The sequence below is a fragment of the Lactuca serriola genome, chromosome 4, assembly GCF_051521515.1.
Source record: "Lactuca serriola cultivar US96UC23 chromosome 4, Lser_US96UC23_V15, whole genome shotgun sequence".
NCBI classification, from domain to species: domain Eukaryota; kingdom Viridiplantae; phylum Streptophyta; class Magnoliopsida; order Asterales; family Asteraceae; genus Lactuca; species Lactuca serriola.
The window spans coordinates 135108184-135180272 of record NC_136411.1 but is presented as its reverse complement, the minus strand read 5'-3'; the positions used below and the strand labels follow the sequence as shown (position 1 = coordinate 135180272).

The following is a 72089-nucleotide window of genomic DNA, read 5'->3' as shown; positions in this document are numbered from 1 at the left end:
ATAGATAAGATCATTAAGGGTCATGTCATAGTCTGTTACATAGTAGTCCCAAAGGACACTCACTATGTGACTTAGAAAGTTATTGAACAACCAAATTTCTCAAGACTTTGACACCCAACTGTCCCGACTTTTCAGTATGTGACTTCATCTCCAAGATATGATCACACATAGACCTTGCTTGCCAATAGGGCTTGAGTGACCTTGAACTTGTGGGTTAGGGAGAATAATTGGAGGAGGTGGAGGAATTGAAGTATGATTTCCATGACCCAATCACGGGACATCATCTTCATCAGGAAAGCTTATTCCAGGAATTTTGGGAAGACCATAATTGTCTGAACCAAACATCTTTTTGGAGATATTCAAGATAGTTGATTTAAATTCCTTAATATAACACCCAATATGAAGGTAGGTGAATGATGATTCACCAATTTCCACCATGAAAAACGAAATAAATTATTAGGTTTTAATTGGATTTGAAACTCCTAGATCTTTTGAGATTCATTGAACTTTCAATGGCATGTTTCAATCTCGAGTGTGCCCTTTAGGTTTTGTGACTAGGAGGTTGTGGATCACAAAACAAGGTGTGAAGTAACCATGCAAATTACTTGGTACCCTTAATGTATTACCCCTCAATCGATGTGTCGGTTAACCACACACGCTCCATCGATACTATGGTAAACATTAAGTTACCCTTTGCCTACCTTGTTATGTCCAACTAGTGTGTCGGTTAACCTCACACGCTCCACTAACCGACTTAAGCAAAGTGCAAAGTGTAATTTCATGGGTTAGCACCTTATTCACATTTTCCTAAAGTAACTAAGATTGGGAATTATAAAACATTTAGTTACTTTATATTCATCATTAATACGTTTAATGAAGGGAGAATTCTAGTCCTTGTCCTACCCGTTCGACTAACGACCCTCCACCGATCAAGGAAGTGGTGGGTGAGAGTGGACACCCGTTAAGCTGTCATTTTATAGGCAACAACCTTATACCCCCTTATAGATCGACTTCATGAATGAGGCCTACTAACGGTAAAACGACTTGCTCTTAAACATATATAATTATTATTAATTTATAATATTATAAAGTATAAGGGTTGATTTTAACTTTTAAAACTCTATGGGTTGGAACTAAAGTTTAAAAGAGACTTTACATGTTTCAAAACTTGATGGCAAGTTTTGTAACTTTCAAAACTTTTCATCTTTCATAACTTATGAGTAATTGTTCAATAAAATGAGTGAGTTTTCATTTTACACAAGCTATGCGTTTCTTTAATGGACTTTAAAAGAGAGAATTTTGTTAATCCATAACTTGAGGACAAATTATGGATTCCATTAAAACACATAATGATCAAGAATTAAACTAACAAGCAAGTTACAAATAATTCATATGATCTTCTAAACTCATAAGTTCATGAACATGCATATCAACAAATTCAAGAATCATAAAATCAACAATATAAAACTTTAAAATTTGATAATAGCTACTAAAAATGGATTAGGATAACCATTACACCATCTAAAACAAGTTTTATAAGACTAAAACAGTTTAGGGTAGTGTTTCTAGTCCATTTCTAGCAGCAAAAGTCGAAAAACAACATTCAGGGGCTCCTACTCGTTGAGTGCATGAACCTACTCGACAAGTTGGATGAGTTTACTCATGGAATCGTCGAGTCCCCCCATGGACTCAGCGAGTTCATGCTGCAGAGTGCAGAAAAACTAAGTTTTTTTCACTATTTTGCATCAAGTATCAAACAAACAAGCCTAGGCTCTGATACCACTGTTGGGTTTTGAGCACTCTAACACTCCTATGGTGTACATGCAACCCTAGAAACCTTGGATCTATGTTTTATCTATGATACATCCAAATTTGTTTTTCCAAGGTTCATAACCTATCTAGCATACATGGGGAACTTTTAAACATAAACGATAGTAAGAAATACATACCTTTAGTTGCTTGGATTCCTTGAAAACCTTGTGAGCCTAGCACCTCAAGTGTGACACCTCAAATGTCTCACACATACCAAATACACTTGGAATAACCTTGAGTGAAATAGAACACTTCTAAAATCGACTATGCCCTCTTTTTCTCACTAGTGACAATTTTGGTTACTCACATATTCCTTTTTGTAGTGTGTCATAAGTAGGGTTACACCATGTAAACCCTAACTTGACATGGCTCTTCATTTCCATGATCCATGGGTTTAAAAACACCATGGAGCATCCTATGGGTTTTAGATGTGAGAACCCAAAATTTCTATCCTCTACAGTTATTGAAATCAATCAAGTTCAGACTTGTTTTTGCTATCTTCTAGCATTGTTTGGAGTCAATTAGAATGTTCTAAGCCTTCTACCCTCATACACAAGGTTTAGAATTGAGTTCCACAAGTTCAATATTTCAAAAATTGGCCAAACACTCCAACTTAAGGAGTGTACGGCTGTACACATGGAGTGTATCGCCGTACACCCCCTTTTGGCCGTACACTCTGATGTATAAAAGAGAGTGTTAGCCTCCTTTCACCTCTTTTCACACCCTTAAGCCGAGAATCAACTTCTCTCTCAAGTATCATCCGGTTTTGCTTCTAGATCTTCAAGTTGTAAGTGTTTCTTTGTATGATTTGTTGATTTATTACACTATCTAGTAAGGATCTATCATTTCATCCATGAAATTACTCATTTTGTTTAGATCTTCAAGTGTTCTCCAAGAACACCAAGAACACCATGTACACTTACTAGGTCTTGGACCCCAAGCACCCTTATAGGCTTCTCTTTTGTAAGTACCACTCCATGTGCTCTTTACTTACTGACTTTACTCCTTAGAAAACGTCCAGAAGATGATCAATAAGGAGTGTACGGCCGTACACACCCCATGTGGCCGTAGACCCCTTCATTTGGTGCTTAATGGCCTTAAAACTCATGTTCTATGCTAGTACTTGATCAAGAACACTTAGTGGATGCAAGATAGAGACTTGAAATACACTTTTGACCATTTTTACATGATTATCAAGGGTGTACAGCCGTACACTCCTTGTATGGCCGTACACACCCTTTTTGGGGTCCAAAATGGCATTTAACTTTCAATAAGGTTAAGTATTGGTCAAGACACACTACCTAGATGCTTAAGATGACTTTAAATCACTAAATGAAATGTTTCACCATGAGTGTGGCCATACACCCATTATATGAAACCCTTAGTACTTCTAGCACTTGAATCTAAGTGTTTTCTATGATCTAGGGTGTCTTTCCTTGCATAATTAGTTGTTTAAACACTAATTGTATACATATATTTATCATTATATGATAAATAGGATCCGTGTGTGTGCTCAAGTCTTCACTTGCCACTTAGCATCCTATACCACTTGTTCATCCAAACCACTCACTACAGGTGAGTTCATACCCCTTAATCTACCTTTTAAATGATTTTAAATGCTTTTTTGGGGGGGGGGGGGAATACAAGTTGAAAAATTATAGTTATTATATCAATCACAAGTGATTAATAACTATCAAACAAACGGATTTACTATACTTTTAACTGTTTTATCAAACAAACTACTTCAAAATGGTTATCAAACTCTTTTACATGCTAAACTCTTTATAAACTTGTTCTTATATGCCAAAACTTTTATTTTAACTCTTTTAAACTTATATATTGTCAAAACCATGTCTAATGCGTATATAGTTATATAAGTAAGGTTGGAAGGACTTAGGACTGATAACTTACTTTATTACCTGTTCCTTGTTTGGTTGTGGACTTAGAGTACCCTGTTGTTTGTCCGAGTGTCGTTTGATCATTAGTTATATATCATGTATATACGTATAGACATAAAAGCTTTTATCTCAGTTCAACACACTCAGTCATACAAACAAATCTACCAGTAAACTATAATAGGTATAGTTTAGGAAGTCACTACTCACTATTTCTAGTACAACGGAACATAGAAGATTCAGTTCATTCATGAGTCAATACAAACTTATTATGATGAGAAACTAAGAGAATATACTATTATGAGAAACATAATGAATATACTATTATGAGAAACAAAACGAATATAATATTATGAGAAACAGAACGAATATACTATAGTGAGAAACTAAGAGAACATACAAAACACTACACTATACCAGAGAACATACTATGATGAGAAACAAAGAGAACGTACTACATACTAGACAGAGAGAACATACACTACACTAGTACATATAATACATATACAAGATTAATATAACATAAATGTAAGTCACTACTTAGGGGCATGGCATCACTACTATGGCTCGTTTTGTAACCAGAGTCTCCTGGAGGGAGAGCATGAATTTGTGTATAGATCTTTACGGGACTGACCGTCCTACACCTTGCTGCTAGCTATAGTGGGACCTGCAGGTCTACGGGTGATGAATGTCATACCATTTTGACGTCTTCGAGCGTCGTGTTTTACTAGTCGATCAAGTATGGTTACAATTATATAACATTATACCTTAATTAACAATCGATTTAAAGGAGTTAGTATAGCAGTATTTACTACATTACAACACTACAGTACTTTATTATTTTCCCATTGCATTCACATTATGATATTTTCACATAAATGGTAATGTAAAAAGTATATTTTGTTAATGATAGTCACACTTGGGAAACTACACACTTTTACAAGAAAAAAACATACAGAATCTTTGATGCCTTGGTAGAAGGCTACGTTTAGAAGAAAATATAGGATTTTCTAGGAGATACAAACATTTACTACAAACTTTTACAAACTTATACATCAAACGTTTACAAACAATTTCATACAAAAAATGACACTAAAATGCTTATGAACTCACCAACTTTAAAGCTGATAAACTCTTTCAAAATAACTTGTATTCTCAGGTCATCAGTAGACAGGTACCGATGTAAGGTTTTGAGAAGATGGAGCACGTTCAAGACTCATCTCTTATTTTGGTTCATATTTTTGGTGTCTTATAAACTATACAAAACACACTTGTATTAAATTATATTATTAATGCAATGGATGATGTTTTTGCTTGTTTACTATTATGGTTTTTTATGATACTGTACATGACGTTCTCCGCTCCGGAATGTTTCCGCCGTTCAGGTTTTGGGGTATGACAGTTTGTGCCCAACTTGATAATCCATGGAGCATTAGCCCACTATACAAGTATGGGTGATTTACACAATCAACCATATATTTTATAAGTCTTCTTTTGATCACTTAATTAATTCTGAATTAATTGTTGATCAATACTAATTAAATAATATTATTAATATATTAGAACTTATAATATATTAATAAACCTTAAGTGTTATTTCTCTCATTTTGGTCTATCCAAATCCATGATGCCATGCAACTCAAATGGACCATGCCAACCGGGTCAAGTACATCCTAGAAATAGTTATGAACTTAGACACCAAATCTAACACCTTCTTCGTAGGGACTAGGTTAAGGATATGGGCGACAGTCTCTAAGGCATACCCCCAGAATGAGATAGGTAGGGAAGCACAACAAATCATGGAACGAACCATGTCTTGCAAGGTTCGATTATGCCTATCAATCACACCATTCAACTACGGTGTCCTAGGTGGCGTCAATTGCGAAACGATTCCGCATTCCTTGAGGTAGTCGTGGAAATCAAGACTTAGGTACTCTCCACCTTGATCGGATTGAAGCATCTCGATTTTCCTGCCCAAATGATTCTCCACTTCTTGTTTAAACTCTTTGAAAATTTCAATGGTTTCTGACTTGTGCTTGACGAAGTAGATATACCCATATCTGCTATAATCATCGGTGAAAGTCACATAGAAGCAGTTCACATCCTTTGTGGTAGATCTAAAGGGACCACAAACATCGGTGTGTATGAGATCCAATAAACCTTCACCCCTTTCACAAGTTCCAGTGAAGGGTGACTTGGTCATCTTTCCAAGTAAACAAGACTCACACACGTCATCGTCCGTAAGGTCGAATGACTCCAACACTCCATCCTTTTGGAGTTGGGCTATGCGTTTCTTTTTGACATGTCCAAGACGACAATGCCACAAGCATGCTTTATGCAAACTATTGGAAGAATCAATACACAACACATCATTTCCTAAATTATCTACAGCCATCACAGTTTCATATATTCCATTACAAGGAAATGCTTCAAAATATAAAACACCATTAAGATAAGCATAAATAGAACCCTTTTCTTCTTAATCCCTACAAATCAAAACATATGTGAAAACCACATCCTGTATGAATAACCCAAGAAATAGCATGCGATGAATCATTAGTTTTAATAGTTTAAATACATGCGAAGGACGACTTGATCTTCCCATCCTTGATAGCTTGCAAATATTCTGGGCAACTTCTTTTCTAATGCCCTATCTTGTGGCAGTGATGACACTCTGCCTCCTTGGGGTTTGAGTTGGGTTTAGCAGAACCAACTTTGGTTCAACTAGAAGAGGTACCATCTTGAGACTTTCCCTTGTGATGGATATTTGAGGGAGCTTTCCTCTTCTTAGCCTTCCCTTGCCCTATTACCAAGACAGGGCAACAACAGGAGCAGGAGTTGATGCAATAGACTTATCTTTGAGATTGCTCTGAGCAGTCGTTAGCAAGCCTTAAAGCTTGCTCAAAGTGACCTCTTCCCTATTCATGTGGTAGGTCATGCAGAACTGGTTATAGCAGGGAGGCAAGGAGTGAAGCATGATGTTGATTGCCAGCTCTTCATCGAAGTTAACATTTAACTTCAACATTCGATCAACATATCTCTGCATCTTTTGCAGATGAGCGGTAAGGACTCTCCATTACCCATTTTGGGAGTGATCATCGTACTGATGATATCGTACCTTTCTTGCCTAGCGCTTTGGTGGTGTCCGGTCTAACAAGTGTTGGTGCATCTCATAAGGATACATTTCCTCGTAGGACTTCTGGAGTTCTACGGTTATAGTCGCTAGCATTATGCAATGGACTTTTGTGGCATCACGCTCATGGGCCTCAAAGGCAGCGATCTCTTCAGCAGTGGCAGCGTTGTGGTTGATTTCCTTCAGCTTTTCATCAAGGACATACTCTTTGTCTTCATAACGAGTGACCAATTAGATGTTGCAGATCCAATCATTGAAATTGGACCCATCAAATATCACTCTCCGACACAAGTTCATGAGTGAGAATGAGCTGGAGGAATTCAAGCCGGAAGCGTTGTTGTTGACCGTTGACATATGAAATAGAAAAGAGACAAAGTTTGATTAGAAATGAATCCCCAATTAAACACCCAAATGAGAAATTAGGGTTAGGCTCCAACAACATTATTTACAAATTGGAAGAGGGATGTCGTAATCTAACAAGTAAATAATTTGAAGGCAAGTGAATGACGATTCACTAATTCTCCACCATGAAAAAAGAAAAAGAGATTAAGTTTTAAATTTATTGAAAACTCCTAGATCTTTTTGAGATTCATTTAACTTTTCAATGGCATGTTTGAATCTCGATAAGCCCCTCAAGTTTGTGACTAGGATGCCGGGGATCACAAAGCGGGTGTGAATAACCATACAAATGTACATGGTGCCTTCATTGTTACAGTCACCTATTTGATGAGCCGGTTATCCACACACGCTCCATCGAACTATGACAACCAATGAGTCATCCTTTGCCACCTTTTCTTAGAGCCAAATTAGTGTGTCGGTTAACCATACACGCTCCACTAACGTCTAAGGAAGGGTAAAAAGTGTAATTTCATGGAATTGCATCAATTTCACTTTTGCCTTAAGTAACTGAGATTGGGAATTTTGGAACACATTTAGTTACTTTTATAAATCATTATACTTATTAATGAGCAAAGGCTTGCCCTATCCTACCAGTTTAGTTAACGACCCTCTACCAATCAAGGAAGCGGTGGGTGAGAGTGGACACCCATTAAACGGCCATTTTATAGGCCATAACCTTATACCCCCTTATAGATCGGCTTCGTGAATGACGCCTACTAACGGTAAGACTAGTATTTTAAGTTATATATATATATATATATATATATATATATATATATATATATATATATATATATATATTAATCTTATAATATTATAAAGTATATGGTCGAATTTGAACTTGTAAAATTCTAGAGTTTGAAATTTAAATAGTTTAAATTAAACTTTTAATCAAAAATATAAATTTCAAAACTTGAGGGCAAGTTTTGAACTTTTCAAAACACAAAGGATCAAATAGTAAATAATTTAATTTAAATAATTAATTTAATGATTATCTAAATTTCACCTAATCAATTTTATTCATAAGATAAGTCAACAAATAATTTAAATAATCAATTATTATCAAATAAGGAATTTATTATTCAAATAAATGGAAATTATCTTTTGTTTTGGAAAGGATAAACATATAACAATAATAAAATTCAGATTTTATTAGTCAAAAACGATTTAGGTAATTATCCTTAAGAAAAACAACAAGAAATCTTGAAAATCCCTCTATCTGACGCTCCGACTCGCCGAGTCCCCTTATAGACTCATCTAATTCATCCTACTCATCATGCCCACATTGGGACTTTCCGAGTTCGCCAGGTAGAGAACACAAAACTCGATTAGAGGGGATGAATAAGCAAGGCATCAATACAAAAGAAACCAAACAAAGCTCTGATACCACTGATGGGTTTGAGCCAAAAGAACATCCTATGTGCTCATGCAAACCCTAATACATGGAACTAGGTTTCTCTATTGTACATGGAATTCATCCAAGTCTTGCAAACCCTAGATCTAGTGTACATGGAATTCGAAATTAGCATAACAAAACAGATCTAGATGATTACCTTGATTGTTGATTGTAGATCTTGAAGCCTTGAGAACTTTAACACCTCAAATGTTGTGCCTCTAATGAATGACAAACACCAAAAGCAATTGGATGAAACAAGAGAGAAAGGGGAGAGGAGAAATGAGGCTCTAAGACTTCTAGGGTTAGGTCTACCCGAATTCTCATGCCCAAAGGGTTCTTATATTGGTGTAGGAATTAGGGTTTCTGTCATTATCCTTATCTGGTTACTTAGCCACCAAGAAACCTATAAGATAATTCTAGAATCCCCATTAGGGACAAATTCTTAAGGCCTTATCCTTAGAATTCTTCTACGCTATCATTTAGGGTTTCCTTGCCCAACCTTGTAACTATCACATAATTACAATTCAGTCCCACTAGTTCAGTTAACTTCTTTTGATCACAAAATTAATTCTTAATTAATTCTTGACCAATGTTAATTAAACAAATATGAATTTTCTTTTAATACATTAGTCTTATAATATATTAATAAACCATAATAACCTCTTTCTCTAATATTCCTCCATTCAAGTTGCTTTGGTGAAGGTAACCCAAAAGGACTATGCACAACAGGGTCAAGTACATACCAAATATAGTTATGGACTTAGACACTAATCTAACACTAATAGCTCCTACAGCAGTGTAGATATCGCCTCCTTGTTGGGGGGAGCCAACCGATACGGTGCTTTGGCTATCGGAGCCACACCTAGAACCAGATCAATCTTGAACTCAACCTGCCTCTCCGGAGGCACCTCAGGCAAATCCTCCTGGAATACATCTGGGTAATCCCGCAATATCGACACATCATCCACAGTCGCCTTACCCTTATCTCGGGTATCCATGAAATAGGTAACATAACCCGAGAAACCCCGCTGAAGATAGCGTCTGATCCTCGCCATTGAACACAAAATCAGCCTACGTTGCGGTCCGTCCCCATGAATAACCAACTCTCCCTTACTTGGGGAACGAACCCAAATCAACTACTGCTGACAGTCAATCACTGCTCCATTAGGGCTCAACCAATCCATACCTATAAGAACCTTATTCCCATGAAGAGGAATGGGAACCAAATCAACCAGATATTGCTCGGTGAATAACTGGAGAGTACATCCCCGATGGAACGTTGCAACCCGAACATACTTATTATCAACGATCTCGACATCTAGAGGACAATCCAACTCCTCCGGAGCTCCAACAAATGTCTTGCTAAGTGCAAGCAATAAAAACGATCGGGTAGCCCCTGAATTAAATAATATCGTTCACAAGGAACGATCCTAAAATAAAACATATAAACATAAACAAGCAATTCAGTATAAAAAAGAGATAAGGAGAAGATAGATACCCATCACTACATCGGAAGCTGCACGTGTCTCCTCGGCCATCAAATGGAAATCCCTTCTCTTCGCCACAGACGTGTCTGCCAGGCCTTGACGGCTGTCAGTAATCCGAAGAGTCGTAGGAGGGGGTGCTGACACTGGTCCTGCTTCAACCAAGCATGGACAATGGGCCTTCTCTGTGATTGCACTGAAAGCAAATTAGATAAGATACTGGGGTGATGTTGGTGATAGCAATACAAACCATGCTGATATGACCTATCTGGCCGCACTTGAAACAACCAGAACCACCCACCCTGCACATCCCGTCGTGCGACTTGCCGCACTTGCCGCAATGGCCTCAACCCTGCTGGCCCTTCCCTATCGAATCAACAACCTTTGGCCTCTTTCCCAAACCCTTAGCACTCGACACAAAATCTGGCTTCCTTTTCTTCTCCATCTCTAGATTAATTTGCCTCTCCCTAGCTCGTGCTATCGTATCCTCTAGTGTCTTGAAGCTGGATCGCCTCACAAACTGCCGAATGTCATTCCTTAACATCTCATGATATTGAGCATTCTTCACCTCCTCGTTTGTCATAAACTGCAGAACTAGAAGTGCCATGTCCTGAAACATAGCGGTGATCTCAACCATCGTCTCCATAGTCTGGCGGAGATCCTGAAACTCTCACGTGAACTATTGCACCTCAATGACAGGTGCAAACTCAGCTCGAAACCTAGTCGAGAATTTATCCCAGGTCATCACATCAACAACATCATCACCCACTACACGTCCTACCTCCTTCCACCAATCCCGTGCCATGTCCTTTAGAAGGCATGAAGCTAGACTGACCTTGTCCCCCTTGGGACAACGGCTGGTACGGAAGGCATTAGAAGCATCTGCTAACCACCTCCTACTTGCAATCAGGTCCCTCAGCCAATTATAATTCGGAGCTCCAGATTCCCGTGACTCCTTGAAGGTCAAAGAATGCGTCCCAACCAAAACCAAAACCTCTGCGCGAAAGGCACTCAAACGCTCATCTAGAATCTTTAGGATACCCTCCTTGACTGAGCCAAAGATCACAGGAGTCTACTCAAGGATGTTGCGCGTAATCTCAGACGATCTGAACTCCCTCATCTGGTCACCTAACTGCCCTGCTCCAGATCCCGACCACGACCCCGAGCCCTCCCTAGCACCAGAACTGCCAACAGGTCTCCCTCTCAATGTCACCATACTAAATATAGACCAGAAAAACCATCAGAATGTGCATGAAATATATACATATATCGGGGAATCACAACTCCACAAGCTCCTTGGCTTCATCGCAACCCTTCTTGAATCGAGTACGGATCCTCTGCTTCCATTACTATGGGCACATACTACCTTTGACATCTGTCTGTACTTTCCTCAAGGATTGCCTCGACTCAACCAAGTTACTTTATATCCATAAAATTTCCCCTCACAAATAAGGCTCCCAACACTAGATCTTGTAACATCCCAAGATTTGGAAGGTATTTCCGAATTCTCTTTTCTATTATTAATTTGTCATTTGTAGTCCTTGGGGTTGGAAGAGTCGAACCCTGTGAATCCTAAAGGCTAAAGTTGGAACTTTATGATTAAGAAGAGTACGCTAAGTGTACATAAGGTACGCTGAGAGTAATAGGCGCACCCTAGTGCGTTGGGCATACACTTGTTTATGCTAAGCATACTCATGTCAGATGGAAACCCTAATATTCAGGGTTTAGGTGCTATATAAACGTCCTTATGAGCTCAAAACCCTCCATCATTTCATCCTCCATAACTTTGAGCCGTTTTCCCCAAATCCTAACCACTTTCTTGAGTGTGTGAGCTAAAACTGTGTGTTTTGAATAGTTGAAGAAGAACGTGTTGTGTGACATCCCCATTTTCACGGCCAGAAAAGACTGATTTTGTTTATGCTTTATAAAAATCAGAGTACTTCTTTTCATAAAAATGTTGAGGAATTTGTTCCCATAAAGGCATGATAAATACGTTATCAAAACATTTTCGAAGAAACGTATTCTATTTATTTTAAAACGTTTGGGATTTCATCATCAATACAAAAACATAAGCATAAACATAACTTACCGGTGATCTACATCTCTTTAATCTCTCAGTGTAATGTGACTTCATAACAACACCTGTGACATAAATAAACTGAGTGGGTTAGGTTGGGAAACCTGGTGAGTACATAGGGTTTTCAACCCACATTAATATAATTATTATGTTCAAGCAATCAACCCAATTATCCAACCCAATTATCTTCTTTATTCTTAAGGATCTACCCTAAGAATCAGCTATTTCTCATTCACTCATTTGTAAGGATCGTCCTAAGGAATCGGCACGAAGTCCATCGTTGCCACGGTTTACACAATAGGCACTAAGTCTGCATAGTTGCTAGGGTTTAGGCATCAAGTCTGCATGATCACCAAGGTTTAGGTATCAAGTCTTCATGATCACCAGGGTTTAGGCATCAAGTCTGCATGATCACCAGGGTTTAGGCATCAAGTCTGCATGATCACCAGGGTTTAGGCATCAAGTCTGCATGATCACCTAGGTTTAGAGTACACCAGGTGAACACATCGTTCACAACACCTACAGGTTGCTAGCCTGCTAGTGTTCCACTGGACTGTCTAGAATAGTCCGTGGTTGTCATCCATAGTCTGCTGAATGACGGGGCCATCATTTGGGAAAAGGCTTCTCACATCGTTCACCTCTGACCCTCACCTCGTGGTCTATAACACCTCTCAACTCATCGTCGAACTCATATTCCATCTATTATATCTACCCGTGTTTTATCCCAACATTTTCGTAGATATTAAATACATATATAGTTTAAATCGTTTAAAACGTGTATAAAATCGTTCATCTAGAATAGTCAGCAAGTATTCAGATAATATGCACACATAGCACGTAATTTATATAAAATACTTCATATCTATGTGTAAGATGAAAGTAACTATGCACTCACCTGAAAGGTGGTGACTCAGCACTCGGACAACGCTTCGATACTCCCAAAACAATTTCCTTCAATAAAACCTAGTATCAATACCACTAGGGTTTAATCTAACGATAACCACGACAAATTAATAGTCTGACTATTATTATTGTTATTATATAAGCGTTAAATAACACTCAATATAACTCATAATAATAGCCTAAATAATTATTTTAAGGACCTAATAACATTACTATAATCATTTGGAAGCTATATTAAAAATTGCGTAAGCGTAGCTCACTTACAAAGGATTTTAAAGAAAACTGGGCTTTGCTCGGAGCAGCGTTTCCGAAACCGAAAGACCCTTTTTTCTCGGGACTCCGGGAGCCTCGGGGCTTCCTTAGGGTGCTAGGGGATCACCTAGGCTCGGGGGAGGGTTAAAACCCTTAGAGAGAGAAAGATTTTAGAGAGAGAATGAGAAATGGTGTGAAAAATCTGGAGCCCCTCGCATCTATTTGTAGCCTCAGCAGCCTCAGTTACGCTGGGTGTAGACCTCAGCTACGTGGGGCGTAGTCATCGGATATGGATGCCAACTCGCAGCCAGCTGTCTCGCATCTTCGTTGGTTGGATAAGGCACAAAGGTACGCTGGGCGTACCAACCTCAGACGCGGGGCGTAGCGAAGGGAGGCGTGTCTGAATCCGAAGCGTCCTTTGATCAGCGATGGACAGCCCACAACGCGCCACGTCACCAAGTTCTTATTAGGCTTCACAAATTGCACACTCAAGTTAAAAAATTCGTAACTTTTCCGTACAGTCTCCGTTTTCGACGTTCTTTATATCCACGCGAAGGTGGGAACATACTCTACAACTTTTGTTTAGACTCCATCGGCTAATTTTGACTCGATTTTAAATTTTATATTATTAACAGGCCGTGACAGGATTGGTTCGTTAAATCCTCATAACTTCTTCATCCGACGTCCATTTTCGCCCATCTTTTTCTCGTTACGCTACTCATAACGAGATCTTCAATTCTCGTTTAGGTCGTGTCGGCTAAAAATACTCGATGTAATATTCGAATTTCAGGCTGTACACCGATAATCCAAAACTTCAAAAAATCATAACTTCTTCATACAAAGTCAGATTTGGGAGTTCTTTTTATCGATGTTCTAAGTTTAACATACTATAAAATTTTTGTTTATATCGCTAAGGCTAAAACTCGCTCTATCGTAAATTCACTATTTACGCTTCCCGGTGTCGTGCCGGTTCCGTAGCGAAACTTCGACGGGTCATAACTTCTTCGTTATAACTTGGATTTCGACGTTCTTTATATGTATGGAAGCCTTGTAACATATACTACAACTTGGTTAAGATTATTTGTTCTAAATAATATTTTGCCGAAAAGTCATTTTCGACCCTTATTGCCTTTAATTTGACTAGCCTGGATCTACGGGCGTCATAATTATCTCCCCCTTAGGATGATTACGCCCTGGAATCATCAACGAAACAGGGTTCGTATAATGACTCCATACGTCATCTCTTCATCCTAGGTAATAATTATAACTTCTATATTCCTTCTAGTCTATCTCTTAAACTTATTGACTGTAAGCAGTACTCGATCGTGCACCTGCTTTCTATCTCAAGTTAGACTCCAAATTATGACCTATCATCATGTGATGCACGTTTAGACTCAGGTCTCTTAGAGTTAAATTCCAAAACATACTATACCTTCCTTCATGTTCTAATGTGAGATAATCACATTTTAAAAGGTAGCATTTCTAGCTACTAGCAACTTTTCGTGATACGTCTACTGATTTTTTTATTCCAATCTTCTGTCTTAAGTCAGATGCTACATCGAACTTGGTTCTCTGAACCACGTAACATACTCATCATAGTCGGACTAAATTTGATATGACCACTAGGGTCAGAATAACAACAATCTTCTTAGTTTTTACCGAAATGATGGTAACAACATACACGAACAAAACGGAATCAATTACTAGCTTCTTGGTAACCTTGTGACTTTCCCTGATCCAAGCATGAGTCTTGTGCTTCCGGTAGTATATGCATCAACTACCTTTCACACCTACTCATACTCGTCCCAAGTATTGTCTCGCAGTTCTCAAAGTCACCAAAACAGTTTAACATATTAGATAACAAAACAAAGGCTTTATTATTTCTTGAAACTATTACATAGGTGTTCAAGTTCACCCTCGACTATGCCTCTAATAGGCTACATCATACGATACTATGGCTACTGCATAACTTGATCTTCGGATATGAAATCCTCATCCTTGATTTCTCGCATGGTTTTCTGCTTCGTCGAGGATCATGTGAAATACCCTTGGCCTTGGTGGCGTGTTTAGGCTTGTTGCCTCGTTTTTCTTTGGACAGTCCTTAGAAATATTCCCTTCTTTGTTACATCCATAGCACACCTTTTTTTTGGACGCACACTTGCTGGCGTAGTGCCCTGTCTTTCCACATTTGTAGCAAGTTACCTCCTCGCTACATTTCCCGAAGTGCTTCTTTTTACACTTCTCGCACCACTTGGATTCACCTCCTCCTCCCTCTTCAGTTTTTGAGAACTTCCTTTCTTTATTGGATTTTTAAGATCCTTCATGCTTCCTTTTTTCTCCTGCCTTGTCTTTTTCTAGATCCCTTTCTTTTATATGGGTCTCTACATTCTTAGCTGCTCTAACAACTGTTTTCAAGGTAGTTGCCACTTTGACCATTGGGCCGAAGTTGTGGGGAGTCCGTTATCAAACCAATCGATCTTTGAGAGTCCAGTAGGAACCAAGTAGGGGAATAGCTTCATCCTCTCGGTGAATGCGGTGGCATACTAATCAACACTCATCTTCCCTTTCTTGAGGTTCTGAAACTCGTTGTTTAGGTCTATCAGATCTTTCTCTGAGTAGTACTGCATTTTCAACTGTTCCAAGAACTCTTCCCATAACATCCTTAGGGATTCTCCTCGTGGCATCATATTTGCCAATAGCTTCCACCAGCTCAAGACTCCAGTTTTCAGCTGTCTTACTGCGAAGACAGTCTTCTGTTTCTCGCTACAACTGCAGCTCTCAAACACCATCTCCATCTCAGAGATCCAATCCATAATCTCAACCGGCTTCGAGCTTCCTGAGAGACTTGGTGGTTTTCCACCCAAAATTTTTTTGTACATTCTCCCATCCTTGTCGTTTCTCCCCTCCGGGCCTTCCCTTCGTTTGCCTTGAGTCCCACTTGACTCACTTGGCGGCTGTAGTTCCCTTCCTCGGATTGTTCGGGAATTGGCTTGGTCGGCTCAACATGTATGGTAGGTTTGTCCCTATTTTCATGGAAGATCTGTCTCATTTCTTCCCTTTGTTCAGCTAGCATAGATCGAATCATGGCTTGAACTCCAGCCATGGTGACTAGATCAGGTGCAATTTCTTCTACAACAGGTATTTGCCGAACCACTGGGGGTTGAGGGGGTTGGTTCCTATTTCCATTTGCGTTTACGTTTCCGCTATGGGTCCTTGCCATCTTGATCTATACACCGAATAAGGCGAATCTAGACCTTTATTTGGGATTGACATTTAAATCATACTTATCCCTCCGAAACGTTTATATGCTACTTCTAATATCGTTTTCGTACGTCTAGAATCCTAAACACATAAGGTTTCCAGATCCAGTCGGCAACAGACCATAGATCCGATCAAACTACAGCATAACAAATCATTTAGCACATAAAAGCAATTTAGGTATCATTCCTAAAATAAGCTAGTGCTCACACCTCACAATCATCGCTTAGCATTCTAAGTTTAAGTCTAGAAATAAATCCATATTCCTAGTTCGCTTAAACTAATGATCTGATACCAATTGTGACATCCCCATTTTCACGGCCAGAAAAGACCGATTTTGTTTATGCTTTATAAAAATCAGAGTACTTATTTTCATAAAAATGTTGCGGAATTTGTTCCTAGGAAAACATGATAAATACGTTATCAAAACATTTTCTAAGAAACGTATTTTATTTATTTTAAAACGTTTGGGATGTCATCGTCAATACAGAAACATAAGCATAAACATAACTCACATGTGATCTACATCTATTTAATCTCTCAGTGTAATGTGACTTCATAACAACACCTGTGACATAAATAAACTAAGTGGGTCAGGTTGGGAAACCTGGTGAGTACATAGGGTTTTCAACCCACATTAATATAAGTATTACGTTCAAGCAATCAACCCAATTACCCAACCACGTTATCTTCTTTATTATTAAGGATCTACCCTAAGAATCAGCTATTTCTCATTTACTCATTCCTAAGGATCGTCCTAAGGAATCCGCACGAAGTCCATCGTTGCCACGGTTTACACAACGGGCACTAAGTCTGCATAGTCGCCAGGGTTTAGGCATCAAGTCTGCATGATCACCAAGGTTTAGGTATCAAGTATGCATGATCACCAGGGTTTAGGCATCAAGTCTGCATGATCACCAGGGTTTAGGCATCAAGTCTGCATGATCACCTAGGTTTAGAGTACACCGGGTGAACACATCGTTCACAACACCTACAGGTTACGAGCCAGCTAGTGTTCCACTAGACTATCTAGAATAGTCCGTGGTTGTTATCCATACTCTGCTGAATGACGGGGCCATCGTTTGGGAAATGGCTTCCCACATCGTTCACCTCTCAGCCTCACCTCGTGGTCTATAACACCTCTCAACTCATCGTCCAACTCATATTCCATCTATTATATCTACCCGTGTTTTATCTCAATATTTTCATAGATATAAAATAGATATACAGTTCAAATCATTTAAAATGTGTATAAAACCGTTCAACTAGCATAGACAGCAAGTATTCAGATAATATGCACACATAGCATGTAATTTATATAAAATACTTCATATCTATGTGTAAGATGAAAGTAACTATCCACTCACCTGAAAGGTGGTGACTCAACACTCAGACAACGCTTCGATACTCTCAAAACAATTTCCTTCAATAAAACCTAGTATCTATACCACTAGGGTTTAGTCTAACGATAACCGCGACAAATTAATAGTCTGACTATTACTATTATTATATAAGCGTTAAATAACACTCAATATAACTCATAATAATAGCCCAAATAATTATTTTACGGACCTAAAGACCCTTTTTAAAGAAAACCGGGCTTTGCTCGGAGCAGCAATTCCGAAACCAAAAGACCCTTTTTTCTCGGGACTCCGGGAGCCTCGGGGCTTCCTTAGGGTGCTAGGTGATCACCAAGGCTTAGGGGAGGGTTAAAACCCTTGGAGAGAGAAAGATTTTAGAGAGAGAATGAGAAATGGTGTGAAAAATCCGGAGACCCTCGCATCTATTTATAGCCTCTACAGCCTCAGTTACGCTGGGCGTAGACCTCGGCTACGCGGGGCGTAGTCATCGGATATGGATGCTAGCTCGCAGCCAGCTGTCTCGCATCTTCGTCGGATGGATAAGGCGCGAAGGTATGCTGGGCGTACCAACCTCGGATGCGGGGTGTAGCGAAGGGAGGCGTGTCCGAATCTGAAGCGTCCTGTGATCAGCGATGGACGGCCCACAACGCGCCACGTCACCAAGTTCTTATTAGGCTTCGCAAATTGCACACTCAACTTTAAAAATTCGTAACTTTTCCGTACAGTCTCTGTTTTCGACGTTCTTTATATCCACGCGAAGGTGGGAACGCACTCTACAACTTTCGTTTAGACTCCGTTGGCTAATTTTTACTCGATTTTAAATTTTATATTATTAACAGACCAGGACAGGATTGGTTCATTAAATCCTCATAACTTCTTCATCCGACGTCCATTTTCGCCCATCTTTTTCTCGTTACGATACTCTTAGCGAGATCTTTAATTCTCGTTTAGGTTGTGTCGGCTAAAAAGCACTCGATCTAATATTCGATTTTCGGGCTGTACACCCCTAATCCGAAACTTTGAAAAATTATAACTTCTTCATATGAAGTCAGATTTGGGTGTTCTTTTTCTCGATGTTCTTAGTTTAACATACTCTATGAGTTTCGTTTATATCGCTAAGGCTAAAACTCGCTCTATCGTAAATTCAAAATTTATGCTTCCCGGTGCCATGCCGGTTCCGTCGCGAAAGTTCAACTGGTCATAACTTCTTCATTATAACTCGGATATCGGCGTTCTTTATATGTACGGAAACCTTGTAACATATACTACAACTTGGTTAAGATTATTTGTTCTAGATAATATTTTGCCGAAAAGTCATTTTCAACCCTTACTGCCTCTAATTTGACTAGCATGGTTCTACGGGCGATACCTGTTGCATCATGAATTTGGAGAAGGAAGACAAGCTTGTAGATCTTAGGTTTCTTTGTGCTCTAGAAGCTCTAGGAGGTAAAAAGCTCCAAGCTTTAATATTTTATGATGTCGATCTTGCCATGCTAGCTTTATGAAACCATTTCTTGTCCCAAAAGTCCCAAGTTGGCGGATGTTATGTTTTGAATGAGATAAGTTGTCCTTTTAGACCCTACAAAAGGGTCCTAAGCGATAAAAATGATGTCCCAATGGCTAAAAGTGCCCCATGCATGTAGTAGAAAGGTCTTAATGGATTAATACCATGTATTAAGAACTTTCTGGACGTCCAAAGTGTTAGAGTTCAAGACTTTATGGTTCTAAGGCACATTTGGTTGATGGATCTGGAGTTCTTGCTTAAGCGCTTAAGCTAATAAGCACTTAATAGGGGTTTGGTGAAACCTTCCATACGACCTACATAATTTCTGTATGCCCTGGGTACTGAGTCATACAACCCGATTGTGGTCAATGTAAAATGGAAACCTGAGGAGTACGCCCTCGTACGCCCTCTATTGGGCTTTTGACGATTTGGGCTTCGGTATTGGGTGCCTTTTTGGGCCAGTTTGACATGGGCCTTTCTCGGCTTTCTGAATAAATGTGTTTTGGTCTATTAGTGGTATCAGATCTTAAAATGAGGCCCGATTTGGGAGTTGGGGCCCAATTGGGAAAATTAGGCTAATAATAGGCCTTATGGATATGGACTTTTGGATAATGAATTTGATATTAGGCCTTGGCCCAAATTAGAGAAAAGGAAAAATGGACTATGTGGACCCTTATTCAAGATTCATGTTATTTTTGGTAGTTCAGGATTTTTTGGTGAGACATCGGTCGGAGACTTTCAGTCCAGTTCAGCATTACTTGTCAGGTGAGTTCTTCTCACTATATCAACAGGGTCTAAGGCACCAATGCCGACCCTTTCCAATTTGTATCTGGGTTTATTGCATGATGATATGCTTAGTGACCTGTTAGGTCGGTATCTAGGTATATAGGATGAAGCTATGTTAGTGACTAGTTAGGTGGGTATCCTCGTTATACGATGAAACTGTGTTTATGATATCTAAGATCTGTATGAGTATCTGTACATGCTAGCTAGAATATGATATTTATGTGCACATGATTGTTTGATTGGGGGTTGGGTTGAGGCGGTCATGCTTTGTGCTTACACAAACACACCCAGGGGGGACCGGATAGACCGCAGACCCGATTAGGGCATACGAGTTAGGCCAAAGGTCCGACGAGCGGTCCGGATAAGCTAAAGGCCATGAGAGGCGGTCCAGACGTGTCAATGGCTCGGAGAGCGGTCCAGATGGACTGATGGCCCTGCGAGCTGGTCCAGTCAAGTTGATGGCGCATTATGCATTCTGTTAATTTGCTATGATATGATTATGATTGTATGACATTGGTATTTTAGGGGAACTCAGTAAGCTTCGGGCTTACAGTTGTTGATCTTGTTTCTGGTACTTCTTAAGATCGCGGGAAGCCGAAGGTGTGATTGTGTACCGCCTTATATTTTTATGATTTGATTACGGGATACTCTGGCACAAAAACATTTTGAAAACAAATTTGTAATAATTATTGGTTTTGAATGATTTAAAAAGTTTTAAATTGGTATGATTTTTATGGGTCTTACAAGTTATTATTAGAGCCTTGGTTTTAGTAAGTAATGGAGGAAACACTCATGTGTATCCATTCTCAAACTAAGGACAAGATTTTAAAATGATTTTTCAAATGGTTTTCAAAATACTAAAGGAGGATGCAAGTGTACGATCAGCCAGAGCCAGTAAGTAGACGTCAAAATACCTTAAAGATTATTTGATTTTGAGATGTGTTAGAACAACATGATAGTACTAGGCTAGGGATCTTTAGGAATTGCATGATATAATTTCATGATTATACGATGCCTGATTGCCTAGGGTTTTTCCTTATATGAAATTGACATCATTACTGCAGTTGCTTAGTGTATGCATCACAGATGTACATAATTCAGATCTTATAGCTTGAGAATGTTTGGTTTGGCCTTATTTCCTAATCTTTTTTGATGAAGGGCTTAGGTTAGGATTACGTATTTGAAAGTCTATAGGGTCCAGCGTTATGTATGGCTAGAATACATGAGTGCTGCAGGGTTGGTGGAAGTTTCATGGGTGGGTTGTGCGGGGTCAGTAGGCTAGTTATGAGATATATAGCCTTCTTCTAGGAGTGAAAATTGAGTAGGTTCCATGCTTACATATATTTTTAGGGCGTTGTGATGATACTTGAGACAAGTATGGGTAGGTGTGGAAGGTAGTATGGGCCTGTACTATTGAAAGCACATGACCTATACACATAGCAAGGAAGTCATAACCCCTAGGGCTTTGTTGGCAGTTGGTTCCCGAATTATTATATGGAATGTATGATATCTTCTTGGTATATTTTCAGCACGGTGGTTACTAGACGATTTGTGACTGGATCCGGGTAAGGATTAGGAGATGGCGGTCAGGAGGGTCCGGCAGTGCCCGAGGTTATTTGTCAGATGAGACCGGATGAGCTGAATGTCAGGATTTAAGAGATCCTGCATGATGATGTTGCTACTCTGTTCCGGACATAGTTGCCGGAGATGTTTGGATCTGTTAAGACCGCCATGGTTGAGTACTTTCATGTGCGCTATGGAGCCATTGTTGAGATGGTTGCCGCAACAGCTTAAACAGCTGTAACGGCGGCAAGGGGAGGAGCCAGTCGGGATTTTCAGTACCGAGACTTCGATAACACGAAGCCCCCGACTTTTGAGGGGATTCAGGACCTGATTAAAGACATGAGGTGGCTATCCGATGTGGATGGATGTTTCTTAAAATGATCATGTCCTGTTGACAAGAAGGTCAGATGTGCCCTGAACTTGTTGAGGTCCGGGGCAAAGGACTGGTAGAGGTTGATGATAGGGTCCTACACTGATGATCATAGAGCTGCAGTTACTTGGGAGCATTTCAGGGATATGCTCTGCGCTCACTACATTGCACGGGTTGAGCGCGAGCAACTGGCACATGAGTTTCTAGATTTGAGGAAGGGTGTGGACACGGTGATGAAGATCACCTATATGTTCACTAAGAAGGCAATGTTTTGACTGGAGTTTGCTTCTGAGCAGGCTCAGTTGACACGTTATCTGAGCATGCTCAAGACTGACATGCATTGGTTTGTTGCCACCCAACGTTGTGATACATTGCTGGAGTTACAGGAGGCCGCTAGCTGGCGTGAGCTTGAGATCAAGTTATAGTTACGGGAGCAGAGGCAGGCCCAGTGGAGTCGCAGCCAGCGTCAAAGCGGTCTAAGACCACTCATTCTAGGTTGGGAGGCCAGTAGGGCCACACTTGCGACAAGTACGGGAAGGGTCACTCGGGGGTTTGTAGATCTGGTAGTGCGTGACGCAAATGTGGTGATGAGGGGCACTTTGCGAGCGATTGCCGATAGCCAGCCCCAATACATGATATGAGGATCTGCTACCACTGCCATCAGGTTGGTCACATGAAGACCAATTGTCCGCAACTTGATGCCAGGCCGATACAGGCTCCAACACCGGCTACACTGACGATTACTGACGGGAGTTAGGGTAGAGCTAGGCCCCCTAGGTCTCAAGGACGCGCCTTCCAGCTTACAGTAGAGGAGGTCAGGCTAGCACCAGATGTGATTGTTGGTATGTTTCTATCCGTTATCTTACTGATTATATTTGTTTTATGCTTATATGTGTTGTACCATGCTAGGTACACTATTTGTGAACTCCTTACCTGCTTTGGTATTATTTGACTCGGGGTCGAGTCGGTCGTTTGTCTCTCAATCATTCAATAGGGAGGTCGGTTTGCCAGTAGGAGAGCTAGAGTTTTTGTTGCGAGTCTCTATCGCCAAGATCGGGGTTGCATGTTGGAGATCTTCAGGGTATCTTTCCCGATAGACTTTATTCTGATCCCCATGGGGATGTATGTGTGATTGTGGGTATGGTCTGTCTTAGTTGCTTCGGTTCCATGATCGACTACGAGGGTTAATAGGTGGTAGTTCAAACCCTAAGTGTGGGAGAGCTGGTTATCTTCGGCGAGGGCACCAGGTTGGGTTCAGGGTTCTGCTCAGCCACCAGGGCTCGACAGTATATTCAGCACGGGTGTGCGGGTTATTTAGCGTATGTGGTGGATAAGTGGGCTAAGGATCAGGTTTCAGTTTCTGATGTTCCGGATGTTAGAGAGTTCGCTAATGTGTTTCTGAAGGAGTTACTCGGAGAGCCTTCGAAGAGGCAGGTCAAGTTTAGGATCAACCTACTGCTAGGTGCGGCCCCTATCGCCAAGGCGTTGTACTGATTGGAACCACACTTGCAGGAACTTTTGGGCAAGTAGTTCATTTGTTCGAGTAGTTCTCCGTGGGAAGCGTCGATTCTCTTCATAATGAAGAATGATGGTTCACACCGGATGTGCGTCGAGTATCGGGAGTTGAACAAGTTGATGGCGAAGAACTATTATCCACTACCAAGGATATATGGTCTTTTCGATCAGTTGTAGGGGGCATCTTGGTTTTCCAAGATAGACCTGAGGTTCGGGTACCATCAGGTCAGGGTTAGGGAGGAGGACGTGGAGAAGACAACGTTCCGGACTCGTTATCGACATTAAGAGTTTGTGGTGATGCCATTTAGGCTCACCAATGCGCCAGCAATGTTGATGGACCTGATGAATTGGGTCGGCAGACCGATGATCAATAGCTCGGTCATCGAGTTCATTGATGATATCTTGGTGTACTCCAAGACTAGGGAGCAGCACGAGGAGAATCTTCAGGAGCTATTAGGAGTCTTGAGGCGAGAACGACTTTATGCCAAGTTCTTAAAGTGCGAGTTTGGGTTACGAGAGGTTTAGTTCCTTGGACATCTCGTTAAGCTGGAGGGGATTTTGGTCGACCCGGCCAAGATCGAGGCCATTATGTAGTGGGAGGTTCCGAAATCTCCCTCGGATATTAGGAGCTTTTTGGGATTTACAGGGTACTACTGGAGATTCATACAAGATTTCTCCAAGATTGCGGTACCTATTACTCGTCTAACGAGGAAGGGGGTGGATTTCTGGTGGGGCCCTGAGCTGCAGACTACATTCGAGATGCTGAGACAGTGACTTTGCGAGGCGCCAGTGTTAACACTCCCGGAAGGATTCGAGGATTTTGTAGTATTTTGTGATGCATCGATCACCGGGTTGTGAGCAGTCCATATGTTGAGAGGACGGGTGATAGCATATGCATCACGGTAGCAGAAGCCGCACAAGACGAGATACCCTACTCATGATCTGGAGTTGGGAGCGGTGGTATTCGCTCTCAAAATTTGGAGACATTACCCGTATGGGTTCCATTGTACCATATACATGGACCACAAGAGTATGAGACACATCATGGATCAGCCGAACTTGAACATGAGGCAGCGTAGGTGGCTGGACATAGTCAAGGATTATGACTACGAGAGCTTGATCATGGAAGCTCTGGTTGAGGGTATGCGACAGGAGAATTGGAAGCTTGAGAGAATTACAGGTGAGAACACCAGGTTTGTGCAGGATAGTCAGAGATTGCTGACCCGTTGTGGCCAGGTATGCGTTCCGATATCTGGTGGGGTTAGACAGATTCTTCTGGAGGAGGCTCATAAATCTCGCTTCCCTATTCACCCGGGAGCCACCAAGATGTATCAGGATTTGCGATCGAGTTACTGGTGGCCAGGCATGAAGAGGGAAATCACATCGTACGTTGAGAGGTGCTTGACCTGCCAGACGGTCAAGGTCGAGCATCATAGGCCGCATGGTCAACTGCATCCTCTAGAGATTCCCTTTTGAAAATGGGAGCCGATATCGATGAATTTCATTACCAAGCTACCGAGGACGGCTAGGGGATTCGACGCTATTTGGGTCATCGTGGATCGATTGACCAATAGTGCCCACTTTTTAGCGATACGAGAGAGCACGGGGTACCGGTCTCTATTGTCTCAGATCACGATGTTCGGTTCACCTCCTATTTTTGGCAGAAGTTCCACGAGGAACTGGGCACACGACTGCATTTTAGTACAACCTATCATCTGCAGATAGATGACCATAGTGAGAGGGGCATACTGACTCTCGAGGATATGCTGAGAGCCTGCGTTATTAACTTCGGTGGGAGCTGGGACTCGTACCTGCATCTTGCATAGTTCTCCTACAATATCATCTTTCATTCTAATGTTGGTGATCCATCATATGAGTTTTTGTATGGATGGAGATGTCACACCCGAGTTTGTTTGGGTGAGATTTATCACAGGGTGATGGGACGAACATAGGTAGTCATGCAGACTACCGAGAGGATTCAGCAGATCAGACAGCGGCTACAGACTACTCAGTGTCGGCAGAAGAGTTACGCCAAGCGACATCGATCTGAGTTGGAGTTTCAGGTTGGCGACTTGGTACTGCTGAAGGCCTCACCCTGGAAGGGTGTGATCCGCTTTAGGAAGAGGGGGAAGTTGGGTCCTCGATACATTTGACCATTTCTGGTTATTTCTAGGGTTGGCAAGGTGGCATATAGACAGGATCTTCCGGAGGAGCTCCGTCAGATTGATAACACTTTCCACGTTTCGCAGCCGCGGAAGTGCATATTGGACGAGGATGCGGTAGTGTCGTTTGATGACATTCAAGTTGACGAGCGCCCAAATTATGTGGAGCAGCCGGTGGCTGTATTAGAGAGGAAGATAAAGCTTCTGCACAACAAGAAGATACCTCTGGTAAAGGTACATTGGCGGCATCGGAAAGGATCTGAGTGGAATTGCGAGCCAGAGTCCGAGATGCGGAAACATTATCCGAATCTATTTGCTACAACAGACCTTGAGGAAGAAGTCTAGTTCCTGTAGGAGAAAGTTGTAACATCCAGAGATTTGGCAGGTATTTCTGAATCCTCTCTTCTATTATTAATTTGTCATTTGTAGTCCCTAGGGTTGAAAGAGTCGAGCCATGTGAAGCCTTAGGGATAAAGGTTCAAATTTAGGATCACGAAGAGTATGCTAAACGTACATAAGGTACTCTGAGAGTACTAGGTGTTCCTTAGTACGCTGGGCATACACTTGTGAATGCCAAGCGTACTCACGTCAGATGGAAACGCTAATATTTAGGGTTTGGGTGCTATTCAAACGACCTTTCTTGAGTGTGTGAGTTAAAAGTGTGTGTTTTGAGTAGTTAGAGAAGAAAGTGTTGCATCAAGAAGTTGGAGAAGGAAGATAAGTTGGTAGATCTTAGGTTTCTTTGTGCCCTAAAAGCTCCAGGAGGTAAAAAGCTCTAACCTTTAAGCTTGTATGATGTTGATCTTGCCATGCTAGCTTTATGAAACCATTTCTTTTCCCAAAAGTCCCAAGTTGGTGCATGTTATGTTTTAAACGAGATGATATGTCCTTTTAGACCCTACAAAAGGGTCTCAAGTGATAAAAATGATGTCCCAATGGCTAAAAGTGCCCCATGCATATAGTAGAAAGGTCTTAATGGATTAAGACCATGTATTAAGAAATTTTTGGACGTCCAAAGTCTTAAAGTTCAAGACTTTAGGGTTCTAAGGCATATTTAGTCGATGGATCTGGAGTTTGGGCATAAGTGCTTAAGCCATTAAGCACTTATTAGGGTTTTGGTGAAACCTTGCGTACGCCCCACGTACTTTCTGTATGCCCAGCATAGTCTACCACATGGATGGTGGTCAACAGAAAACGGAAGTACGCCCATCATACGAGAGGAGTACGCCCCGCGTATGCCCTTTGTTGGGATTTTGACGATTTGGGCTTCAGTATTGGATGCCTTTTTGGGCCAGTTTGACATGGGCTTTGTTGGGATTTCTGAATCTAAGGCACCAATGCCGACCCTTTTCGGATTTATATATGGGTTTATTGCATGATGATATGCTTAGTGACCTGTTAGGTCAGTATCCTGGTATATAGGATGATGCTATGTTAGTGACTAGTTAGGTCGGTATCCTGGTTATAGGATGATATCGTGTTAGTGATTTGTTAGATCTGTATGACTATATATACATGCAAGGAAGCATATGATATTTATGTGCACATGATTGTTTGATTGGGGGTTGGGTTAAGGCGGTCATGCTTTGTGCTTGAGCCAACCTACCCAGGGCGGACCGGATAGACTGCAGACCCGATTAGGGCATACTAGTCATGCCAAAGGCCCGATGAGCGGTCTGATAAGCTGAAGGCCCTGCGAGGCGGTCCAGACATGCAGATGGATCGAAGAGCGGTCCAGATAGACTGATGGCTCATTATGCATGCTGTTTATTTGCTATGATATGAATATGATTGTGTGGTGTTTGTATTTTGGGGAAACTCACTAAGCTTCGGGATTATAGTTGTTGATTTTGTTTCAGGTACTTCTTATGATCGCAAGAAGGCTAAGGTGTGATCATACGCCTCCTTATATTTCTATGATTTGATTCTAGTATACGCTGACACGAAAACATTTTGAAAACATATTTGTAATAATTATTGGTTTTTGATGATTTAAAAAGTTTTAAATTGGCATGATTTTTATGGGTGTTCCACAATGATGGCTCATTATGCATGCTGTTTATTTGCTATGATATGAATATGATTGTGTGGCGTTTGTATTTTGGGGGAACTCACTATGCTTCGGGATTATAGTTGTTGATTTTGTTTCAGGTACTTCTTATGATCGCAAGAAGGCTAAGGTGTGATCATACACCTCATATTTTTATGATTTGATTCTAGGATACGCTGACACGAAAACATTTTGAAAACAAATTTGTAATAATTATTGGTTTTGGATGATTTAAAAAGTTTTAAATTGGCATGATTTTTATGGGTGTTCCACACCACTCTCCGCCATCAGTTGTAGAAGGAACTCCTTTTAACTACCTCTAACTAGTTTACGAATACAATTACATATTACTAAAACCATATAATTCTTCGAATGAAAGGTCTCACACTATAACGGTTGGACTCAGACAAGTGCTACGCAATAGAGTTAAAACCTAACCTTCTAAAATTATTTTGTTCCCATAATATGTAACCTAGTGTATTCTCTTACTAGTTAGCTAAACTAGTTAGAACTCCTAAAAGCACAAAGCAAGCAACATTTATGCATCAAGTGATCATAACCAAGCATCACCTAACCAGGCCATCCTTTCACTGACTGATTAGTAGTAGCATGCAAGTCTACAAGCTCATACAACAGGCGTACAAAGGCATCTCTCCTAGCATTCTATTATGCAAAATCTTAGCAGATCCTTAGCCCTAACTAGCATGTGTTTCATGGATTCACATACCGAAGCATATCAGATAACATGTATGGGTATTTTGGGAAAACTTACTTGAGCTCGGCTGATTGCATGCTCCACAGCCGTACTTTTTTTAGAAAAACCCTTTTCTTAAAATATATTTCTTTTGAAAAACTATACCAAGTTCTCAGTTTGAGTTCAGACACACTCGAGAGTGTACCCAAATCCCTCAAACTAAGGCTCTGATACCAATTTGAAAAGTCCCAAAAATACCATCCAAAAATTCCAATTTTAATTTAATAAAACAGTATTCCAAAAGATTATCCATACAACCCAAAGGAAAATAAGTGTATTAAACATCATATTAATTAGAGTGATATCTCAAAAACAGAAACCATGTGGTGTGTGCGATGCTATCATCCCGAGCTCTTCCTCTTGGAACCGAAAGTACCTGAAACATAAATTGAAACCTCAAGCATAAAGCTTAGTGGGTTCCCCAAAATAACGCATAACAAACATAAAACACATAACGGGCCCCGACCAATGAGTATAACTGGCCCCGCATTAACTTGCATAAGGGGTCCCGCCCAATGAGTATACCAGGACCTGCCCTAACTCGCATAAACAGGCCCCGCCCACATACATTCATACTACATGACAAGTAGTAACATACAGGATAATCATCGGGACCCATCCAACAAGCATACAAGCACATACATATACTAGTGTCACACAGACAAAGAGTATTCTAACATATCAGGTCATGGGTCTACATTGGTGCCTTCGACCTGCTATACATGGTGATGGAGGCCACTGTAACATCCCATTTAATTATATAAATACGTAGATAAAGATTTGTTAAGGGATAATAGCCCTAAAATAAATAATAATTAGCGGGTTGGTTTTGGGAAGCAAATTGATATAATTTTGGGTTTTGGGGGTTAATTATGTAAGTTTTGGATTTAATTTGTAAAGATTTCTGAGGGCAGGGGTTATTTGGTAAATTTTGGACCTAATGGTGATGAATTTATGGAATCAAGGGTTAAAAGGAAAATATGGGATTAAAGTTGAAGGAGATATGGGGAGGAGGGGTTGAACGTGTACAAGATGCAAAAGTTACACTCGGTGCTCACTTTTATCGCATTGTTACATTGCCTTCTAACCCTAGACGAGTTCAGCCACCACCACCATGCTTGGAAGACCCCTCAGCGCCGTTTGCAAGAGAATTCTTCCGACGTCGCCGGTGTAACACCGACAAAGGGCACAATCATATTGCCTGATGCCAGATCATCGTAGGCTGCTGGGGAACCGTCGGGGATTGAGAATAAAACCTCTTGTGCCATCGTTGTGCACGTCAGGAGCCTTCGAGTATGATGGGTAAGTCATCGCAACCCATTCTTCCCCATTTCTCTCTCGCTATTGTATGGTTGTGGCATTGAAATTGCCTGCCACCGCCGATGGCCATGAGGGCTATTGCCTTCGTTTTTCCAGCAACGCCTGATGTCGTGTGGTGGCTGTTTGAGCTCATGTTCGGTTGTAAGGGTTACTTTCGGTAATTGTGGTGTGAAATTTGTATATTTAAGGCCGAGAACCCACTGCCACCACCTCATGATGGTGGCTGCCATCCATCTTTGCCTTCTGCCGCCCTACACCGCTGCCAGCTGCCATGAGAGGTGGTTGTGGGTGTGTTTTTGAGTTGTGTTTGAGTGAAATAGTTGCTTTCAGGAATTATTGAGGTTGTATGGTGGTTTTTGTGGTCGGAAAAACCCCACCACCACCGTGAGCCACCACTGACCACCACTACCTAAGGTGGTAGTAGGTGGTGCTGACCTAGTGGAACCCTAGTTAGCCCAGTTACTTAATATTGGACCGGGTTGGCTCGTGATTGGGCTAGAAACCCTAATTAGGGTTTAGAAAACCCTAGTTTTGGGTTTGTTGATTTGGGCCTATTGGGGACCCACGTTTGGACCAATGGACTGAAGATAAACTCATGAAAATTTTTTTATATGATATATTAGTGGAATAATGGACTTAATGGGTTAAGACCTTAATGGGTTAAGTGAGAAATACTTAACTGTAATCGTCAATTTATGTGAAAAACCGTAATTTCTACTTGGGCCTTGTGTTGAGCCTTCCTATTGGGCTTTGGTGTTTGGGCTATCCAAGAGCAGTCAAATGGTCTAGAATATTTTTATGGGCTTTGGGGTAAAGCCCATATGAGGGTTTTGGCCTTATTTGGAAAATTGGGCCATGGTCGAGCCCGATGGACTTGAGTTATTTATGGACCAGGTTGGTGTACCATGTTTAAGCATAATATGAGAAGGTTGGTCTTAGATCCTAATGGGGTTATTTGTGGGTTTGGCTTAGTGATAGAAGCCGGAGTGTTGCAGCAGCATTTATAGGATCTGTTCGCCATACGAGGTGAGTCTTCTCACTATACTTAACCTTGAGTGGTACTTACGTGTGACCGGAAGGTCTTATGTGCTTACATTGAGTATTTTGTTATCCTGTTGTATGTGACATGCTATGCATTATGGCTTTGTGATTTATGCTATGCAGAGTTTATAGACCGCACCGAAGGGTCCAATGATTTATGAGGCCGGAAGGCTTAAGCAGACCAGACCGGAGGGTCTAACGAGCTTAGGACCAGAGGGTCCACAGAGTTTGGGCCAGAGGGTCCACCGAGTTTGGGCCAGAGGGTCCACAGAGTTAGGACCGTAGGGTCCATAGTGTTAGGACCAGAGGGTTCATAGAGTTATAGCCTTGAGTGGCTAATATGTGTTGTATGTGGTATACTATGGAGCTCACTAAGCTTCATGCTTACCGTGTTATGTGTTATGTGTTTCAGGTACTTCTCAGGGTCACGGGAAGGCAACGGTTCGATTGTACACACAAGATAAAGAGTTATCTTTGGAAGATCCTGGATTATTAATCAAATAATTATGGAATTGTGTTTTGTTAATATTATGATTGGGATTTTGTGGAATGTTTTATGAGAATTTTTGTAATTTAAAAATGAAAATTTTGTATTTAAATTTACATCTTTACAGTCACATTTGAATTTGAGCGATATCTAAATAGATCCCAACTTCGAATATTAGCTCAACCCGACACATAAACAGTAACAAGTTGTAACGCTCTGTTGCGAATTAACTCCTAGTCTGAGGTGGTGGGTCGAAGTTCGGTCATTATAAATAATATGGCTCTTGTCAAGGTAAGATCTAGCCCCTTTTGGGTGCAGGTGATGTATTAGAAGTGATCCGGGAGTTCGTTTCGTGTTTTTGAAACCTAGGGGTATTTCGGTAAAATGGCAATTCGGGTTTTTGTGGAAAATAGACTTTTGTTCGGAAGGTGTTCAGGAAGATATGAGTTGATAGAAGTGTAGGGCTTCTCGTTACCTTTCTGTGGATATAAGGTCCGTCGGAAACAGACTTAGAATGTAGGAATTATGATGACTTGAAGTTATTGACATTAATGGTCCCATAATAGGAAAAGTTGGCAGGAAGAGACATGCATGTAAATAAGAGGCGCGTGGCTACGCCCAACGTAATAGGGTGCATGGTCGCGAGTGCGCGAAGGCGTACGCCCATATTGGGCTTTTGTTTTAGGTTTGGGCCCTTAGTTTTGGATCATATTGGGCAGGGGTAAAATGGTCATTTTACCCCATACATGGATTAAGGATTATGGTATGGGACCCAATTGCTAATTAGGTGTATTGATTGGCAGTGACAGCTCGGGTAAGTGGTGGGGCAGCAGCTAATGATTTGTTCAGGAAGCTTCTGCATTCGAGGTGAGTCTTCTCACCATGCCAATGGGTCTAAGGCACCAAGGCCGACCCATTTTATGTTAGGTGGTACACTAGTTGTAGTAGAGATATGTGTTATGATAGTTAGCTTTATGCTAAATGGTATGCTAGCGATTATATTATGTGTTATGCTAGTTGTCGTTGTGATACTTGCATGGAAGAACCCGGGGGGAGCCCGTGACATTGGATGTAAGACCAAGACCATGTGGGGTAGCCCATGGCATTGGATGTAAGACCATGTGGGGTAGCCCATGGCAGTCCTAGGTAAAGACCATGTGGTGTAGCCCATGGCATTCTTATAGGTTTATGTATGCATGGCTTATGTGATATATGTAGCTTTTATAGCTAATATGTTATGTGGTATGTGGTAGAGATAGCTTTTATAGCTAAAAGGTTATGTGTTATGTTTATTGTGTGTGGGGTATGTTCTGGGGGACTCACTAAGCTTTGTGCTTACGATTTATAGTTTTGGTTTCAGGTATCATCGCTTTGGAAATGAAGAGCTCGGATTGATCGCAGTGCACACACCTATGATTTCCGCAATGAATGATTTTGGGATGAACTCTGATAAATGTTTTACTTAATGATGATTGAATTGTTTTGAATAAATGGTATCAATTTTTTTAACTATATTAAAAATGAAATTTTTACCCTTGATTTTTGGGTTGTTACAAGTTGGTATCAGAGCGTTCGTTCGAGGGATTCGAGGATACCTTCGGGTGTGTCTGGACTCAAACTGAGGATCTATAAAGCATTCAAAATTTTCAAAAGAAAATGTTTCAAGGAAAAGGATTTCTAAGACAAGAGAGGGTGTGGTGCATGCAATCAACCGAGCTCATGTAAGTTTCCCAGAATACCCACAATTGTTATTTGTTATGATTTCATTTATGAATCTGAGAATCACATGCTAGTTAGGGCTAGGAGACATGCCTTTATATGTTGTATGAGCTGGTAGACTCGCATGCAAGTGCTGAGTAGTCAGCATTAGGTTGTCTTGATATGTGGTGCTTGTAGCCATGAGGATACTGGATGTCATGCTGGAATTAGAATGATAATTGGTATTGGTAACTTATAAGTGTATGTTTTAAAAATTATATACGGTTAGGACTCGTTTCCTGTTCTGTGTACAATTTGCTTGCATAGAGGCAGCCGACAATGAGGATGGATGGATGTGGACAGCGCGAGTCGCAACATGTGGGTGGAATGTTCTATGATAGTTCTTTGGATCGGAGTGCTCCTGCACGAATGTTGCTTGCTTGGTGCTTTATGGAACTCTTGGGTGATGGGAGTCAGCTACTAATTGGATATGACGATTTCCTGGAGGTGGAAGGCTGGCATCATGAGGAGTCCTCAGCAGCTAATGGCAGAGCGAGGTTGGGAACCTAGGAAATCCTAGTATATGCTCTAGTGAGCTTACTGGGGCAGTTCGATGAAGTTCGGGTGTAACGTCCCAAAAATATGAGCCAAAAATTTCATTTTTAAAACATACACTTTGCAAAACATTAGAAATTAAACATTCACTGATCATATCAATTCATAAAAGATGTTGCGTGTCTGGAAACCATTTTGTTAAACATAATAATGTCAGAGTACAAATCCCCAAGAAGATCTCATAGTGCGGAATACAAAGCGTGTGTGTGATGTGCCGCTACCGTGCCGGCTCCTTCCCCTTAGAAGAAGAGGTACCTGAAACCAAAACTGAAAACTGTAAGCATGAAGCTTAGTGAGTTCCCCCATCTTACCACATACCATACAATCACATATCATACATATTGCCGGGAAATTCTGGGCTGCCCGACCTACCCGGTACGACCATTCTGGGGTGCCGACCTACCCGTGTCAAGCCGTTCTGGTGTGCTGAGTACCCATGTCAAGCCATTCTGGGGTGCTGACTACCCATCGGTCCTAACAACCGATCCTCGGGGACTATTTCACCCCTGATATGTGCATAATTAGTTAATTATTTAGTATACATTTTTATTCATTTTTAACTAATTATGTGAATAATATGGACAAAAGGTACTTAATATTGTTTAAATTTTGTTTTCAGTCCAAAAGATATGTTTGGGAGTGAAAGGGAGCAAGGGAAAGCAATTAAAGACCAAAGAATGAAGATTGAGGAGCAAAAGTCCATCTACTCGGCGAGTACACGCGCCTACTCGGCGAGTCCAGCTGAATATTCCAGAAGATAGCCACGACTCCTGATCTAAGACGGATAACAACGAGTCTACTCGGCGAGTGGGGTCTGCTACTCGCTGAGTACCCCCTGTTTTGAGATATCTATAAAAATCGAACCTTTATCCAAGGGGAACACACTTTTGGCGATTTTGGAAGATCCTTCTGCGATTGAGAGCACTGGAAGACGCTTAGGAATTCTAATCTCCAACCTTTCGAAGAATTGAAGCAACTAGGTTAATCATTCCACTTAGCTTTAGGATCTGATGATGTCTAATCTAGTTGAACTTGTTTTTGTGTGTGATTTTACTGCAACTATGAACTAATTTCGTTTTTGTTTCTATTTAGGTTCAACCAATTCACTCCTATGGTTATTTGTATTTATGATAGATTAATTGTTATTGGCTACCAATTAAAGTGGTTAGGTTAATGTTCATTACTCCTAACCCTTAGACAATTAACTAATTTAAGCGGTGATCAAATGTTTAAACTAATTAATTCCCTAGATTAATGATTTGGATTAAATAAGATTTGTAGTGGTGAATCAATTTAGTAAATCAATTAACCTCTTGTTTATGGTTTCTCAAACAAGCTCACACATTAATCTAATTATTGTCTTATTAATCTTAGTTTCATAATCATTATTCCTAAGCATATGAATTGGTGTTCACATAGACATATGAGGTTAACAACTAAGAGATGTTCATGCAGCTTAATTGTCTTCCAATTAACAGAAAATAATCACGATTAATGCATAAGGGTCTTTAACAAACTTAATTTAATAGATCACCAATAAACAATTAATCAAAACTAAGAATTAAACCATAGGAGTTCCTTGGTATTCCCCAAACAGAAACAAAAACGAAATTAGTTCATAGTTGCAGTAAAATCACACACAAAAACACGTTCAACTAGATTAGACATCATCAAATCCTAAAGCTAAGTGGAATGATTAACCTAGTTGCTTCAATTCTTCGAAAGGTTGGAGATTAGAATTCCTCAGCGTCTTCTAGTGCTCTCAATCGCAGAAGGATCTTCCGAAATCACCCAAAGTGTGTTCCCTCGGATAAAGGTTCGATTTTTATAGATATCTCAAAACAGGGGGTACTCAGCGAGTAGGAGACCCAACTCGCCGAGTAGACTCGTTGTTATCCGTCTTAGATCAGGAGTCGTGGCTATCTTCTGGAATATTCAGCTGGACTCGCCGAGTAGGCGCGCGTACTCGCTGAGTAGATGGACTTTTGTTCCTCAATCTTCATTCTTTAGTCTTTAATTGCTTTCCCTTGCTCCCTTTCACTCCCAAGCATATCTTTCGGATTGAAAACAAAATTTAAACAATATTAAGTACCTTTTGTCCATATTATTCACATAATTAGTTAAAAATGAATAAAAATGTATACTAAATAACTAACTAATTATGCATATATCAAAATACCCCACACTTGAGTTTTGCTTGCCCCCAAGCAAAAATAAATTTTAAACATATTAAAATCACATATGACAACTCCAATCTAACCCAGCCATTGTGCCAAGACCGCAATGCATGCATTTGTGTCTAAATTTTTTTCCTAAGGACCTCCCATACTCCAAATACTCACAATCCACATAAACACTTGCCCACTCATCCCGAACTATGCTCATTTTATGCAACCCTCCGAATCCATCCGCAGAAAACCTCTTACCCTCAAGGTGTTTTTAATTGAGCAACCCAAGCATACATAATCTAGAATTACAACTTTTTGATACCACTATGGAGCTCTTTTGAATTCATTTCTTCTTTGGTAATTTAATCTTTGATCTCTTTGTATTCACCACCTTGTTGTTTGATTTTTGGTATCTTCAACTTTTTGAATCTTTGGAATTTTGATCTTCTAATTTCATACTTAACTTTGATGCTCCAAAAATTCCTCAACTTTTCTTGTAATTCTCTCTCTTTTTTTTAACATGTAACTCACTTTTTTTTTTCACTCAAATCCCTACATGCTTAAGCAGGGGCGCTCAATCTCAACCTTTATTGGCTAACGATAACAATCTTCCTGGATACATTTCAGGTTTAGGCTGCTAAACATATTGCATCCCTCGGGCTGAGCAGGGTCGTGTTTTTGTCCCATGATTTCACTGGAATAAGGAAGCCACAAATGCACTAGAGCGTATATAGGCTCAACTAAACATTTGGGTTTTCATGCAATTGTCAACATAATTCTAACATGGAATCCTAATTTTACTTTTACCAAAATTTTCTAAATTAAGTACTAAGCAACATTTTTGGTATGCAACTAATTTTTTAAAATTAGCCTAAATTAAGATTATAAATTTTCTATTTATGTGACCAACCCCCTACCCCACACTTATTTTATGCAATGTCCTCATTGCATATTATATATGATAAAAACATAAAAAGAGAATAAAGAGGGAATTGGAACAAACTCCCCTGGGGTAGCAGTCGATAGGTTGATACTCTTCATGTAAGGTTCCAACTTCAGCTGACTTTGGCATGGGAACAGCGCATCCATGCCTTGGGTATCAAATCTCGTGTGGTTGACAGCTCGAAAATTTAAAGGAACAAGCTTCTTTAGAATATCTCCAGAGACAATTCCTCCCAAAAAGTAGGTAAATGTAGCAGTGAAAGTGCCCAAAGCAGTTCTAGAATTCGAAAATTGGCAGCCTACTCGGCGAGTAGTATCGTGGACTCGGCGAGTAGATCTCGTATCAGAACAACGTCGTGTAGTAACTCAGGTACTCGCCGAGTAGTTTTTGTGCACTTGGCGAGTAGAACTGTCAGTTCAAAATTACTAACTGATGCTCCATTCGACTCTGGTTTGGAAATGCAAACTGACCCTCTCTTCTAATTCCTTCAGTAATAGCACACTCCATTACTCTCAACTCGCACGGACTCGATCCTAAGAACAACACTCCATTTTTTCTTGAAAATCTCTTAATTCCCTTTGTGACCCTCAACTTAGCATGCCTCCTAATCTTCTTTCCTAAAAAAAAATTGAACAACTAAAAGTGATACTAATAATCAAACCACCCAAAACAAACATCATCCAAGTGTTTTAACATTTTTCCAAAACATAATTAAAACATCATCATAAAAACAAACATAAAAGAAAACAATTCTTCATCATTCATCCTCCATATCAGCGCCTCCCGTGCCACTTCCTCCTTCTCCGACTCTCATCCTCATCCGCTCCTCCCAATTCATGATATATGGGTATCCGGGACCGGGCCTTGGGTTGATATTCATTTGTTGAAAAAGATACTCCAAAGATTGGTTATTGTAGTTTACCCCTTGCCCAATGTCATCTAGATAGCGGCGGTACTCTAATTGATTCCACCCATCATTATCCTCCACCACCGGAATAACCGGTGGGTCTTCTCGTACCCGTTCGCTACGTTGTCTAAACCACCTCCCCGGCTCCTCCGGAATCGCCGGCTCATCTTCATGGGGGATAGTGAATGAATCACCAAACTTCTCGACTATCCTCACCCTCCGATATAATGCCGCGTTGAATGGTGGAGGGTGGATAACCGTGAGCGCCCTAGCTTGCGGTAGATCAAGTATCCCATACGACTTGGCCAGTCGAGTAATAAACATTCCTCCATTGATTTTTGAATTAACTTTCTCCTTGACCGCTCCTTCGGCAAGGAATTTGGCAATGCAGTACGGGAGGTTGCAAAAGGCTTCGGGAGTAATGATACTCCATAAATAAAAAATGTCAAGGGTTGGGACCTTGTCCCAATCCTTCCTTTGGTTGATGGTACTAGCGACAAATCGGTGAATAAGGCGGTGGATCGGTGAGCGGATGTGGCCTTCTTGAGCGGTGGACGGAATATAAACTCGGTTGTCTATTGTATTCTACCATGTCGAGGCCACCACTGCCTCGGGAAGTTCTTTGTGGTTGTTTTCCAGGAATGCTTCAAAATCTTCTGTCAACATCACGCTTTGATCATAAATCCCCAACCTCCACGAGAACTCAGCAATGCTGCACTGGCGCAACTCTCCACCCAAAGAAAAAGAGATTACGTTGGGATTGTAGTATTCACTACCACCTCGGAATGAGATGGTAGCAAAAAACTCCCAGCACAACTCAGCATACACAGACTCCTGAATTTTAAACAATTGTAACCACCCGTCACACGTAATGGTGGTGTACCCCAAACTACACTCTTTCACCAAATATGGTGTAAGCTCCTCCTCTAACCCGACATTTCCCAGCCAACCCCAGTCAACCGCATTTGGGAGATGAATTTCGTTTTGTTTTAGGGCTTCCGACCTGTTTCTAGCCCGGGTTTGGGATGACTTGGAAGTTATGTGTCGAAAGGAAAGCCATGGAATATCATTTTGACTTCCCCCGCGCGAAGACTGCCCCCTTCTGAACATGGTTCCTGCATACAAACACCAATAAACACACCAGCAAACAATACCCAGTAATTAAAAACAAGAAGGTGGGTCTGAAAAGTCATCTACTCGCCGAGTACACGACCCACTCGGCGAGTAGGATGAACTGCGGGACTGTAAATGTCTCGGACCTGTGTATAGCAGTTTATAATCCAATTTTTCTACAGGGGTTTGTTGTAATGGCCTATCTAACCACAAATCATACAGAAATTCGTCCTAATATCACGTAATTCATGGCTAATTCGAAACCCTAGAATTTGAGGAAACCCCCAAATCCGAAATCAAGTAAAATCGGGGCAAATCCAGGATAAAGATCAAACTGTTAAGGAGTTTATAGTGTAAAGATGTTACCTTTTTGGTTAAATGATGAGAATCGAGTAGAAATTCAGAAAAACTTGGACGAACTCGCGAAAATCGCTTGGCTGCTCGAGGGTTGCTATGCACGACGAGTATAAGGTGGAATGGGTGAAAAAAACCTCTTTTTACAGACTTATTATTCACCCATGTAAATCGGCTACTCGCCGAGTAGAAAGGACCTACTCGCTGAGTACATATGCAGTTACGCGTTTTTTCGGGTTACTCGGGTAGGTACTCGCCGAGAATACGGCCCTACTCGGCGAGTAAACCTTACAGATTGAAAACTTTTGTGAAAATTTTAAAGAATTTATGTATTTCTCCTTTTTTTAAACCCTCCACCCCACACTCTAAGAATTGCTTGTCCTCAAGCAGTTATGTTCTCAAAATAAATGAAGAAAAGAAAAAAAAATAAAGTAAAAGAAAAGGAAAAAAAAATGCAAACTTGAAACTCAGGCTGCCTCCCGAGAAGCGTTTTTTTTAGGGAGTCATTAGCTGGACTCCTCCCCTTCTACGTGGCTGCATTCTTTTCCAGCAACAGCAATTCTTCCATTCCTTCATTACGGGGACTCCTTCTTCATATTTTTTAAACCTATGACCATTGACCTTGAAAGGCATGCCATCTCTTGATAATAGCTCTATAGCACGATGTGGAAACACCGTCTTCACTACAAAAGGCCCATCCCACCTTGACTTGAGTTTTCCCGATAAAAGCTTTAGTCTTGAGTTGAAGAGCAACACTTTTTGACCTTGATGAATTTGTTTATCTTTGATCCTCTTGTCATGCAACATCTTAGTCTTCTCTTTATATAGCCATGAGCTGGAGTATGCATCATTCCTTAGTTCTTCAAGAGAATTCATTTGCATTAACCGGTTGCTCTTTAGTTCATCCATGTTGAAGTTACAACTCTTTAATGCCCAAAACGCCTTGTGTTCTACCTCCACCGGTAAATGGCATTGTTTCCCATAAACGAACCTATATGGTGTGGTACCAATAGTTGTTTTGAAAGCTGTACGAAAGGCCCAAAGTGCATCATCTAGCTTATCCGACCATTCGTTGCGATTGCTCCCCACCGATTTCTCCAAAATTCGCTTTAAGGCTCGATTTGTCACTTCGGTTTGTCCACTAGTTTGTGGATGGTATGATGTGGAAAACTTATGGGTGACCCCATACTTCTTTAACACCTTTTCCAATTGATCATTGGCAAAATGTGTGCCTCGGTCACTAATAAGGGCTTTCGGGACTCCAAATCGTGAAAATAGTTTCTTTAAAAACCATACTACCACCCGTCCGTCATTTGTTGGTAATGCTTGTGCTTCCGCCCACTTAGATACGTAATCCACCGCCACTAGTATGTATTTGTTTCCTTTAGACATGGGAAATGGTCCCATGAAGTCAATTCCCCACACATCGAACACCTCACATGCTTGGATACTATGTTGTGGCATTTCATTTCGAGATGAAATGTTTCCCACCCTTTGACAAGCATCACATTCTTTGATGAATTGGGTTGCATCTTTAAAAATTGTTGGCCAATAAAACCCAATGTCAAAGATCTTCTTCGCCGTGTAGTGTGCTCCATGATGTCCACCCGAGGGCCCGCTATGACAATGCTCTAGTATTTTCTGGCTTTCCTTCCCGAATACACATCTTCTTATAATTCCATCCGCACAGCTTCGGAAGAGGTATGGCTCATCCCAAAAGTAATATTTTATTTCAGCAATTTTTTTTTCTTTTGTTGGCTGCTAAAGTCTTTTGGGATGTATTTTGTAGCTAAATAATTAGCTATGTCCGCGAACCATGGCTCTTCTCCCACTATCACCATGATGTACTCATCCGGGAAGTCGTCTCCAACTTTATCTTCTTGCAATTGCGGGTTCTCAAGCCTTGACAAGTGGTCGGCTGCCACATTCTCCATTCCCTTCTTGTCTCGTATCTCTATGTCAAAATCTTGAAGAAGTAGCACCCATCGTATTAGTCTTGGCTTGGCATCCTGTTTGGTAAACAAATACTTGATAGCCGAATGGTCAGTAAAAACAGTAGTTTTAGATAAAACCAAATAAGGGCGGAATTTGTCAAAGGCATACACCACAGCTAGTAATTCTTTTTCAGTGGTGGTGTAATTTTCTTGGGCTGGGTTTAGAGTCTTGCTAGCATAATATATGGGTTGAAAGTGCTTATCAACCCTTTGACCAAGGACAACTCCTAATGCATAGTCACTAGCATCACACATAATCTCAAAAGGTAAGTTCCAATTTGGTGCAATGATGATCGGGGCATTAGTTAGTTTTTCCTTTAAAAATTCAAATGCCTCTAAACACTCTTTAGTGAAATTAAATGGTGCATCTTTTAGTAGTAGTTGTGTTAGAGGTCTAGTTATTTTGGAAAAATCATTTATGAAATGCCGGTAAAAACCCGCGTGTCCTAGAAAACTCCTAATGCCCTTCACATTGGTTGGTGGGGGTAATTTGGCAATAGTGTCTATCTTTGCCCTATCCACTTCAATTCCCATTTTGGAAATATTGTGGCCTAACACTATACCCTGCTTGACCATAAAATGACATTTCTCCCAATTGAGTACCAAGTCGGTTTTTTCATACCTAGCAAGCATTAAGTCAAGATTAGTGAGACAATCATGGAAAGATGATCCAAAAACGGAAAAATCGTCCATAAAAACTTCCATGATTTTTTCCACCATATCGTGGAATATAGCTGTCATGCACCTTTGAAAAGTCGCGGGTGCATTGCATAACCCAAAAGGCATGCGTCTATAAGCAAAAGTCCCACTTGGGCAAGTGAATGTGGTCTTTTCTTGGTCCATTGGGTCTATGGGTATTTGAAAATACCCCGAAAATCCATCTAGAAAACAATAATAGCTATGGCCCGATAATCTTTCTAGCATTTGATCAATAAAAGGTAAGGGAAAATGGTCTTTACGAGTGGCATCGTTTAGCTTTCGATAATCGATGCACACTCTCCAACCGGTTACCGTTCGTGTCGGAATTAGCTCGTTCTTTTCATTGGTTATGACCGTCATCCCTCCTTTCTTGGGCACCACTTGGACCAGACTCACCCATGGACAGTCGGAAATGGAATATATAATTCCCGCATCTAAGAGCTTGACCACTTCCTTCTTGACTACTTCTTGCATATTCGGGTTCAGTCTTCTTTGGTGCTATACAACTGGCTTTGCTCCTTCTTCCAGGTTGATCTTGTAGGAGCAATAGGATGGACTTATTCCCTTAATGTCGGCGATGCTCCATGCTATGGCCCGTTTCCGCTTCTTCAATACTTGCACGAGTTCTTCTTTTTCAGAATTGGTCAGGTCAGAGGCTATAATTACTGGCTTTTGGTTGCCTTCTTCGAGAAAGCATTCTCCAAATGATCTGGTAAAGTTTTAAGCTCTATTTTTTGGCTCTGATTGTTGGACTCGCCGAGTGCAGGTAGGGTACTCGGCGAGTTTGTGACTGTATACACGACTTCTGCCTTTTCTTCAGAGGTACTCGGCAAGTATATCGGTCCTACTCGGCGAGTAGAACTGTTTGTGCTCTTTACCAAATCTTCGTAGTCGGCTTCTTCTAGCAGTCTTTCAATTTCCATCAAGTCTTTTTCTGGATCAAATTCTTCATCCTCAGCTGTGAACTTGATGGAATCTTCAGTTATGCCTTCCTCCAGCAATTCATCTAACATATCGATTGAGAATGTTGTGTCGTCACTATGCCTTGAATACTTCATGGCTTGGTCCACTCCGAATGTGACTGTGTCTTCTCCTACCCGCAAGGTGAGATTTGAGTCCCTCATGTCTACTATAGCACTTGCCGTGTTGAGGAAGGGTCTTCCAAGGATAATTGGCACTTGTGGATCCGCCTCCATGTCTAGAATGATAAAATCAGCGGGAAAGACGAATTTTTCCACCTTGACTAGTATGTCTTCGCATATGCCTCTCGGGAATGTGACTGTTTTGTTGGCCAAGTGTATTGCCATGCGAATTGGCCTTGGTTCCGGGAGATCCAAGTTCTTAAAGAATGAATATGGCATTAGATTCACACTTGCTCCCGAATCGGCTAAGGCATGAATGATGGTCAAGTTGCCAAATTGGCAAGGTAAGGTCAAGCTCCCCGGGTCACCTTTCTTCTTTGGTAGCTTATTTAGCATAGCAACTGAGCAGTTTTCATTGAGTACTACCTTCTTCACTTCTTCCATCTTCTTTCTATTGGTGAGAAGTTCCTTGAGGAATTTTGCATACTTGGGCATTTGCATGACGGCTTCAATGAAGGGTATATTGATTTGATGAGTCTTGATGTGATCTAGAAAATTGATACTCTTCTTCCTTCTTCTCCTTCTTAGCTCGGGCTGGGTAAGGCATGGGAGGCTGGTAAAGTTTTTCAGGAACCTGTGCGGTGGGTTTTTGTGATGTACTCGCCGAGTCCATACGTGGTACTCGGCGAGTAGGACTGTCAGAGCGTGTTTCTTGGTTTTCTGCTTGCTTTTCTGCCTCCTCCTTCTGTGATTTCTTGGATGACTCAGTCTGAATAGGTGACAGGGGAGTAATTATCTTCCCACTTCTTGTTGTGACAATGTTTATTTGCGCGCCTCGTGGGTTATTTTCAGTTTTGCTAGGAAGTTCGCCCGGTGACCTTTGCTTGATTTGTTGAGCAAGTTGCCCAAGTTGTGTCTCTATATTGTGAATAGATGCTTGCTGGTTCCTTAGCATGGTCCTTGTTTCTTGAATTGCAGCATCATGGTCACTATGTCTTTTTTCTGAAGCAGCTACAAATTTTGTGAGCATTTCTTCCAAGCTTGGCTTCCTTTCTTGCACCGGCTCCTCCTTTTGGTAGAACCCTCTCCCTTTTTGCCTAAACCTTTCCTCCTTGGCTTTCTTGTACTCTTCATAAGGGAGCCAATCTTTCTTTTGATTGCGCCAGTCTTCATCAAATCGGTCTCCACTTGAGTAACACACTTGCACCTTCTTGTTGCCATTTTCATCTAAATCACAGTCTCTAGTGAGGTGAGGCCCATTGCAGTTTTCACAGCCCACCCGAATAGCATGTATTGTTTGATCCATCTTATCTATCCTCCTATCCATTGTTTTTAGCATAGCCATGACTGCGGATAAGTCTTCAGTAGCTGCATAAGCGGCTCCCCTAGTGACATCATGCCTAGGGTTGTGGTATTCTCTAGAGTGTTTAGAGAATTCTTCAATCAATTCTTTGATCACCTGGGGTGGTTTCTTTGTGAGCGGGCCTTGCGAGTCTAGTAGCTACCTGGTTGTGACATTGACTCCATCATAGAAGATGGATACTTCTTGCTGGCTGTTTAGGTCATGGTGTGGGCAGTTTCTTAGTAAGCTCTTGTACCTCTCCCATGCTTCATATAGCGACTCTCCAGCTGGTTGTTCAAAGTTAGCAATGGCCTTCTTCAACTTGGCTATCTTGGAAGGTGGGAAAAAGTGATCAATGAATTCTGCTTTCATCTTGGACCAAGTGGTGACTGATCCGGGGGGAAGTGACTTGAGCCAGTCTTTTGCAGCACCTTTGAATGTCACCGGAAGCATACGAAGTAGTTGAGTCTCGCGAGGCACATTTGGAACATTGAAGTAATCAGCTACATCATTGACTTCATCCAAATGTTTGTAGGCATCTTCGTGGTCTTTTCCATAAAAAGGTATTTCCTTAAGTAAAGCTAGGATATGACCCTTTAGCTCGAAGGTAGCAGTCGCGGGAATTGCGGGTTGCACAAGTCTCGGGCCAGTGTCGTCTCGCATCCTCTTCTTCCATTCTCCCATGGGGATTTCATCAATGTTAGCCATTGTGACAACTAACTCTTCCTCGAACTCGGTTTCGTGCTCGTATGTCGGGTCCTCTTCTTCCTCGGTCTCGTACTCGATATCCTCCTTAGCCGGTTCGTCGATTACTAAGGAAGCGCTAGATGCTCCTAATTTGCTGCTCTTCTTTTTCCCAAAAACAGTCTTCAAGTTGGACAAGGGTGACTTCTTTGGTGTACTTGAACTCTCCACGTCCTTTCCCTTGTTTCTTTTCAATGCGGTTTCGGGATCTTCAAATGGGGGTACCAGCGGGGTGTTTGATCCTCTGGTCATGAAAGTCCTGAAATAAACAAAATAAAAGCGTAAAAAGAACAAAAAATCGTACTAAAAATAATCAAAAATTTACTGCTGATTACGCTTGTACTCGCCGAGTATATGCGACTGCACTCGGCGAGTAACAATGTGTTTTTGAAAAAATTATAACTAAATATTAAAAACTAAAATAGCTGCTAAGACCTAATTACTGACTACTAAACTGTAATAAAGTAAGTTTATGCAAGTAAACTCACACAAAGGATCGAAAAAAATTAGGTATTAGATTAATTATTTAGTACCGTTCCCCGGCAACGGCGCCAAAAACTTGATGTGTGTAAAATGCACTTGTTTTATTCCCTACTTTTATTAATATATTTAGTACACAAAGGCAGTGAAGCTGTCTTTTAGTGGTATAGTTTAGTAAGTAAGGTGTCGAACTCAGGGAACGGAAAATTAAACTAACAACTAATTTTAACTAAAACAACTAATGAAAGTAAAAGGTTTTTCTTCTAGTTTTGCAAGTCAAGAAACTTAGGCAACACTTAATTAACTAAATGACTAAAACAAACAACTTATTCACCAAATTTGATAAAGATGTTTCTATTTAGGTTCAACCAATTCACTCCTATGGTTATTTGTATTTATGATAGATTAATTGTTATTGGCTACCAATTAAAGTGGTTAGGTTAATGTTCATTACTCCTAACCCTTAGACAATTAACTAATTTAAGCGGTGATCAAATGTTTAAACTAATTAATTCCCTAGATTAATGATTTGGATTAAATAAGATTTGTAGTGGTGAATCAATTTAGTAAATCAATTAACCTCTTGTTGATGGTTTCTCAAACAAGCTCACACATTAATCTAATTATTGTCTTATTAATCTTAGTTTCATAATCATTATTCCTAAGCATATGAATTGGTGTTCACATAGACATATGAGGTTAACAACTAAGAGATGTTCATGCAGCTTAATTGTCTTCCAATTAACAGAAAATAATCACGATTAATGCATAAGGGTCTTTAACAAACTTAATTTAATAGATCACCAATAAACAATTAATCAAAACTAAGAATTAAACCATAGGAGTTCCTTGGTATTCCCCAAACAGAAACAAGAACGAAATTAGTTCATAGTTGCAGTAAAATCACACACAAAAACAAGTTCAACTAGATTAGACATCATCAAATCCTAAAGCTAAGTGGAATGATTAACCTAGTTGCTTCAATTCTTCGAAAGGTTGGAGATTAGAATTCCTCAGCGTCTTCTAGTGCTCTCAATCGCAGAAGGATCTTCCAAAATCGCCAAAAGTGTGTTCCCCTCGGATAAAGGTTCGATTTTTATAGATATCTCAAAACAGGGGGTACTCTGCGAGTAGCAGACCCAACTCGCCGAGTAGACTCGTTGTTATCCGTCTTAGATCAGGAGTCGTGGCTATCTTCTGGAATATTCATCTAGACTCGCCGAGTAGGCGCGTGTACTCGCCGAGTAGATGAACTTTTGTTCCTCAATCTTCATTCTTTGGTCTTTAATTGCTTTCCCTTGCTCCCTTTCACTCCCAAGCATATCTTTTGGACTGAAAACAAAATTTAAATAATATTAACTACCTTTTGTCCATATTATTCACATAATTATTTAAAAATGAATAAAAATGTATACTAAATAATTAACTAATTATGCACATATCAAAATACCCCACACTTGACTTTTGCTTGCCCCCAAGCAAAACTAAATTTTAAACATATTAAAATCACACTTGACTGCTACTATCACATATATCATAACATAACATATGAAGCCAGCATATAAAGATATCGTCACGTACTTTCAGACATATCTGGGGTGTCTGACATACCCTTTGGTCCTAACAACCGAACTCTACTAATATCACATATACATATCGTGCCAGCATATAACATATCCGGTAGTAGCAAACCTAGATGATATCACAAAGACAATCATCTAACATACAACTCCTACTGATGGGCCGACATTGTGGCCGTAGACCCACCTCTACTGGAAGGTAACTCACCTCAAAGTAGCTGCTAATCTGCGTGGGAACTGACTGTCTTCTGCTGCTGCTGCCCCGGAAGTCCTCCGGCTAAAATCCCCACAAAAAAATAAGTCAAATACTGCTAATCGGCCTCAGGGTAAAATGACCATTTACCCTAACCAAGCCGAGAGTCAAAGTCAAAATCAACTTCCAGTTGACCCGACCCGCCGAGTTGGCCTGCCAACTCGCCGAGTCCCTATCCCTTTGTCTGACCATAACCCCGTCTCTACTTGTCGAGTTAGGCATTGACTCGATGAGTTTTCCTTCTAACCCAAGGTCTAATAGTCCTTCATCCTACTCACCGAGTTGTATGAACAACTCGTCGAGTTCATCTTCATCCGAAGAACATGCAATGCTGAGACTCGCCGAGTTGTATGAACAACTCACTGAGTCTGTTCTTGAGGCGCGAAGATTTCCTTGAACTCGCCGATTCAGGGCATTGACTCGCCGAGTTCCTTCATGGGTGAGTCTGAATTCCGACTCACTGATTCAGACCCCATGACTCACTATTCCACTTCGCAAACACAAAAAAAGGGAAAACTCGGGGACTCGCGACTCAACTCGCCGAGTTCGATGAATGACTCGTTGAGTCTTTCACATGCAAATACTATATACTCGAATTTGGTTGAATCCAGCTCATGCCATTCATAGATCTGGGTTTCTACGGCTTGATTAACACGTAAAGTTTCCAACTTTACCTATAAATAAACACCAATGAAGGTTTTAGGGCTCAAAATGCACTAAAAGAGTAAATCTAGGGCTTTCATGCAATATGGCTCCATAAAGGCAGTAGATCCGATCTCCTGTAGCTCAATCATGCCTAGATCTAAAGGTTAATCAACTTATTACAAATCCTAAATCAAACCTAAGCTTGGAAATGGCTCAAAAAGGACTTTAATGGAGCTATAAGGGAGTATAAGCATGGAAACAGAGGGAAACTGAGTTATACCTCATGGGAATCACTTGAAATAACACCAAGATGTCTGGCCTCCTTCTTCTCTTCTTGATCTACTCTTCTTTTCTCTCAAAATATTAAAGAAAACACACCAAAACACTTCAATCTCACAAGGAACAAGGGTTGGACGATATAGGGAGCTCTGAGGGTGATGGGGGCGAGGTTGGGGCGCATAAGGTTGGTTTAAATAGAGTGCAAACCCTTAGAATTTAGGGTTTCATCATACAGCGGGGACTCGCCGAGTCCAGAATATGGACTCGCCGAGTCGGCTAATTAAACGTTTTCCATATCCCGTCTCTACTTGGCGAGTCGGGCCTACAACTCGCCGAGTCCAAGGCTAAAAATGCAAAACACTAGATAAATTTCACATACCAGGAACCAGGTGCTACATCAGGACCTAGGGGGAGCCTAGGAGGTGCTACAGTAGATATTGTTTTGTTGTTTAGCAGACATTTAATGTACCGGTGGAATAAGAGACTCAGAGGATTCATGAGGATTGCTGATGAATGTATGGATAGGTGTGGAAGGTAATATTGGGCCTGTACTACTGAAAGCACAGGATCCATACTCGAATCGGTGAGAGTCTCGGAGAATCTGAGAAACTTATGGGAAGGAGAATTCTTGGTTTTGCCTTGATCGTGGGAATAGTTGCTTTGTAGAATGAGGATGAGCACGCATGAGTGGGATCAGGATTTGGTCCCGACTCCGGTGGTGAGCCAGCTACTGGAAGGCCTGCCAGGATTTTGAGTTTGCCTTGGAGCTCTTGTATCAGGCTGCAAGGGTTGATTGTGTGATCTATTTCACATTTGGGTTTGAAGACCAAGTCTCAGGGATAGTTTGTAGCCAGGTTTAGAGCAGAGATTGCTCAAGCTATTGTAGTATAGCCAGGACAATTGAGCTAGTAAGTGGATCAGGGAGCGAGACCCTGAATGATGTGGATCTAAGAGTTGAGGACGGAAGATTGATTAGGAATACCTCAACAAGGGAGGTTCTGTTCAGGTGAATTTATTGGAGGGTCTCGGGCAGAGTCCCAAGGGTTTGGACAAGGTTTTGAGAAGCCAGCAGGGCTGGATCCAGTGCAACGCTTGCAGAGACTACGCGATGAAGTTTCGTTCCAAGGGTTTGGACTGTCATTGTGATCAGAAGGAGGTGCTACATTTTGTTCTCAGGGTGGCCGGGGTACCACAGGAGGAGGTGTCAGGAACCATTCAGATGTTTGTGGATATGCTATCTTTGGCCATTTCCGGTGGATATCGGGTAATTGTATCGCTTTGGAATTATGATAAGTTGAATCTCGGGTCAGTTTTTCTGCTATTGTCTGGGTTAGCAAGGGTTTTCAGATTCCGTTCAACATGTTGAGGAATCTTTGAGAGATCTTCATACGGACGTATCTCGCGGAACGGATTCCACGTGTACCGTGATTGCTCTGAGTCGTTGTGGGAATCTGTTCAGTGATCTGGGTTGCTATAGGTGTAGCAGGTTTGGCCCCATCGTCTGGTATTTCCCATAGGGAGCAAGCCCGTTATATTTTCATTGTGTTCAGGTGAATGAAAAGGAGGTCAACTGACTGACGATCAGGGAGGAGCATTGGGTGCACCTGCTCCAGTTATTTTTTGGGCTTGGTTCAAGGGCTTGAAAGAGGGAATTATGACTAGGTTCCAGTAACCTTAGCAATCGTGTTTGGAAAGGCTTTTGGGGTTGACAAAGGAAGATAGAAGTGGTCGCCGAAGTGTTGTGGGAGCATACTAGAGTCATTGGCATTGTTAGGATTCTAGAAGTGTTAGCTGGTTTTCGTGAATCGTGTTGTTATGGAAGGGTTATTCATGGTGTTAAAGCTTTGTTAAGAACCGACCGTTAGTGGATTGATCATTGGAACGAGAGAAGGTTTTGGAATCCTTCAATTCTTATATGTTGAGTGGACTTAGTTGAGTCTAAGTAGGGGAGAGTTATTCAAATATCCAGGATATAAGCGAGTGTAAGACGAGGATGCGTCTCATATTCCCCTTTGGGGGAGGAAAGTCGGCCTTAGGGGCTAATTGAATATAGGATATCGTGGATGGGAGTTCAGGAAACTCCTAAACGTTTGGATCGTGTTGTATGGTGTCTTATATCAGGATTTGGGGAGGGAACCAGGTAGAGTTCCAGTCAGTGTTTGAGTTCAGTTGGTAGGATAGACCACGTGAGCGCTCAACGTTGAGATGTGTTTGGAATGATAGATGAGCGATAGGGCTATGGTCAGTGATAATGTGAGGGTGAAAGTGTTGTAATACTATGGGGGAGCCGTAGCATTCACTAGCAGTCGGGTAGTGTGGAAAGTGTATTCAGACTACGGGGGAGCCGTAGCATTCACTAACGTTCAGATAGTGTGGGAAGTGTAGTAAGATTGTGGGGGAGCCGTGAAATTCACTAGAAGTAGAGAGTGTTGTAAGACTATGGGGGGTGTTGTAGAATTCACAGATTCTTCCAGGTGATTTGGACTAGGGCAAGCTAGTTCGTAGGGTTGTGGGGGAGCCACAACTTTGTTAGGATCAGCACCAGAGGTGTTTGACCGATCAGTTAGTCGGGGGCGAGCCCGGACTTTAGGATGGAACCGTTAGAGACTGTTGAGCTAATGGTTGGACCTGGTGATGCAGAATTTTGTGGTCGAGTAGTGCATGTTTCTGCAGGGCTACGGCTGGGTAGCCCTGTTATTAGATCTCATAAGAACCTGTTGGTTGGAATGTGTGCGAGACTGGAAGTCTCAGGCAATCGGCTAAGGGTATTTATTAATCGGTCGAGTAAAGGATGACAAGAAGTCATGGTACATTATGCAAATGCCGATTCGAGGATCTTTTCATAGGAACCCGAATCGGAATTCGTGCGGGATTTTGTTCGTAAGTTGAGATGTGAGGAATCTATAGGCTAAGGGCATCGGCGACAGAATTCCGGGGAGGTGAACGGATTGGTTTGATGGTAGTTTAAGCCATGGTGATGTGTCTCGGGTGGCCCTATCTGTAATAGGGCCATGACATGTTGGAATCAGGAAACAGTGGGTCAACAGAGGTCGGGTATGATGTAGGTCTACAACTATTCTTGTAGTATTCACCTTTTTGGTGTCGGGTTCAGTGGCGACGAGTTGTCAACCTATCTCGATTGGATGGATCAAAGGGTTGAAGGAGATAGGGCAATTATGGTTGGACGAGGTAGTCCGTTAGAGGTCACAGGGGACTGCTGAGTGTGTTTGTGGCTCAACAATCGGGTATGTGTGGGGTGTTCCAGATAGTTGGCGGACAGGTTGCGACCAGGGAGGTCCCCGGGTGTTCTCCAGGAAAGCAACTTTGTGGCAGCAAGAGAAGTAGGAGCGACTTCAGTGATTTGGGGTCTGTATCTAGAATTTCTTGTATTCGGTAGTCGTGGTTGGTCGGTGATATTGTTCTTTAGGAAGCATCAAGGTATTGCGAGTGGGAAGTATTCTATCTAGATTGGTTTCATGGGAAATTAGTTCGATGATGATTCGTTGTGGGCAGTCTGTCAGGGAGACAGACCATCTCGAGACTTCAAAATTTAGATGAGGCAGGTGTGATCTGGTTGCAAGGAATTTGTTCATCTCCGTGTTCTAGAACATTATGAGGATTGGTTTCAGTTGCCTTGAGTGGGTTGTGGTATTCGCGGGTTTGTGGCGGTGTTGCTCAGGTTGTGTGGTATGGCGGGGACGTTGATGCATGATTTCGAGGACAAAATCTAATCTAAGTGGGGGAGAGTTGTAACGCTCTGTTCCGAATTGACTCCTAGTCTGAGGTGGTGGCTCGAAGGAAGGTCATTATAAGGATTATGGCTCTTATGAAGGTAAGATCTAGCCCCTTTTGGGTGCGGGTGATCTATTAGAAGTGATCTGGGTGTTTGGTTCGTGTTTGGAGCCTACGTATATTTCGATAAAATGGCAATTCGGGTTTGTGGAAAATGGACTTTGGTTCGGTAGGTATTTAGGAAGATATGAGTTGATAGAAGTGTAGGGTTCTCGTTACCTTTCCGTGGATATAAGGTCCATCGGAACGGACATAGAATGAAGGAGTTATGATGATTTGAAGTTATTGACATTAATGGTCCCTTAATGGGAAAAGTTGGCAAGAAGAGCCATGCATGCAAATAAGAGGCGCGAGGGTACGCCCAGCGTATTAGGGTGCATGGTCATGGGTGCACGGTGGCGTACGCCCAACGTACGCTTAGTTTTTCTAAAACCTTAATTTGGGGTTGTGACACTATAAAAGGAACATTATGCTTAAAGAGGCCAGCCCCATCTCATCCTTAGGCAGTCTCCACGAAACCCTAACCCTCCTTGAGAGTTATTGAGGCTTTGGGGGCCTTTAAGTGAGTACTTGGGTGTCGTCAAGCCATTTCAAAACAAGAGAAGAGATTAGCAAGGTGGTGGATCGAAAGGGAAGTTGTAATCTGAGATTTTGGTTCCATTTCGGACCATTGTGAGGTATCAACTCTGAAAGTTTCCTTAAGTATGCTAAGATCTATGTTAATGGAAGTTTTGGGTCTTTTTGGTTCCAAGATTTGACCTTTATGTCGCAAATCGCCTTCTATGTCCAGGGTTGCCACCCTTATTGTCATATGAGTTCCATAAGCAGTAAAGTTTCACCCTTTAGGACTCATTTGTGTCCATGCATGAGATCTAGCCCTTGGAATGAAAGCATGTTGTCACCTTCTTGAGTTTGGGCTTGTTTGGTGGATTGCAAGTCACCAAGTTAGTGACTTTATGGTTTAAGACATAAGTAAGGACCTGGATCTGAGTTGGAAGCCTTTGGAGAGGAGTATCAAGAACTTAATGGAAAAGTGTCTTAATAGGAGGATTACATTGAGCGTACGTGCAGATACCCCAGCGTACTCACTAGCAGTCCGGTACGCTTCGCGTGCATAGGAGTACGCCCAACGTACTTAACAGAGTTGGGCTTTGTGTATATTGGGCCTCAGTGTGGGCTGTGTTTTGGATTTTGGGCCTTTGGGTCATAGTAGGCCGTTAGGAGTCAGTTAATATGGGCCAAGGAAAATATAATTGGGCTTAGGGTAAGGACCATTAAGGTATTGGGCCCAATGTAGCAAATTGGGCCATTAGTGGGCTACTAGTGGGCGTGGCAAGCTTACTTAGTATTGGGCCAATTCCTGGACTAGGTCTTCTCACCATGCCAATGGGTCTAAGGCACCAAGGCCGACCTTTTATGTTATGTGGAACGCTAGCTGTAGTAGAGATATGTGTTATGATAGTTAGCTTTATGCTAAATGGTATTCTAGTGATTATATGATATGTGTTATGCTAGTTGTCTTTGTGATACTTGCATGGAAGACCCCGGGGGAGCCCGTGACATTGGATGTAAGACCATGTAGGGTAGCCCATGGCATTCCTAGGGGAAGAGCATGTGGGGTAGCCCATGGCATTGGATGTAAGACCATGTGGGGTAGCCCATGGCAGTCCTATGTAAAGACCATGTGGGGTAACCCATGCCATTCTTATAGGTTTATGTATGCATGGCTTATGTGATATATGTAGCTTTTATAGCTAATATGTTATGTGGTATGTGGTAGAGATAGCTTTTATAGCTAACAGGTTATGTGTTATGTTTATTGTGTGTGGGGTATGTTCTGGGGGACTCACTAAGCTTTGTGCTTACGATTTATAGTTTTGGTTTCAGGTATCATCGCTTTGGAAATGAAGAGCTCGGATTGATCGCAGTGCACACACCTATGATTTCCGCAATGAATGATTTTGGGATGAACTCTGATAAATGTTTTACTTAATGATGATTGAATTGTTTTGAATAAATGGTATCAATGTTTTAACTATATTAAAAATGAATTTTTTACCCTTCATTTTTGGGTTGTTACAAGTTGGTATCAGATCCTTCGTTCGAGGGATTCGAGGACACCTTCGGGTGTGTCTGGACTCAAACTGAGGATCTATAAAGCTTTCAAAATTTTCAAAAGAAAATGTTTCAAGGAAAAGGATTTCTAAGACAAGAGAGGGTGTGGTGCATGCAATCAACCGAGCTCATGTAAGTTTCCCAGAATACCCACAATTGTTATTTGTTATGATTTCATTTATTAATCTGAGAATCACATGCTAGTTAGGGCTAGGAGAGATGCCCTTATATGTTGTATGAGCTGGTAGACTCGTATGCAAGTGCAGAGTAGTCAGCATTAGGTTGGCTTGATATGTGGTGCTTGTAGCCATGAGGATAATGGATGTCATGCTGGAATTAGAATGATAATTGGTATTGGTAACTATAAAGTGTATGTTTTAAAAATTGTATACGGTTAGGACTCGTTTCGTGTTCTGTGTACAATTTGCTTGCATAGAGGCAGCTGACAGTGAGGATGGATTGGTGTGGACAGCACGAGTTGCAACATGTGGGCGGAATATTCTATGATAGTTCTTTGGATCGGAGTGCTCCTGCACGAATGTTGCTTACTTGGTGCTTTATGGAACTCTTGGGTGATGGGAGTTAGCTACTAAGTGGATATGACGATATCCATGAGGTGGACGGCTGGCATCATGAGGAGTCCTCAGCAGCTGATGGCAGAGCGAGGTTGGGAACCTACGAAATCCTTGGATATGCTCTAGTGAGCTTAGTGAGGCATTTCGGTGAAGTTGGGGACCTAGGGGGAGCCTAGGAGGTGCTACAGTAGATATTGTTTTGTTGTTTAGCAGACATTTTGTGTACCGGTGGAGTAAGCGACTTAGAGGATTCATGAGGATTACTGAGGAAAGTATGCATAGGTATGGAAGGTAATATTGGGCCCGTACTACTAAAAGCATATTATCCATGCTCGAATCGGTGAGAGTCTTGAAGAATCTGAGGAACTTATGGGAAGGAGAATTCTTGGTTATGCGTTGGTCGTGGGAATAGTTGCTTTGTAGAACGAGGATGAGCACGCATGGGTGGGATCAGGATTTGATCCCGACTCCGATGGTGACCTAGCTAGTGGAAGGACTGCCAAGATTCGAGTTCGCCTTGGATCTCTTGTATCAGGCGGCAAGGGTTGATTCTGTGATCTATTTCACATTCGGGTTTGGAGACCAAGTCTCAAGGATAGTTTGTAGCCAGGTTTAGAGAAGAGATTGCTCAAGCTATTGCAGTATAGCCTGGACGATTAAGCTAGTAAGTGGATCAATGGTGCGAGACACTGAATGATGTCGATCTCAGAGTTGAGGACGGAAGATTGATTAGGAATACCTCAACAAGGGAGGTTCAGTTCAGGCGAATTTATTCGATGGTCTCGGGCGGAGACCCAAGGGTTTGGACAAGCTTTTGAGAAGCCAGCAGGGTCGGATCCAGTGCAACGCTTGCAGAAAGTACGCGATGAAGTTTCGTTCCAAGGGTTTGGACTGTCATTGTGATCGGAAGGAGGTGCTACATTATGTTCTCAGGGTGGCCGGGGTACCATAGGAGGAGGTGGTCAGGAACCCTTCAGATGTTTGTGGATATGCTATCTTCGGCCATTTCCGGTGGATACCAGGTAATAGTATTGCTTTGGAATTGTGATAAGTTGAATCTCGGGTCAGTTTTTCTGCTATTGTCTAGGTTAGCAAGGGTTTTTAGATTCCTTTCAACATGTTGAGGAATCTTTGAGAGATCTTCAGACGGACGTATCTTGCGGAACGGATTCCACGTGTACCGTGATTGCTTTGAGTCGTTGTCGGAATCTGTATAGTGACTTGGGTTGCTATAGGTGTAGCAGGTTTGGCCCCATCATATGGGATTTCCCATAGGGAGCAAGCCCGTTATATTTTCGTTGTGTTCAGGTGAATGACAAGGAGGTCAACTGACTGACGATCAGGGAGGAGCATTGGGTGCACCTGCTCCAGTCATTTTTTGGGGTTGGTTCAAGGGCTTGAAAGAGGGAATTTTGACTAGGTACCAATAACCTTAGCAATCGTGTTTGGAAAGGCTTTTGGGGTTGACAAAGGGAGGTAGAAGTGGTCGTCGAAGTGTTGTGCGAGCATACTAGAATCATTGGCATTGTTGGGATTCTAGAAGTGTTAGCTAGTTTTCATGAATCGTGTTGTTCTGGAAGGGTTATTCATGGTGTTAAAGCTTTGTTAAGAACCAACCGTTAGCAGATTTTTCATTGGAACGAGAGAGGGTTTTGGAATCCTTCAATTCTTATATGTTGAGCGGACTTAGTTAAGTCTAAGTAGGGGAGAGTTATTCATATATCCAGGATATAAGTGAGTGTAAGACGAGGATGCGTCTCACATTCCCCTTTGGGGGAGGAAAGTCGACCTTAGGGGCTTATTGAATATAGGATATCGTGGATGGGAGTTCAGGAAACTCCTAAACATTGGGATCGTGTCGTTTGATGTCTTATAGCAGGCTTTGGGGAAGGGAACCAGGTAGAGTTCCGGTTAGTGTTTCAGTTCAGTTGGGAGGATAGACCATGTGAGCGCTCAACATTGAGATGTGCTTGGAATGATAGATGAGCGATAGGAATTTAGGATGGAGCCATTCGACATTGCTAAGCTAAGGGTTGGACTTGGTGATGTAGGATTTTGTGGTTGAGTAGTGCATGTTTCTGTAGGGCTACGGCTGGGTAGCCCTATTATTGGATCTCATAAGAACCTGGTGTTTGGAACGGGTGCGAGACTGGAAGTCTCAGGGAATCGGCTAAGGGTATTTATTAATCGTTCGAGTAAAGGATGACAAGAAGTCATGGTAGATTATGCAAATGCCGATTCGAGGATCTTTGGATAGGAACCCAAATCGGAATTCATACAAGATTTTGGTCGTAAGTTGAGATGTGAGGAATCTATAGGCCAAGGGCATCGACGACAGAATTCTAGGGTGGTGAACGGATTGGTTTGATGGTAGTTTAAGCTATGGTGATGTGTCTCAGGTGGCCCTATCCGTAATAGAGCCACGACATGTCAGAATCAGGAAACAATGGGTCAACGGAGGCCGGGTATGATGTAAGTCTACAACTATTCTGGAAGTATTCACCGTTTTTGTGTTGGGTTCAGTGGCGACGAGTTGTTAGCCTATCTCGATTGGATGGATCAATGGGTTGAAGGAGATAGGGCAATTGTGGTTAGACGAGGTACTCCATTAGAGGTCGCAGGGGACTGTTGAGTGTGTTTATGGCTCAATAATCGGGTATGTTTGGGGTGTTCTAGACAGTTGGCAGACAGGTTAGGACCAGGGATGTCCCCGGGTGTTCTCCAGGAAAGCAGCCATGTGGCAGCAAGAGGAGTAGGAGCGACTCCAGTGATTTGTGGTATGTATGTGGATTTGCTTGTATTCAGTAGTCGTGGTTAGTCGGTGATATTGTTCTTTAGGAAGCATCAAGGTATTGCAAGTGGTAAGTATTCTATCTAAACTGGTTTCTTGGGAAATTAGTTCGATGATGATTTGTTGTGGGCAGTTTGTCAGGGAGACAGACTGTAACAACCCGTCATTTCAGGTCCTTGAAGTTCGAGTCTTGTAACCTCTTTGAAAAAGTAATTAGAATATCATCGAAAAATGAAGTATTCAAAGGCTCTGTTTGGAGTACGCTATGTAGTAGATATCGTTAAACTACAAACGTACATAAAAAGAGCGCTCAAATCGGACATCGTATGAAAGTTATGATTTTTCCAAGTTCGGCATAGCAGCAGTCAGCTAAAAACTCGAATCGAAGATCGAGCAACTTTTGGCCGGAATGACCTAAACGAGAATCGAAGGTCTCGACAATGGTATTTCAGCGGTAAAAAGTCTGGCAAAAACCGACGTCAGATAAAGAAGTTATGAATTTTTAAATAAATTCCTTAATCACGACATTTTATAAATAAATAATAAAAATAATTTCATAATTTGCCAACGGAATCTAAACGAAAATTGTAGATCGTAGTCTCACCTTCGCGTGGATATAAAGAACGTCGAAAACGGAGTTCGTATGAAGGAGATATGAATTTTAGAAATTTATTTAAAATAAATATAAATTTAAATATAAACTCCTGGTATTATCCGAAGAACGAGTCAGCGGTCCGATCCTTCGTACGCCCCGCGTACCCTCGTACGCCCAGCGTACTCGGATGCTAGGCTCCGGTTCGTCCACGTCGCTCCGATGTTTCGACCGAGGATGCGCTCATGCATGACGCATGAGTACGCAGCGCATACTCTAGTATGCCCCGCGTACCGAGGCTTCCCAGACCACTATAAATAGAGATGCGAGAGTTCCGGGAAATTCACCCCATTTCTCTCATTTCTCTCACGATATTTTCTCGATTTTCGTGCCCACACTACCCCGAAGCCCTGGTCATTTTGCTCAAGTCCCGAAGGTCGATTTTACTCCCGAGATTCCCGAGAATCCCGAGAAAAAATCTGTTTCCCGAGACGAAACTCTGCCCGGTTTTCTTCTCGCTTTCTTCAAACTTTCAAGTGAGTTCATACGCCTGCAAACACACTTTAAATACATTTTTAAATGCTTTTTATACTCTTTTAGGGGGGGGGGGGAATACAAGTAAACACACGACTAAAATCGTGTGAAACATCGATCTTTTGATATACTTTTCATACTGTTGTTTTAACTATCTTATGAAGTTATTATCAGGCAAAACACCTCACAACACAGCTTTACCCTCTTGGGATACAGTATGTTTTATAAATAGAAATATGTTTTATTTACACATTTACATACAAATACATCATAACAAGGGTAACCATCATTGCTAAACCGTTTTATACTTTCAAAGAACTTATGACTTATGCTTTGTCAAACATTGTGAAAAAGAATAAACTTTGCATACAAAACTGCTACTTTAATACAGACTTAGTTGAGAATCCGTGAGACGTGTACATCTTCAAATACTGCCTTTTGTTAGAAGGTATCGCTACAAGTCCTGTCTATAACCAGAGTCTCCCGTTCGGAGAACGTGTCAAATGTGTATAGATCTATACAGGAAGTCATGATCCCGCGCCCTGACTGTTAGCTACAGTCTGTCCTTTGGGGTGACAGTTTGTCATAACGCTACGACGCCTGAAGAACGTCGCTATAGGCATATTATGTTTAGTATGGTTATAAAACTCACCGGATATGCAATTATTATGGTATTATGTTTTTATGAACGAGTAGCTATTAAAACTATTCTTCATCTAAACAGTGCGATCTTCGTATAGCTTTATTATATAAAACTATGACACAACTTTTAAGCACGTCGGTTGCTTGGTATTTTCGGTCTTAGAGATTGCTAGTTATGTTAGGAAAATAAGGGTTTTTCCTGTATACAAACCAAAAAACTAATAGGAAAATAAGGGACTTTCTCGGTACAATTAGTTACAACTTATAACACGAACATTCATATGCATTTCATACTTTTATAAGAAAATAAGGGTTTTTCTTGGAAAACACAACAAATCATATCTCAACTATTAGGGAAAATATGGGATTTTCTGGATCTAATACATTCATTTTCAACACAACGAATCATAACTCTTTACATTTGAAATACTGCGTTTTCTGGAAAAACATACACGAACTTTCGAATGGCGTACATTTTCTCAAAACACTACTCATGAACTCACCAACTTACTTGTTGACACTTTTTCTTTGAAATAACTTGTATTCTCATGGAACCGCTAAGCAGATTTGGAAATCAACTTTTGGGGATTAACGTGCTGACGTTAATTACTTCTTTTGAAGGATGTTTATGTATTTATCTTTCGAACATGTAAAGAATACAATTATGTAAACATTTTGGAAAGTTTAATATATATGGTGGTGTGTACTTTCCTTTCTATGAACTGTTATGACACTGAATATGACGTCCTCCGCCCCCGAACGTTTCCACCGTTCTGGTTTGGGGGTGTGACAGATTGGTATCAGAGCATTGTTTATAGTGAATTAAGTATATCAAAACCATTTTTGGTATACAACTATAAACACAACTGGGCAAAAACACTCTGAGTAAGAGTCATACTTTTAAAATTAAATTTATTTAGTTTTTGTAAAGTAGGCATGCATTCATTTCATATTAATAACATGGTCAGTATCATAATTAAAACAATATAGAAGTATTATAAATAAGTTGTGCAGTGCGGGTATGCCTTGGGACATGTAATCGGAGCTGGGAAGAATATAGCCTGATTAACTATATTTGTCCAAGAGCCGACTAACGTATGCCAAGGAGTGTCTGCAATGGACAACAAATTTAAAACTTACCAAAAGCATATCGTTAAAGAATACTAAGGGAGTATTCGAGTTCCTTCAACTATTAAACTTAAGAGTAAACTCCATGTGCTTTAGCTTATAGTCAATTCTTAACCCTATTCTCGTATAGACTCAAATGGCTGGATTCCATCACCCCGGTGACCCCTACTACCCCAACCAAGGTAATAGAGAAGGGATAGAGAATGATCCTGAAGAAGGAATGCAAGAAGAATCAGACTCAGATCCCGAGAACAATAACCTACCCTTAACGACTCCAATTCAAAATCCTAATCCTCGACCGGAATTTCATGGCTCGACGCCCCTTTGGGCAACTAACCTAAATAGGTGGAGCCACGAGCAGGATCAACCCCTCCCATTCAATGGAGACCGAAGCTTCTACAACCTAAGCGAGGGAGGCTCAGCAGACAGAGCCCTTCCTATATTGGTTTGTCGGATTTCTCGCATTGGTGAACAAGGACGGACGACCATCCATCGAACTGAGGAAAATGATGCGAACACTGGAGTCAACACAGTTCGCATCCGACAGTTAGGATTAGCTCACGGGAGAATCGTAAATCGAAATGAAGCGTTGCAGAGAGAGCTAACGGCAACTCAAACCGAAGTGATAGAACTTCGGGCACGCTAGGCAAGACATGAACTACGTATGCTCGAGATGGAGCGTCAGTTGGCAGAATCTAAGGCCCCTGTAGCCATCTCGCGTAACAAATAAAACCTATCTGACTTCCAAAATTTTGTCATAGCATAAGACCTCGGATAAAGTCCTTACTTTTCTTAACCTTGTAATCGGAGACCTTTAGATAGGTTAAATTTTCCTAACTACAAAATGTAATGCACCATGTTTTATAATATATGATGTATTTCCTTTATTAAACCCTTTGCATACCCCTCAAATTCATGAATTTATCTACTCTCCTCATGAGTCGAACTCAAAACCCTATTCAGGGGTAAGCCAAACTTCTGATATAACAAATCACTAATGCACGACTTTCGAATCATTAAAACTTATAGTTTTTCATGTTATTTCCTTATCAAAACAATGTCTCCTCGTAGATCAGCACGTAGAAACGCAACCCCACCACTACCTCCTCAATATGACCCCAACATAGTGCAATCCGCTATCGCTGCGGCAGTAACAGCTGCACTGTCTCAAGCAAACTTTAGCGGCGTAGCAAGGGCTGGAAATAATCAACTTACCAACGCAACCCCATTCCTACGATTGGACACCGCCACTTTGCAAGCTACAGTTATAGCCATAGTGGCAGCCATTATAGCATACAATAACTCTGTCAACTCAAGCAGGGAAGGAAACGATATCAAAAATCCTAATCAAAGAAACAATCGAAACCACCTACTAGTAGATACCTACAAGAATACCGCAGGGTGAGAACACAGGAACATGAAACGAAAACCCTGGAGCAAGAGGGGAGGCCAATCAACTCAAAGAAACGCCAAAAAACAATCAACAAACCATACCCCTACACCCAAAAGGTCGTACAACGGCAACCAACCTAAGTGCAACCGATGCAACTTTCATCATCACGGATCCTGCCGTGAAATGTATTGCGTTAGGTGCAATAGAAAGGGACACACCGTCTGCTACTGCAGAGAACTAGCCCAACGAACTGCTCTAGGCACAAATGTAGGAGTAGACCGTGCTTGTTATGAGTGCGGAGTAACGGGACACTTCCGAAGGGACTGCCTGGAGTCAAACATCGTGAATGCTGGTGGAGGAGGCCATGTATTCGCAATGGGCCAAGAGGAGGCTATTGCAGACCCCACGGTTATTCTGGGTACATTTATCCTTTATAAATTATTTGCATACATTCCATTTGATAGTAGGGACGCAGAAGAGTTCCGTGAGTCACAAGTTTAAAAATCTACTCGAACAAACACCCTAATCATTAAACAAAACTTTCATAGTAGTAATAATAGAGATAGACTAAAAAGCACTGAAAACACATACGTAGAATGCCCTATCCCACTAACAAACGTCTTACAATGAGAAGTACCGACATTGGCATTCGACGTGGATTGGTGTGGCCCTACCCATACCAGTTCCATGTGTTATAAAGGACCCTTTCACTTTAACCATCGACTAACGAAACTCGATCGATTTATAATGACAAACCCCACACAAACACCAATTGGTTTCTACTTACAAAACCCCGAAGTACTCATGTGAGGAATCTTTACAACCTTCCCGTAGTATCCCCCAACAGATCATTTAGAAATACCACGCATACAACAAGTCAAATCCATGCTCAGAAACTAGCAGTGAATTCAACCATGAACTTCAAAACATAGCTGCCCTAATTCATCGAGTGAATATGCTAACATTTAGAAGAACATAAGTAATTAAACCCAAAACCGCATGATCCCGATCAGTCGAAGTGATAGGCGGAGTAATGAAGGTCCGCTGAAACACGCACATTAGGATCTAGATTCATAAAGGAACAAGAGGAACAAATGGACCAGAAGCACTCACTCCGGAAACAATCAACCAAGCAACGAAACCCCCATCCTCCATGTCGACACCGCTACATTACAAGCTGCAGTAGCAGCTGCTGTGACAACTTTCCTTACACACATCAACTCAGGCAACACAAGCAAGACCGACAAAGGAGTCGAGAGTTCCGATGGTAGTACCAAACCGGGAAACCAACAAGTGGCAACTCCTGCAGAACGCTTTAAGAAGCAATTTCCAAGGTGGAGTAATAAGGAAGGCACTCGTGTCCACATAACACTGGCTAAACACCTCACTCCCGCCACTAAGGCTAGCGCTGGCCACTCATGCCACTAATGCGAGGAGATAAGGGCACCTCAAGAAGGATTGCCCTATCACAAAGAATTTTGGCATAGACGGTAGGATTCTTAGTACCACAGTTGCAGGAGAACCTACTCCGAACCCACATTATTGTAATTTAGGCGTTTCGTTGTAACAGACTTATAAACCATCCAAAACTAGTGCAACTAGAGCCTTGTCTTTTGCGGGATCCCGTCGGTATAGGGATGCTCATGCTGCGTATACCTGCCGTTGTAGTATACCTTATTCGCAACAATAGTCTTGTAGTAGTCTAAAGTACTGTAACTCTGTTGATGGTTGCACGGTTGTGTTTTGTCGGTAAACGTCTTATGTTCAATTCTATTGTCTTTAAGTTTCCTTATGATTAAGACATTATCATACGACTTGATTCAATTTGATTCTCACAAAAACAGTTTCATACGTACATCTCTTTCTTCGAAATCGCCTTTCCAGCGAAGCCGTCATATCAGAACAACAATTACTCATGAATGGAGTACATCATAATTCTTTTCCTTTCCGAAGAAATCCTTGAAGTGCCACTCGTACAGTACGTCAAGTTCAAATCCAAAGATCCATATGGTTGATCTGTCACTGATGAATGTATACGTAGGGGTGATATATAATCAAGGTTCTACAGGTTTAGAATTGACGATTCCACTTTAACTTCTTTTTCCTCGATGGGATGTGAGCTTAAAGAAGAATCAGTTATTCGACTACCTTTTCAATCTTAATTATATACAACTCGTATACACGAGATTATGATCGTTGAACCATGTTTGAATTTCTAATATGAACTTCAGGACAGAGACTGCCTAAGACTACGAGTGATCGTGCTGCCATACAAATAAACTTAGAAGCGCAACACATGCCCTTTCTGTCGATTGGTACAAGAGAGACAGATAGAACAAAAATACCCATCCTTTTTCCTTAATTCAGGAGTAATCATACTTTCTTCTAGATCTTCATGACATCTAATCCACTTCCAAGATTTTGACATCATAATCAGTATGAATTGGTTGTGTTCTCATGCAAAAGGAAAGGTCACTGCCTATACCTCAAGACAGCTTAAGACGCAGGAAGTTAACTATACAACACATGATCTTGAGTCAGGAGCATCGGTAATTACTTCGAAGATCCGGAGACACTACTTGTAGGGTACAAGATGTACTACTCTCACAGTCAACAAAAACATTCAACATACGTTCGACCAAGAAGAGTTATCATGCCAGTGAAGTCAAACGAAGGAAGCAAAGTCGTATCCCGATAGTGAAAGGTTCGCTGGAATGCCAAGCGAGGAACCGAGTTCAATTAAGAACATGAGGAGCAAATAAAACTTCTATCCGTAGCATGAACTCTAATTTCGGGACGATTAAGTGAGTATTTGGGGGCCATTAACTGAGTATTTGGGTGTTGTAAAGCCATTTCAAAACAAGAGAAGAGATTAGCAAGGTGGTGGATCGAAAGGGAAGTTGTAGATTTTAGATTTTGGTTCCATTTCGGACCATTGTGAGGTATCAAGTCTAAAACTTTCCTTAAGTATGCTTAGATCTATGTTAATGGAAGTTTTGGGTCTTTTTGGTTCCAAGATTTGACCTTTATGTCAAAACTCGCCTTCTATTGCCAGGGTTGCCACCCTTTGTGTCATATGAGTTCCATAAGCGGTAAAGTTTCAACCTTTAGGACTCATTTGTGTCCATGCATGAGATCTAGCCCTTGGAATGAAAGCATGTTGTCACCTTTTTGAGTTTGGGCTTGTTTGGTGAATTGCAAGTCACCAAGTCAGTGACTTTATGGTTTAAGACATCAGTAAGGACCTAGATCTGAGTTGGTAGCCTCTGGAGAGGAGTATCAAGAACTTAATGGAAAAGTGTCTTAATAGGAGGATTACGCTGAACGTATGTGCAGGTACCCCCAGCGTACTCACTTGCAGTCTAGTACGCTTCGCGTACATTGCAGTACGCCCAACATACTCAACAGAGTTGGGCTTTGTGCATATTGGGCCTCGGTGTGGGTTGTGTTTTGGATTTTGGGCCTTTGGGCCATAGTGGGCCATTAGGAGTAAGTTAGTATGGGCCAAGGAAAATATAATTGGGCTTAGGGTAAGGCCCATTAAGGAATTGGGCCCAATGTAGCAAATTGGGCCATTAGTAGGCTACTAGTGGGCTTGGCAAGCTTACTTTGTATTGGGCCAATTCCTAGACTAGGTTGTTGTGGGCCTTCGTGGGCCATTTGGGGCCAGGATTATTGACTAAGGAGAATATTGGGCTTTAGTATAAGGTCCATGGGAAAGGTCTGGGCCCAATTTGGAAAATTAGGCCATTGATGGTTTTAAGGATATTACAATGTTGGGCTTTTTTTTGGGTTTAGGCCCTTAGTTTTGGATCATATTGGGAAGGTGTAAAATGGTCATTTTACCCCATACATGGATTAAGGATTATGGTATGGGACCCAATTGCTAATTGGGAATATTGCTTGGCAGTGGCAGCTCGGGTAGCTAGTGGGGCAGCAGCTAAGGATTTCTTCAGGAAGCTTCTGCATTCGAGGTGAGTCTTCTCACCATGCCAATGGGTCTAAGGCACCAAGTCCGACCGATTTTATGTTATGTGGTACACTAGCTAGAGTAGAGATATGTGGTATGATAGTTAGCTTTATGCTAAGTGGTATGCTAGTGATTATATGATATGTGTTATGTTAGTTGTCTTTGTGATACTTGCATGGAAGACCCCCAAGGGGGGGGGGAGGGAGCCCGTGACATTGGATGTAAGACCATGTGGGGTAGCCCATGGCATTCCTAGGGGAAGACCATGTAGGGTAGCCCATGGCATTCGATTTAAGACCATTTAGGGTAGCCCATGGCATTCTTATAGGTTTATGTATGCATGGCTTATGTGATATATGTAGCTTTTATAGCTAATATGCTATGTGGTATGCGGTAGAGATGGATTTTATAGCTAACATGTTATGTTCTATGTGTATTGTGTGTGGGGTATGCTTTGGGGGACTCACTAAGCTTTGTGCTTACGGTTTATTGTTTTGGTTTCAGGTATCATCGACTTGGAAATGAAGAGCTCGGATTGATCGTAGTGCACACAGCTATGATTTCCGCAATGAATGATTTTGGGATGAGCTCTAATAAATGTTTTACTTAATGATAATTTGAATTGTTTAGAATAAATGGTATCAATGTTGTAACTATATTAAAAATGAAAATTTTACCCTTTATTTTTTGGTCGTTACACCAATGCTAAGATACCACTCATAATACCTCAATAACCCCTTTAGGTCAATCTTGGTCAAAGACAGAAGTTGAGGTCAAGGTCAACAGTCCATGTTGACCCAACACATCGTCTTGACTTGCAAACACGTAATGTTTCACCATCATCTAAATAGTCGGGGAAAACCCTAGCCAACACGCCGTGTTGACTTACAAACACACCGTGTTTTCCTGATTTCCAACAAACTAACACATTTAGAAGGGTAAAGTTTCCAACTTTACCCCTAGGGACTACCAAAAAGGGTCCAAAACCCATCCAAAAGGCTTGATAGAGCAATGGCTTATCCAATAAGCATTTAATCCTTGAAGACATAGCCCCAAAACATAGATCTGACTTCACTGAGCTGTAAAACCACATAAAGTTGTCAACTTTACGTTCATGCATGTCTAAATGAAGCTCTTAAACTTAAAAGTGATTTATTGCATGCATGAAACCAATTATCTCATAAAGTTTGTACCTTTATGCTCATGGAGTCTAAAACAAAGTCATATCTGGAATAACAAGCCCTTAAAACGACCACACTTTCAACAACCAAAAAAGGACTAAAAGCATAGCAAAGCATAATATGAGGAGATCTAAACATCTGTAAGTCAAGGTTTAAACTTGATACCTTAGAAAGCTTGCACAGAAGAAGATAATTTTGGATCCAATGCCTTTCCACCAAGCAAGACAACTTCAATATATTCTCCTCCTTAATGATGACATATGGTCCATTAATATGGCCTAGACAACCCAGACGTGCCAGCCTTGCCTGACACTCGCTTGCCAGCCATACTGGGGACTCCCTCGACCTAATTGTCCCAGATAAATAGAATAGTGCCTTCTCCATGGAAAGGGACTTTTCCCTTTGGCTCAGCCGCCACAATCTTTGCTTCACAATCTTTCGGATCTGTAGAGTCATTTTCGTTTTAGTTTAGATCTATGGATCTATACGATTATCTTCACTCAAATATTCCCTAAGTTTGCAAGAATCTTCATAGATCCGTTTTTTGTTTATATTTTCGGGGTTTATTGAGCAATTTTAGAAGAAAAGAAGTTTTAGAAGTTTCTACCCATATTTTCAGTTCATAGGATCAGAAATCCATTTTTTAGTCGGGTCTTTTCTCTATACAACTCCATGAATTCATGAAACAAATGCTTGTAAGCAGAGCAATGTTTCTTGTACACACAGCTGTGTACATTGTACATTTCAGAAAACCCACAAAAACGTTAATCTCGTCTATTAAATCCATCATATTATATTTTTGACCCACCACTTTAGTTTTACCGTTATAGTTTACCATTCAACAAGTTATATAAAAGTGGTGAGATATGTTTCTTTTGAGCCAACAAGAAAAGAAAGGGGAATGGATATTACAAAGAAAACCCTATTTTCTAAGTATTTTAATATGCCTTTCACCCATTATTTATTTATTTTTAAACCACCTCAGAGTTACCCCAACATCTTAGTTACCATTTCAATAAATGGTTTTAAGAAAAAAAAAGATAAGAAAAGAGACATAAAGCCAAAAATTCAAAGTCTACAAAAGAAAGAAGAAATTGTTTATAGTTGTAAACAACAAAAGAATATTTAGACAATCTGTCACTTTTCAACCGACAAAGAAAAAAAGGGGAAAAGTAGTTGGACATCTGTCGTATACAAAGCAATATACTATCAGTTGTGTCCCACACATTTGAAAGCCTTGCTATGGCAAAAAAAAAAACCAACTCAAAAACATGTTGGTGGCCCCACCTGGTATGCACCTCCAATCGGCAGCAACTAGTGGCCGGTCCCCAGGCTAATCAATGGCGGCTCTGACGGATCAGCTCCAGCATCAATTGCCTCCATTGAACGTTGTTGTACTGCATCAACTCATCTCCAATGGTGTCCATTGGCGACACCAATCGCCACCTGCTGCTCTAACCTACTTCAATAAACGGTGACCACAGGCAAGGAATTACCAGCCGACGACGCCTACTGAACCAGCGAGCAGCTGCCCTCGTTTCCTTATCGATGACAATCCGTCATTGCCGGTCGACAAAAGCTAAAGAAAGAAAGAAGAGTAGTTGATAAGTCAGTAGAGAAAAACAAAGAAAAAAGGGGGGAACCTTACCTCACCTAAATATTCTTATTCATCAGTCCGGTGACTAGGTCGCCACTCAGTCCCTGCTCATCGAGAAGACTGCCTGGAATATTCAACTATGCCACCCACCTTCAGCACATGTGAAAAAGAACTTACAGCTCCGATGAAGCAGCACATGCCAGGCCACTTGTTAGCGGCAAGCAAACAAAGCAACAACATCGCCAGTAGATCCGCCTACCAGGGCAAGCCAACACCGCCGCTCCTTTACCGCTCGTCAAACACCAATAAAAGTCCAAACTTCAGTCTTCATTAGAATGAACATATCGATTTCAACTATCGGTTGTAGTCGTCACCGGTCTCCATATCTTGATTACGAAGATCCCCGACCACCTCCTTTTGACTCTCCAGCAAATTTGACGCCAACCACTAAAGCTATTGCACCCCGGTGAGGACCACCTACAAACGAACCCATTCAACATATATCTCTCTCTCTCTCTTATTGCTCTAATCCCCATTGCCAGTCGACGAATCTCCGGTGGGGATCACCAAATCCTTCGCTGCCCATTATCAGAGTTTCAATTAGAAGCTTTTTCCTTCTATGCTAGGTGAGAATAAAGAAGAAGGGGAAAATTCGTTTCTTTTTCCCCCAAAGATGATACCCCCGTCTCTCCCATACATATTCAAGAAAAGAAAATGGGAAATAAATTTTCGGTTTAAAGCCCCCAAGTCAACCGGCAACCTTTCTAACAGGGTTAACAATTTCGCTTTGGGCTTCTTCTACACCAGTCTTCGTTTTATTGGGCCCGTTCTAGCAATATATTAATCAACAACAAATAATTCCATGTTGCAAGCCAGTCCAACGAAGTTCAAGTCTAAAATATGCACTACGGTCCACTCGGCATTTAAGAATAGAAAAAACTGATTTTAGAAAATTCACAGCGAGCCGGACCAGTCAAAGTTTTAAAAAGAAAATACAGGAATTCGTTTGCAAGACCCAACAAAACAAAAATGATTCAAGTTGTTGGGCAACATCAACAAAACATGGGCAGTTTTACAAGACAAAAATTGGCAATTTAACACTCGCGCTCTACAAGCTCCGCTCAAGAGAAGCGTTGCGACTGGAACTCTCTCGACATTTTCAAAAAAAAATGAGGAAGAAGAGTAGTATTTTACTGCTACTCGTGAAGCATTTCAAAAGAGCACCCGATAGAAAATCAATTCGTTTATGATTTAAAGAAAATATACTAACTCACAAATTTTATCCTGTTGTCTTTTCAGATAATCGCTCCAGCACCGCGACACTCTGAGTGCGCTAACATCAAACTTGCAGAGCAAAGCTCGGTCTGTAAAGCATTTACAGGGTACTTGCAAAGTGTGCACCGCTGACCAGTCACTCAAAATTCCCATTCAACGAGCATAGAAATATAACTCCCCATCCGGTGTTGGCTGTAGGTCTCGTCACCCTCACCGAGGCGTGCGCGCGATGCTCAAAGCGTCTATTTCTATTAACAACTTTTAGCTCTATTTGGAAAGTGGGAATCACGGACCAAGTATGTTGCATCTATTTACTGACTTCAGAGCTCGGCACAACATCTGTGCCGAATAAAAATCTCAGAGACTGTATGGCGAGGTTACGTTCCTTAGCTACCCTGACACGACATTTTATCGACATCAGTGTCGTGTAACACTCTTTAGTAGCCTTGCTCTGCATAACATTTCCAGTAACAGTTACGTTGCATCACACCGACTGGATCACACTCCTCTCAATGAAAGAGTATCAAGTCTGCTCAAGGTGCATAAGCAATTCTGGGCTCACTGCAACACCACAACTCTCATGGGCCAGGTTTGGTCATTCCTTTTACTCTTTGATGCATTGGTGCTTTGTCTAGTCTGGTTCGATTGTCAACAATCCAATCACATCGGAGTAGGAGGACTTTGACGACACACGGTTTATATGGCTGAGTCCAGTATAATGTCGTTGGCCATGTACCAATAACATCGGACTGGGGGGGACTTGATGATATATGGTCCATTAGCATGGCCTAGACCTACCTGACGCGCTAGCCTTGCTTGACGCTTCCTTGCCAACCTTGCTGGGGACACCCTTGCTTAGCCTCCCCTTCCTCTGTCTGCCACGATACACCACCAACACCCAGATGGTTCTCTCCAGCTAAGGAGAACCACCTCAGATCTACTAGCTGATCTAATATGATCGTCGGAGCCTGCTCTAGGGGCATAGTCCATGGGGGGGGGGGGGGTTCTAACACATCTTTGTGATTGTGACTAGCAGATCTCTCCGCCCTAGCTGCCATCAAGAGAAGAGAAGACCAGAAAAGTGATCAGAGTTCTATGTCTCATCACTTCACAAAGGCCAGAAATGAGCACCAAGAACTTCTTACTAGCTCAAGAACACCACCAATAGACTTAGGGATCAATTTTAGGGTTTTAGTGGCAATGGAGGCTAGTAAGAAGGCTAGACATGAGGACTTAAGGCCTTTAAATAGAGTGCAACACACTAAAAATTAGGGTTTCTTCACAAGGTACCAACACAGCGTGTTATGACACAAACACGCCTTGTTGGTCTAATAAAATTCGTGGCTCAAAGGCCTGTCGACATGCCTTGGTGAGGCTTCATGACGCTGTGTTCAAGGAGAATCTTGAAGACATTTGAAATTAATTCGTACCTGGAACCGAGTGTTACATATGATTATATGTATATGTTAATATATATATATATATATATATATATATATATATATATATATATATATATATATATAATATGTTATATGTTATATGTTATATGTTGACATATTGTGTAGGTTGGGTTGATGTTGTACTGCTCCGTGCGGTAACCAACAAACCCTGGAGAAATCCAGATATGAGTTGAGGGTCGGGTAGGAATGCCATACTCATACTGAGGGCTCATGAGCATTCCAGATATGATTTGAGGGTCAGATAGAGAATGTCAGACTCGTACTGAGGGAATGGTGGTATTCAATCTAAGGACTGGTCTAGTCGGGGAGCAAGCTAGACAGAAGTTGTGGGCCCCGAGGGCAAGCCAGACTTATGCTATTAGATCAGGGGTAATCCAGTTTTTTAGTTGTGGACCCATTGCATGTTGATATTATATATATATATATATATATATATATATATATATATATATATATATATATATATAATTTTTTGTGTTGGTACTTTGGGGGAACTTACTATGCTTTGGGCTTACAGTTTTGGGTTATGTTTCGAGTACTTCAGACGATCGCAGAAACGCAAAGGCGTGACTATACACATCCTCGTGTTTTGACTTATGATTTTGGGAAACTCTGATATAGAG

The 72089-nt window shown here is 41.3% G+C and overlaps 1 protein-coding gene and 1 non-coding gene across 2 annotated transcripts; one reads left to right on the top strand and one right to left on the bottom strand.

Annotated features, from left to right (window-relative positions):
• Positions 1-38438: 38438 nt before the first annotated feature.
• On the bottom strand, positions 38439-43596 carry LOC145098847 (uncharacterized). Its single transcript, XM_079036445.1, has 4 exons — positions 42892-43596; positions 41136-41329; positions 39851-40770; positions 38439-38968 (listed from the first exon to the last, which is right to left on the bottom strand). The coding sequence occupies exons 1-4, from the start codon at positions 43594-43596 to the stop codon at positions 38439-38441; spliced, it is 2349 nt and encodes a 782-aa protein (XP_078892571.1).
• Positions 43597-44654: 1058 nt separating this feature from the next.
• On the top strand, positions 44655-44761 carry LOC145103529 (small nucleolar RNA R71). The gene has a single exon (XR_013706615.1). It is a non-coding gene; the product is annotated as a small nucleolar RNA R71 (small nucleolar RNA).
• Positions 44762-72089: the final 27328 nt, after the last annotated feature.

Excerpts from the sequence above, each read along its gene's own strand:
- LOC145098847 (XM_079036445.1), bottom strand. The coding sequence starts at position 43,596 with ATGCAAATGCCCAAGTATGCAAAATTCCTCAAGGAACTTCTCACCAAT. Across the intron at positions 41,330-42,891 it reads AAGCCGACTACGAAGATTTG|GATGCCAAGCCAAGACTAAT; the intron begins GTAAAGAGCACA and ends TTTACCAAACAG. Across the intron at positions 38,969-39,850 it reads CTGGAAAAGAATGCAGCCAC|GAACCATGTTCAGAAGGGGG; the intron begins GTAGAAGGGGAG and ends GTTTGTATGCAG.